The following is a 60,948-nucleotide window of genomic DNA, read 5'->3' on the forward strand; positions in this document are numbered from 1 at the left end:
CATGTACAAGTGCAGCGCATTGTTCTGGGCTTTCCCTTGCTTAACACTTTATGGCACTTTATGACATATTCCTGTCAATTTATTGCTGATTCATCGTGAGATATTTGATTTCAAGAACCAAACAGGTTGCAAAGGACATATAATCTATTGTGAAATACATGTTTAGCTAGTTATTGTGAGAGATCTAAACATCCCTGAGCAACTATTCCTTTTCTTACCTGAGTTCTATAATTTATCCTAATCTACAACAAACATTTACAGAAGTTGCATTTAACGGCATTTAATCTTAGAGATCTACCACTGCCATTTAGCTGATGCTCAAAGAAAACACATAATCATCACAGGCGCCCAGGAGAGGGGAATAAACTATAAGCATCATTGTCTGTAATCAAGCCTTGGGTTTATTGCCCCATTATACAGACTTGACTTGACAACATGATTAATATATCTCAATTTAAAGACAAGTTTTTGACAATAGCTTCTCTATTTGATGACTTCTGCCACAAACCCACAACCTGCCTAAGCAAGATTTTAAGCTCTTTCTAAAGTGGAAATGTAATGCAATTTTATTGTGGGTAAAGTGGGTAAAACATTTGCTGCCAGGTGTTTTCACTAAATTCTAAGCCTCCAATAACCTTTCTTGCTGTTTTTAGCCTCCAGAATCAGTAAAATTATGAACTTTTCTTTCTTTCTTTTACAAACGACTTGACATGCAAAAACAAATAAAATAAATGCTGTCACTATAAAGTTTAACAAACGTTCACACTACAGCTGAGAAGGAAACGAAACAGAGGAACAGTGTCATTTAAGTCATTTAATGTTAATTTATCAAACAATATAGACTTACTACTTTACTGGCATGAATTAACACAAAGGAAGGCCATTCTCTTTGTGAATATCAATAAATAACAAAACAACAACTAGTAAATACAATTAAAAAGTAAAGCATGGAAGTGGGAGCCTCACTGCAGTTTATAGCTGCTCTTAATTTTGGAAATATCACCATCTAGTGGTCATCTGTAAGTCATACTTTTCCATTTTTGCTCTGAGAATTTAGATTTTAAACTTATTATTGAACTTATTAGGCAATATAACTGTTTATGAACAATCATATGAAAAGGTGCACAAATAAAAGCTCATCCTATTGCCATATAAATGACTTCGCCATGTGAACAGCATTCTTTTCCTCTTTAAAATTCACTGCAAGTGGTACCACCTGAAATTAAAACAATAACGAGATGAAAATCAGTTGTAAATCATACTCAGCACTCAAGAATGTTGTCTTCTTCAGAAGACATGAAGGTCTTGTACATTCAGAGGATTTTAGAAGCCAGCAGGCTGTTTCAAATGGCATTCAAAGGATTAGTTCACCCAAAAATGGAAATTCTGTCATTTAATTACTCACCCTCATATCGTTTCACATCCATAAGACCTTTGTTCATCTTCGGAACACAAATGAAGATCTTTTTGATGTCTGAAGTCTGAGAGGTTTCTGTCCCTCCATAGAGATCCAATGCAACTACCACTCCAAGGTCCAGAAAGGTAGGAAAAAGACATCATTAAAGTACTTAATGTGACTCCAGTGGCTTAAACTCAATTTTATGAAGCGACGCGAGTGCTTTGTTTGCACAAAAAAAAACATAATTTACCACTTTACTCACAAAAAAATGATCTGCAATACACGTTCACGAGAGCATCACGACGCATGCGTTTTGTGTTCAGACTCGCACGTCAACTCAACGCACATGTGCGAGTGTTCACGAGAGCATCACGACGCATGAGTTTTGTGTTCAGACTCGCACGTCAACTCAACGCACATGCGCGAGTGTTCACGAGAGCATCACGACGCATGAGTTTTGTGTTCAGACTCGTGCGTCAACTCAACGCACATGAGCGAGTGTTCACGAGAGCATCACGACGCATGAGTTTTGTGTTCAGACTCGTGCGTCAACTCAACGCACATGCGCGAGTGTTCACGAGAGCATCACGACGCATGAGTTTTGTTTTGTGTTCAGACTCGCACGTCAACTCAATGCACATGCGCGAGTGTTCAGAGAGCATCACGACACGAGTTTTGTTTTGTGTTCAGACTCGCACGTCAACTCAACGCACATGCGCGAGTGTTCACGAGAGCATCACGACACATGAGTTTTGTTTTGTGTTCAGACTCGCGCGTCAACTCAATGCACATGCGGGAGTGTTCACGAGAGCATCACGACACATGAGTTTTGTGTTCAGTCGCACATCAACTCAACGCACAAGCGCGGGTGTTCTGAACAGCATCACGACGTATGTGTTTTGTGTTCAGACTCGCATGTCAACTCAACGCACATGCGCGAGTGTTCACGAGAGCATCACGACGCATGAGTTTTGTGTTCAGTCGCACGTCAACTCAACGCACATGCACGAGTGTTCACGAGAGCATCACGACGCACAAGTTTTGTGTTCAGACTCGTGTCAACTCAACACACATGTGCGATTGTTTATGAGAGCATCACGACGCATGAGTTTTGTGTTCAGTCGCACGTCAACTCAACGCACATGCACGAGTGTTCACGAGAGCATCACGACGCATGCGTTTTGTGTTCACGCGAGAGCTGACATTGTTGCGTGAACACGCCTTGGATAATATTATTTTGTAAATAAAGTGGTAAATTATGTTTGGGTTTTTTTGCACAAACAAAGCACTCACGTCACTTCATAAAATTGAGTTTAAGCCACTGGAGTCACATGGCGTACTTTAATGATGTCTTTACTACCTTTCTGGATCTTGGAGTGGTAGTTGCCTCGGATCTCTATGGAGGGACAGAAAGCTCAGATACTTCATCAAAAAGATCTTAATTTGTGTTCCGAAGATGAACGAAGGTCCTGCGGATGTGGAATGACACGAGGGTAATAAATGACAGAATTTTCATTTTTGGGTGAACTAACCCTTTAAGTAAAAAATTCTGTAATCTTTTATTCTCCCTAATGTTCATACATAATTTCAGTTTTACACTAAAGAAGGCTTAAATAGCCAAGTGCAGTCACAGAGTCATAGACTTTTATAGCATATTTTTGTTCTTTTTGGAGCTTGACACGCGTGGTCAATATGAACTGTAGTTAGTATAATACTTCAAAAATTCTCCTTTTGTCTTTAATGAAAAAAAGAAAATCTTTTCAGTGTGGAACATCATGAGGGTGAGTAAACAGTGACAGAACTTTCTATTTTGGGGAGAACTCACCCTTTAACTGCAGACAATGGGCAAACCTCATTTGCTTTGCCTCAGTTGCCTCAAGGTGAGTAACCGCTCTCTGATGACCCTGTTCTCCTCTACCATTTTCTTGATTGTCCTCAATACATCCTGTTTTGTTTGGGACTGATGTGGAAAAACAACACAGGTCATGATAATGAAAATAAAATAAAAAAAAACCTATACCAAACCCACCATTTCCTCCACAGCCTGAGCATCTCTTTGTGGGAATCCAAAAGTATCAGATGAGGGCCCTATACACACACAAACAGAGAAATGCAACTGCATTCATTCTGATGAACACAACTGAGTCTTATATGAAGACTTGTGCGTTTTATATGACTGTATGAGAGGCTGTGCTCCGCGCGCACCTCTACGAGCGTCACGTTCGGCGCGCTGTAATTTCCCGCCTTCGGATTCCCTCAGATTAACCGTAGATTTCTGCGAGGTCCTCATATTCGAGTAAAACCTCAAAAGATGGTTTGTTTTCATCTTTTTTAAAAAACGTGGTGTTATTTCTGGACTTTTGGTGAAGAGCAAGGGTGAGGGAGTCGCCTCAGTCAGCCTGTTCATATTCCTACACAGTTTGTGTTTGCTATTTTCCCCGGTACGCCCTGATGTCTTGTCCGTTTGGGACATCTGAGAGCTGAAGCTCGGTGTGTAGAGTAATTTACGGTAAGTTGCCATTGTTAACGATGACACCACACTTTACGAACTAAAATAAGTTATTAAAAAAAGTTTTGTTTCACGTAATGTAAAACTTAAATTAAACTGTTCAAATTAATTAGCCTACCACCAGAAAAGGTCGAGGTTATCAACGGTAACTTCACGTTTGAAATCGAGGCTCTACGCAGTGCAAATAACCCGATGCCCTTAAAGGAACAGTTAACGCAATAATGAGAGTTCGTTAAAGTCCCCCGTAGTCAATAATTTTATCATTTAAAACTTATCTTTGATCACTAAAATGACACATTTAAACATTTTTCCCGTGAAAAAAAATTCTTAATGCCTTAAAATAGCTTGAATGTAACTCTGCACCCTTCATTTATTATATGCGGATGATATGCTAATTAGCCCCGCCTCCACTCACTCGCACGAGCTCAGAGATCCACTCGGTCAATTGAGGTAAACACTGCACAATGGTATGGCTTTTTACAATGTAGTACACACGACGATAATTAATATGATTAGCCTTCAAACAGCTGCTAATAATGTGTTGCTAATGTAAGTAAGTAATATGGTTCATCATAACATCGTAATTTACATAATTATTGTAAAATCTATCCAATTTTTTATGTCAACAGAAAAATATCACCACATAGACATATAAACAATATTGAAAACTTGATTTTTGCCACTGGACTTTAATTATTTTTTCACCCTCATGTTTCATGTTCCAAACCCATATGACTTTATGTAATTTGCTTAATATAGCCTACAGCAATAACATTAGACAACGCAACACAAACACATCAATTATATTCTTTCCTATTGACCTCAAAAGTTAATTTATTGATATCTCAGACAAAATCTAATTTTTAATTATTTTTTTTTTTATCATAAACGTAATACCAAGATGAGGAGCCACTGGTGTAAAATCCGTATCAAAAATATATTTTTAATTTTGATAAATATATTTATATCAACATTACCACACAACGAGAGGACTTCCATTTATAAACCACAATTTTGTGTGGTATTGATTATACTACCGCCAGAGGGTGCTGTGTGTGCCTCTGCAGTAATCGTGTGTAAGTGACCTCTAGATCAGAGTGCCTGCATGCTCAAATGCTATACTGTTGCACTAGATTATTCACATATAATAATAATAATATGCATTGCAGCATGAGATGCTCTAAGTGATGCAAGTGAATACACAGTTTAGATGTACTTATGTACATATAATCATGAGGCCAGCTCCATTAATACACCTTCAAGCTATAGTAAAAACACTAATCAATCTTAGTAATTCCAGAATAACCAAGGTCTCACCCTGATGTCCTCCTTGTAATCATAATACTGTCTTTTAGGCAGCATGCGCTGTATCAGACAAGCTAAAAATAGATTTGACCCCATTCGCAGTCAGTGTGCCAGAAGCTTACATGCATTTCCTATTCTGCTCTGTTAAAAGACGATGCCTAACACTTTGATTTTATGTAGGTTGAATTAAATTAAACACAACATGAATCCAAAGGTTTCATCGATAACTTTCATGGTTAAGACAAAGACCCCCAGCATTTCCTGCAATCAAGTTTATTCATTCAACATTTCACATTACAAATACTTGAAGCATTCTGTTATAAATATTTAACCGCAAATAATCAAGACTCGACTACCAAAGCACATGTATGACTAAATGATATTTTTCTTTACATAAACTCCATATGGATGTAAAATATAAAAATTAAAACTTTTAAATGACATAGCAAAAAAATTGTTCCTCTTATAAAAATCTATTGATAAATACACCTTCCCATACAGTTATAAACTATGTAAATTTAAATAAGCAGTTACATAGAGAATTTTCTGATATTTTTTTTCTTATCCTTCTGTAGACATGAAGCACAATATAGTGATTATTAAAACTAGAAAATCTAATAAGTGTACTGATCAAAAACTATAATCAAAATGACAATTATTACATTCCAATTAAAAATATATCAGTAAATGGTTGAAACATTATTCACTTAATATTTACATTGTAATCACAGTAGCATGAACTCAAGTAGGAAAATATGTGAATACATAAAAGTAAAAACACCTATAATTTCAGTGGTATTTTTTTTTTTTTTTTTACTGTATAAATCAGAGAATAATAAAGTTTATAATGGCTGAAGGAGAGATTGTGAGGTGAGACATGTTGAAAGTAATGGATTTGCACATACGTGGTTATATTAGGTCTCTGGGAAAAAAAGTATTGCACAGATCTCACTGTCAATATTTTGAAAGTGTATTCAAGTAAACCCTGAATCAATATATGACTAAATCATCCTCTTCTTTTTGTCAACTAGTAAACACAGTAAAGTGGGGTATGCACAGTTCGTGCACGGGTAAGGTACATAACTCAAAATGTTGAAAAAGGGTTGAAACAAAAGTACTATTAAAGCAAGTGAAAATAATTAAACCTTATTAATTTAGCTCATGCGTACCTAATGAATAAATTAACCTTGTTGCCTCTCAGAATTATACATAACAGTAAACATTGATATTTCAATATGGAACATTCATCATTGTGATACAAGGTGCATCCTAACGTTACTCTAATTTACATTGTTAATTATTTTATTTTCTACAGCCAATAATGAGGGAGGTATCATCATTCTCATAACTGATAGAGGGTAGGTACTGGATAGGTATATATTTCTACATGTACCACACATTTTAAGGAATTTGTGTCATGCTAGATTTACTTTGTCCATTAAGATAGAAAATAACACTTTTGCATTTTGCAAATATTAGATATTAGCTTCAACAATACAGTCACCTAAATATATATATATATATGCGACAATCTAGGGATTTCAGAACGTAAATACATAAAAACCTAAACAAAATTATATTAGCTTTTTTCTTTTCCTTAAGGTATGCTTGCATTTTAACCAGATCTCTTAGTAACAAAAGGTACAAAATCTATATTCAACAAGTGAAAAAAAAAAAAAAAGTATCACAAAAGGACTTTCCATTTGTGGAAAAAAGTGACTTGAAAAACAATATTTAGAAAAGTAGTGCATAATGGTTTTACGTCCATGACAAAATAATTAGCTATAAAACACAGTACAAAAATCAGCAGACCATGTAAAAAATAATATTTGTTTTTCAAATTCTTTGAAATGTGCTCAGCTACTGCAATGCTCAGTTAGAACACCGATTAACCCATGGCAAAAACCCATGCAGTAAAACACTATCAATGCAACACATGGTAATTCCTCATTAGCAAATACAACATTGAGTTAGCTTTTAGCACAAAATCCCTGACAAATGAGCCAAAGTTACTGCTATAACCATTACAAGAATCATACATACTAGTGAATAGAATTCAGTTTTTTTTAAACCCATCAAAACCAATTATGTTTTTAAGCTTTCTATCATTTTAAGCTTATATATATAGATATTCATTGTATCATAAACAGTAGGACATCTCGAAGGCTCATCTTTGGTTTGCCCGACCAAAAAAACTTGTGTATCAAGCACAACTGCCTCTCTACTGTTCTTAGTTGTTGTCCTTAAGTCTTATGCTTGATTAAGTAATAGGTAAATTGGATGTAGTTTAATAGTAATCTTTACAGAATGCTTCAGGATTTGTATCCTGAATATTACAGTATTTGAGCATTGTTTAGGATTAGAACCTCTAAAGGATTTTAATAACTACATCCTTTTTTTCTTTTTTTTTTTGGCTAAATCACAAAGATTTGCCTTACACGTTAGAACCAGTCCATATAATCCATTCCAGAATAGGTTGCAGTCTCTTGTTAGTTGTTACTGTGTATTTTGTTGAAAGGAGTAACTATGATTCCACATTTGTCATGCAACCATTTAAGATTAGTCAGTGAAATAGCAAATCTCAACATTAAAGTCATATAAATGAGGCTTGAATCCTTACATTTCCAGCCTCTTTGTGGATAGCCTTCAACAAATTCAAGTGAAAATATGACCCATCACAAACAGAAGATGACGCTCCAAGAGAATAAAGATAGAACAGTAATTCAAGTCAGGCTAAACATCTATATATTTTTTTTTTTTTTTAAATCTAATGCATTCAAGTCTTCATGCGCACCAATGTAGCTTTTCAACAAAAATCAGGATTATACCATTTTCTTTTAGCATTTTCTTCTGCAAAAAAAAAAAAAAAAAAAAATTAAAAACTTAAGAATAAATACAATTTTAGACTTAAAAAAAGAACTCTAAATAAAAAGGACTTAGCAAAATGAAAAGTGCATGTATACGAATAGCACAGCCTTGGCCTCCCAGATCAGTTCCAGCGGAAGGAGATGTGACGAGGTCGGTCTCCTCCCTCCTTCACTAAAGGCTTGTGAAACTCCCGTCCGGCACGCGAGTGAATGGCTGCCCAGCAGTATTCACAGTAGTACTGAAGACAAGTGACATTAGCACAGAAGAACGGAGCAAACTTGCCCCCACAACGCGTGCCCTGACACTCATCGCACAGCTGGTCATCCAGAACATATGGCTTCACTTCCACCTGGGAAAGGGAGACACTTTTAGCTTAGCACATGTAAAGGAAGGCTGGCCCTGGCCATGAAGAACAAAAGAATTAGGAACATAAACCATTGAAGCAAATAAGGCAAAGAGTCTGACATTATTGTAGTATACAGTAGATCAGATCTCTATGGAAGCTTGTTTCCGCCATGAAAAGAAAAAAAAAGAAAAAGAAAAGGTAATTGCGACTTTCTCAAAATTGTGTGAAATAAAGTCAGAATTACGAGTTAAAGTCAGAATTGCAAGTCAAAGTCAGAATTGCGAGATATAAACTTGCAATTGCGAGTTTATAGCGTAATTCTGAGAAAAAGTCAGAATTGCAAGATATAAAGTCAGAATTGCGAGTTATAAGGTTGGAATTGTGATATAAACTGACTTTTCCTCAGAATTGTTTATATTTAGCAACTGTGAGTTTACATCGAAATTCTGAGGGGAAAAAAAAAAGTCTTAATTGTGAGATATAAAGTCGCAATTCTGACTTTCTCGCAATTGCGATTTATTCAATTCTGACTAAATGTATAACACGCAATTCTGACTTTATATCGCGCAATTGCGAGTTTAAATCTCGGAATTCAGAGGAAAAAAGAAAAAGTTAGAAGTGTGATATAAAAGGTCGCAATCACTTTTATTTATTTATTTTTTATTTAGTGGTGGAAACAAGCTTCCATAGACCTCTATTTTCTTTTAAAGGCTTATTTTCTTTTTACACTGCAAGTAACACTTTAACATGAAAAACATTACAAAACTTAACAACCTTACGGTGTTTATTTTAAATAATAAATAGAGTAAGTTCACGGACCAGACATAAACTCTTTAAAAAGGACCATCTAGAGAACTTAAGATTTTAAGTTTGCACTGCGGGTTGAATTTAGACTGCAGATCTTTAAATGCCAACCACTTTGCACTCTCTGCGCAAAATCTAGACAGAGACATCGCCCAAAAAAACAAAAAACAAGCAGTGCATAGACTTAGGCCATATAAAAATGACTGCAGGCGAAAACCCTGCAGTACATGGTGCTGACATTTGATATATGGAAGAGCTAAAGAACTTTGTTCAGCGAAGCAAAATGAGATTGACTATATCAGTTTGCATATACATTGCTTAAAGCTCCAACACCCACTCACCCGTTTATCGATCTCTCCGTGTTGCAGTTGCACAAAGCGAGCACTGATAGCAGCAATGTAGCTCTGTTGATTGGAGAAGGCCACCCGTCCAGCCCCTTTGGGATACTTCAGCTCAGGGTCAGTGTCAATGCCAGCATAACACACCCCGCCGTACAGTCTGTCCATAATCATTGCGAGCTCCACTGTCATGGGGTAACACATCAATTAAAAAAAAATAAAATAATAATAATAATAATATAGCAATCAACTGGGTTCAAGTGCTATAAGGACTCATTTATAAAAAAAAAAAAAAAAAAGGTATTATGTATTATTTAGCAAGCCTGTTACCACCTAGATCATAAAAGACCATGTTCAGTCAAAACATGCAATTTACTAAGGAAATCTGTTTTAAAGCTCTTTAACAGTTTTTGAGGTTGAGCCAAAAACCCAGGACTAGTTTGCAAAAGTGGGTTTTTAAAATAATCTCCAATATTTATCCAGCCTCTTAAGAAGACCTCAGATGACCAACACCTGGCGCCAACTCCTGCGAGGACTTAAGATGACGCAATATCTGGATCAACATGAACATTCCCAAATTTCTATATATCCTAATTATTGTTAATATGTAATGCATTATTTCCAGGAGCTCATTGCTTTTACCTTCAATTAAATGGCTAACAGTGATTGTAAATTAAATTGCCTAAATTATTACATTATTAGCTAACTGCATTCTCTAAACTGTAACTTTGACATGCATTCTCTGTAAAGCTGCTTTGAAACGATATGTATCGTGAAAAGCGCTATACAAATAAATGTGAATTTAATTTAATTTAATGAACGATCCGATTGACAGCGGTGGTCCTACACCTTGGACAAAGACACCGCATATCGGTTTTCAAATCGGACTGGGGTGCATTTCCCAAAAGCATTTAAAAAAAAAAAAAAAAAAAAAAAAAGCATAGCCAACTAAACAAACAAACAAACAAACCAAACAAACAAACCAAACATCGCAAGTTCCGTCGTTAACATAGTTTAACGATTTTGTTTTTCCCAAAACCATAGTTCAAACGAACATTCGCAAACTGCATCGCAAACTTGTGCAGCTGGAATGACTCTTGAGCTGTCGAATATATACAAATGTCATTTACATATTTTAGTTTGTCAGTAGATTTTAAGCACCATTTTTGAAGAGTGCACACATGTGTATGTGCTGTAGTACTTAAGAACGAGCCAATGATTGAAATCTGGAAATAAAGCACAAAAAAAAAAAAAAAAAAACTGAGAAAAATGAGAATTAGTCCTCTGATTCGATGTCCGTAATTTCTAGAAAAAAAAATCTAGCATAAGTTCAACCTCAAACAGATTCATTTAAAGAAGTTATTACTGACACTGCATGATATTCACCAACGTGGTTGAACGACAGGTTTGCGACAATACGGTTTCGGGAAACAGTCGTGACTAGCTAGTTGATTTGTTCGACGATGCATCATACTATGGAAGTGAAGCAGCGAGTTACGTCATTGTACGGGTAACACACCCCTGCATGTTGCATAGCTATAGCAGTTTGTTTTTTTCCATTTTATAGCGTCATTGAGTGGCCAGTCACCACATCCTTTTTCAAGCGACCATAGTTTGGTGCAATTATCTCATTCCGTTCAAGAGGGATAGCGGTTTTAGTAAAAGTGGCCACACCCACTTCGAACGTTTTGATGTCCCGTCGCGGATGTGAATCGAAATTGACTTTTTTTGATAATTACTGAATATCAAGACTCCAGAGAATCTTTCTGCACTGGTTTGGTTTCGATCGGATGAAAAACGTAGTTTTAGAAGTAGGTTTTTTTGAAAAATCCAAAAATTTCCATCCCTCAAAGTTTCGAGTCTCTATATCTTGCGGTTTGGAAGTTTGGAGAATGCTGATCCTTGGAAATTTTAACAATTACAATAGAGTTTCATCACTATGCGCTTGAACCCCTAATAAATAGAAATAATAATTTAAAAATGGCTCCCAAAAACACTCTCATACTCAATACATCAAGTGCGTAATGCAATAATCGTACTACAACATGCTTGAATTCTGTAGCATCAAGACTGAGTTAGAGTAAAATTTACTAGATGATGCTTACAACACACAAATAATAATTTGCAAAAACCTTATTGTATTTACTTTGACAACTAAAAAGGAAAATGTTTTTGGGATTATCTGAAAGCCAAACAAACCAGCTCGTAGAGGTCGTGGAACTCCCCCAACAAAGATCGTTTTCCTGGGGTCAAGGGGTTGAGAGCCATCCATCACAAAGTCACTGTCGTTCAAATTCCAGGGTCGTATCTGGACCTAAAGATGTACAGCAAATATCACTGTGTTTCTACTAAATTCCACTGGTATAGGTAACAGTGTTGGAAGCAGGTTACAACTTGCAGGTTTATATTTAACTTTAAAATGCGCTACTAATTATTCATGACTTGCATAAGAGCTTAAAAATAAAATCACACAGGAACAGCAGCAGACATACAGCCTTTTCATGAGGTCGCCTGCCCATCCAGTCCTGATGGCTAATGGTAAACGAACTTGGCTTGCGGTTTTCAAAGGAGGCTCAAACCCCCAATAATGGTATTATGTACAATGAGAGAAATGGAGAAGGGAATGCCAGAAGAATTGTTGCTAGCATATGATTGTAATTATGATTGACAGGACTGAATGATTAGGCTCCTCATGAACCTACGTTAGTAACCATTTAATTTCTTACTGGTTTGTCTTTGATTGTAGGGCTAGAGACACAGAGATAAAGCTTCCCGTCCTCTTCCATACAGGCGTCAATCAGTGCCTGGACTGAGCTCTCGTCTTGAAACAGGAGGAACGCGTAACCTGGAAGACAACAGGTTCACTGAGGGTATGTATGCAAGAAGCAACCAGCAGTCACTTTCAGTAACCTTCACGAGTAGCCTTTGCTTAGGGCCCACTGATGCTATTCATCTTGAGCTTGGCTTTAAACAATGGTTTGCAAATATTTAGGATTACAGAATTAATCAGCTAAAATGAGAAGCTGATGTCTGCATGACTCATTTCTTCATAAATGTAAGAGTCCTTGCAAATGAACTCACCTTTCGGTGGAAAATAAGATTTGCTTTCTGCTTTGTGAGGCCAGTCCACAAACAAATGTCCAAAGCGTCGGAAACTGGCGGTGATCTCGTCTGAAATTGTATACACAATACACATGACGTGTTTGTTGTTGCGCACTTTAAAAAACCTGGAGAGCAACCCTTCTTTTCCCTTAGTACCTTCGTCTATGTCTGGAGGTAGACCACCGACAAAGACCTTGCGAGAATATCGCTCAATGCGTTCACCGTTCTGGTGAGGGAAACCGTGTGGTGAGCCCAGTCCACTCAGACTCTGATCAGACCGCTCATCCTCTCCGTAACTCCGCTCATCCTCCATGGGAAACAATGATGAGTGGCCTGTCACACAAGAGCCCCAAAAGCCATTTAGCGGAACTGATGCTGAAGTCGCCTAACAAACCTTTATATGTATAGAAAAGCTGCTGTAGATCTTGTAGAGAAGCAATTAACAGGGTTCCTACGCAGTTTGGAAAAGTATGGAATTTGATTTGAGTAATTTTCAGGTCTGGAAAAGTATGGAAAAAAGAAAGTGTTTCCAGAGTATTTCCCTTATACAGTTTTCTGAAATATAAAATTAAGAATTTCTAAAAAATAAATTAATCATACAAGCAGAGTGATTTCATAGCAAAAGTTTATGACTGAATGAATTTAAGGTGCACATTTTCATTACGCAAAAACTGTTTTTACCATAAGCGAGTCTCTTTTGAACTTCACTAAATTAATGTGTACATGCCAAAACTATATCGTTGGGATCACTTTCAGAATGCTTTTTTTCCAGCTGTTGAATTATAAGTCACTGACAGCCAATCAGAATCCATTCCAATTTAAGAGCTCGCACATTTAAAATGGCGGTCGACATTGCGGAGAAGTTAATCGCTGAGGTCCAGAAAAAGCCACCACTGTTTGACAAGTCTTTTCAAGGATACTTTAAAGAAAATACCCTCGGAATAAATGGTGAGAAGTATTAACAATATATGCCAGGCTAGCAAACAGTGTAACAAAATTACCTCAGATATCCAGCGCTAGTTTCGACAACATTGTCTTGCTTCCTTTGAAGTTGCAGTGAAAAAGACTAGGCGTTGTTTTTATTCCACTATATTGACTTCGTCAGGTAAATTCACTGTTAGATTAGATTGATTACACTAGCTATTCAATCGAAACAGCATGCTGAGGACATCTGCTGGTTAAAAACATTTTACACACTTTGAAACCGCAGCGTGTGAGCTTAGAATAAACAGACAGTTATTGTTCATTGGTGTGGACGCAAATATTATGTTATCGTTCTTGGTGTGATCGGTGCTTTACAATATCAAATTGATGCGTCAGAGGTGAATATGTGCAGCAGGGATGTGAGTTTTCCATATTTATATGGATTTCTGTATTTTCCAACCGGTAAAGTGTGACCTACGTGAATTGAAATTGAGAAACAATTACTGAAACTGTGAAATGCTACGTTTACTTGTACATTTATTTCATGCACCGATTGCTTCCGACAGCGCTGCACGAGCTCGCAGTGCCATCTGTGGGACACCATGTTAGCATAGGTTCAAATGTTATTGCCGTTATGATTATAATTATTTTTATTTTTTTTATTTTACAGTACAATTTATTGCAATAGTAAAATATTTCTTTAAGAATTTAATAAAAAATAAAAAATATTGTTAATAATAATGCTGTATGAACCATTTAAAATGTTAAATATGGTCAAGGTTTGGAAATTTAAGTATGGAAAAGTACAGAAATTTGAAATTGTGAAGGAACCCTGAATTAACACCCATCCACATTTGAATACAATGAGAGATCAAAGTTTCTAAACACAACAGAGTACAGAAACCTTGCCTGGCAACCAACACAATTTAACACAAAGGCATGCTGTAACTTGAGAAGAAATTACATGAACAAACAAAGTATAAATACACTTCCAAGATCTTTACCTCGTCGCCTTCCGTAATTCCTTGCTGCATGTGAAATAAGACAGAATAAACTTAAGGAAAGACTTAGAAATTGCAATCAGATGCTATCGGTCTAAAACACTGTTGGTAGAAATGGATGATATTTGTATTAAATGCACAATAGCACATGCAATTAGGAGACATATACGTCCACAGGTTTTGGAAAGCATAAGGTAACCTTAAGCAAACATTGAAAGATCATTTGGTTTGCCACATTTGTGCTATTCAAATATATAATCCTATATTATAAAGAATTCTTCACCTTGATCTAAAAAAAGTACCATAAATTATGTAACAATGTGCAAACAACCAAACCAGTTCTGTGCAAAAAACTACGTCAAACTCCCCAGTGTTTGTCCTAGATTAGCCTTCAAATCCTGAAGGTAGCTTAGGTGATATATTGGGAGCGTCTCCATGCCCCTTCTTTCAGCCTATTCTGTGGCTGTGCTTTCTGAAACACATCCTATGGCACAAATACATCACAAATCCCTAAAATATTCCAAAACTAAACATAGAACTGGGTTGTGTATGTGGGTTACTTGAACACAAGGAAAATGTTAGTATGGGGGACAGTTTTTATTTGTCATATCTGTTATGACAAGAATGGAAATGACAAACGTATTTTTTGACTTTGGTTGGGGAATAAAAATTTGGAGTTTCGGGGAAATCAAACATTATAATACAGCAAATATGAACAAAAAAATAATAATTTTGCAAGACCTGATGCAACATACACACTGAGACTACTGTGTGTTTGAGATGAGATTGTCCATGAATCCAGATTTTAAGACCCAAAATATCAAAAAGGGCATCCAAAAAAAAAGCATGCATGATGCTGCAAATATAAGCATAAAGCCAAGTAAACCAAGGCTATATTTGGTTATTTTGAGAAAGAATCTATACAATGCATTTAAATATGCTATACTGAGCATTTGCTATGAATAACATTGAGTCATAAACAAGTATAACCTAGACAATTGACTTGCTGTGCCTGGCCTAAAAATTCTAAATGATTAATCATTTTTATTTTCAAAAGATACTCAATTTATTCGTTCAGACTCATGTGAGGCAGGATCTGTAATGATGGCAGTGAGTAATGTACCTTTCAAAGAATCCTGCTCGGCTCTCATGATGTCGATCAGAGAGTTCTCTAGAGAGTGCATGCTGAAACCATCAAAGGACCGACTGCGCTCCTGCAAAAACGACAAGGGAGACGTGATTAGACTTTGTCATTCTGCCTTAAAAGTAATAAATGGATTTTATAAAATAATGCAGACAAAGTTCTGTTTAAGCAACATTAACAGTTTCTGAAACTCACCATAATTCACATAATTTTGTTTTGAACTTGAATATCAGTAAAATTGCAGATGATATAAATCATGCCACCAGCTAGGGCCCACATTAACATACAGAGACTGACACAGTTGGGCACTTGATGTGTACAACAATAGTGCCATTAGATAAATTAATACGTCAATCAAGGATTCCTTCCTAATTCTCTGTGTAACAAGACTGTTTGCTTGCAAAAGAACCCATGTTTCGCAATTCAAAAATGTATGTGTTATCTGTAGTCACCTGATTTAGGGTGCCCTCATAGCCTGGATTGACCACAAACACTTATTTTGATGAAATGCACTATTACCCATGGGTGTTATAGCACAACAATCCTGTGCTTACCAACAGAAAAAGCCTTACAAACAATACAAGGTCTGTTCTTGGTATTAGGCTACAAACTGAACAGGGAGGACACACTGAGCATGTGAAACAGCGAGTGGTTCAAACAACAACATACAGTTCAATCTCACTTGCAACAGGTAAATCATACAATTACCACAAATAATGCCAGATAAGAAATACTAATTCTAAAAGCAGTCAAATTCAAATCACAAGGTATTGTTTATCAAATCATCCACTGTTGCTAAATGTACGATAGATATGAAAGGAATCAGAATAACCTCTGACTAAATTTGGCAACATCCCTCCCTGATATTTATAAATGTTAATATCTTGATAATTGTGTTAACATGATAAATGGTTAAACGAGTATCAGACTTTCCAGTTCCCCTCCTGTTGCCTGTGCGGTGTGCCATCCCCTGATTTTGACTCACTCATCCATGTCTTTTTATATCATTGACAATCACAGCTTGCAGAAGTGGAGCAACAGCACTGCATTACTCATTTAAGCTTTGATCTATCACATTTATCCAACAAACAGGCCACATGAGTGCTTTGTCACTATCAGATTAGAATAGGCCAAAGGGAGCAAATGCAGAAAGAATCTCATCCCCAATACACGGGTCATTGACGAATAAGGTTTTCAAAAGTGTAAAAAAAAATAAATAAAAATAAATGGAGATATTATTAATTTTTACGTTTTATTGAGCATTAACAATGAGATTAATTGGTTTTTATAATCAATTAACGCTACTTTTGTCATTTTTTTACAAGATGGACAAAATTTGTCACCAAAAAAGTCATTCGGTTTAACCAAAATTTCGGTTATACCGAATGATGATATTTTCAAACAATGCTATGAGGCTCATATCTAGCTAGCTTGCTAGTTAGCTAACAAGAGGACAATCAAACATTTTATATTTAGTACAAGTTTTTAAAATATTACAACATTTTCCATGTTTTATAGCGGTTGTACCGAATGACCTGATGTTTCGGGACATGCGTATGAGCAAGTGAAAACATGAATTTTTCAAATAGTTAAAAGAGAGTTAGTTACTTTACTTCATGACCATGTGGTCCTTTGCAGGTGTCTGAATGAGGACACATCCTGTCACATGATACTGACCGCATGACTTGATCCAAAATGGTCCCTTTATATTGGTTTCTCCGAATGACATTGATGAAATTCATTTTTAGATTAATAAAAAATATATACATTTTAAGATATTTTAATCACAAATGAAATGGCTGTATTGGCCTTTGGACGGTTAAACCAAATGACCTTTTGACACTTCAAAATCTTTAAAATACCTTTATATGTAGCAAAATATAATTAAAAGCTTTTGGATTCAGTAAAAGAGATCTAGTTGTACTACCTTACATACTTTGGATGTCATATTTTTGTTTTTGGCCTTTGGCCAAAACAGACCCGTCACGTCATTGACCCACATCAATAGCTAATAATTAAGACTGAGCTTTAGTTACCTGAAATGGAAAGATGCTATCATTGCGATTTATGGTATCCTCCATCCAGGGTTTTGTGTTGAAGCCGGAATTGTTGCGGGGATACTTTTGCGTTGGTGTCTGGTTATTTGGAAAAGACTTCTTTAAAGGCGAGATCGAGTTGAGGGGATTGACCCCTCCATTCAGCCCTCTTCTATACTCCCGTCCCTGAGAGCTCCCCCAGCCTCCATACCCTCCACCTGGGCTCCACGAAGTTGAAGACGGAGTGGAAGAGGGGCTCTGATAGCTTCCCCAAGGTGACGGAGGCTTACTCAAGTTATTCCCCAAATGGGGCAACTGGTTGAAAGCAGCACTGCGGTGGGAAAAGGGAGGCGGATGGGGGCTCGGTGAGGATCTGCGGTGCTGATTATGAGGGTGTTGGAAATGGGGATGATGAGATGGATGGTGCTGAGATAGAGGCCCTATCTGGTGAGAGAAATTCCCCCCGAATCCTGTATTGGTGTGATGAGAGAAACTCTGAAATAGCAGCGGAGGAGGAGCATTGTTAGTAGTAGCAGCCTGATTGAAAAAGCCAACCTCTTCAATCAAGGTAGAAGGGTTAGGGGGTATAGCAGTGGACCAGCTGCTGAAGCCAGTAAGGGACGATGAAGAAGAGCTACTGGACTGTGCTAAAGTACCAATACCAGATGTCTCCTGATAGTCAAAGCCTGATAACACTGGAGATTCAAGCCGCAGTGCCTCTTTTCCGTTAGCATTCTCCATGGTCCCTTTCTCCAACTGATTCTCCTCTGGCATGGTGTTGTCCAAATCCGATATGATTCCTGGTGCTTCTTGGTGACCCGGTGGAGAGAGTGTCTGCTTGTCTTGACCTTCCTGACTCTCCAGTTGTGGCTGTGAAGCCTTGGACGTCTCAGACTCCAAAATATCATCTTGCATGTTAGAGTGGGTCGTCACAGCTGGGAAAAGCCAAGCAGACCCAACACTTCCACCATTGGTAGTGTTGTTGTTGCTGATGAAAGCTGGAGGGCTTGGAGGAGCGTTCTGGTGGTGGACCGTATGCTGCAGGTGTGGATGAACTCTTACCGGAAAAACTGATTTGTTTGCAGCGTTGTTTTTAACCAGAAAGCCGTAATCCCCCATTTATGTAGCTTAATCGTGTAAATCTTCACTTGTGTGTAATTCCCTCAGTTTCTCTTAATACCCTTGTGTGTGTGAGAGAGAGATGAGAAATATTTAGAATACTAAACAGCTAATGAATCATCATCCAACCATTAATACATTCATATGCGACCCTGGACCACAAAACCAGTCATAAGTCGCACGGGTATATTTGTAGCAAAAGCCAACAATGGGTCAAAATGATCGAATTTTCTTTTATGACAAAAATCATTAGGATATTAAGTAAAGATCATGTTCCATGAAGATATTTTAAATACATCAAAAATTTATTTTTGTGAGTGGATATGCATTACTAAGCACTTCATTTCTCAATATTTTGCACCCTCAGATTCCAGTTTTATCTCTGCCAAATATTGTCCTATCCTAACAAACCATACATCAATGGAAAACTTATTTATTCAGCTTTCAGATGATATATAAATCACAATTTCAAAAAAAATTGAGCCTTACGGCTGGTTTTGGTCACATATGCATTCTCTAATATACACTTACGACCTTTGCCGTCACACACAGTGCTGTTATATCATGGATTTATTCACTTAATAAAAAACAAGAGGAAAAGACGCTGCAATGAGAAACGCCATGGGGAGTGCATTGTTGATTTCATCTTCCAAGCAAAACGGGGTCGTCTTTAAACACATCACGACTAGTCATCATGACACAGGCCACCTTATCTAATAATTCAGCACGCCCGCTGATGGAGGATTTTCACGCACGCATTTAAAGCATTGTCATCGCAAATGATTCAAGAAAATGCAATTGACCTACCGGCGCTCTTCCTTATTTCAGCAATGACCTCCTCTCTCTCAACCATTTAAATACAGGAAAATGTTGACGTTTCAGTCTATGTGCGATAGGGTCAATCCTCAGTCCAAATTTTATCTTATAAATTCTCAAATTTACATTGACGCGTCGATTAAATCGTACGGTTGTGATGCCGAACGCTACTCGGTGGATTTCTAGTACATTTGCTTCATAAGCAACACTAAATTACTTCAGATCCCACACTGCAAACGACAGCGTTCGTGTTCTGGTTTCTTAATGACACCGTGCATCGCAGTCGGCGTTATAATAAAGACAGCGGCTAAAAACGATCACGCGTCATCGTCGGCCAGCAATTTACACTCGACACATTTTGGCTGTCTTTGCTAAAGATTTGTCCGAATCTACATTGAGAATGATACAGGTTTTCTTACGTTTCCAAGTTGCAAGGACGGGCTGCGGATGACCATGGTTTGTGAGTGTTGCAACCGACCAACCAATCCAGTTGAACTTCCGTCTTTAACCCCGCCCTTGTATAGTAGAATCTCCGCCCAGGTTTGAGTAAACGCGGCCTTTGATTGGACCGGAGAATTCCAGCCACACCTCTTTCTCAACCAGTTACCTTCTATCACCGAGAGAAGGGTGGCTGTACCTGCCCAGAATGTAAATACTTAATAGAACCGGCTTTGAAATGTTTAAATATTTGCTGTCTAGACCGCGTCTTTCTCTAAACAATAAAATATGTAATAATAAATAATATATATAATTAATTTACTGAGTGCCTGTAATGAACCGGCATGAGTTCATATGGTCTATAAATGAAAAACAGCTTATTTTTAATTATTGTATGTGTTGTCACATTGGTATAGGTTTTGAATAGCAAAAGTTGAGAGCGAAATATGAGATGAACTTAAGCATTTTCTTGGTCTGGAAAACCTAAAAAAAAAAAATAGCCTAATGAACATTTTTCTGTCAGGTTTTAAGGAGAAATATTGGATGATGGATTCCTGCCTTGTTTTTGTTCACATTCAGTCAGTCTGCACACTGCTGTTACTAATGGGTAGACACAGTCTATATCTTTTTAATGATGGGTTTAGAGGCTCAGGGATGCCTTCAGTAGGCCAGTTCTGGTGCTCACTGCAGCCTGCAATCCCATTAAAGTAAGCTGCTACTATTTTCAGCCTGTAATCGAGTTTTAGCGCTTGACTATTCATGCCTGGACCAGATCAAAATCAATCCATTTCTCTGCAGCACTGGATTAAAAAAGTGTGCAACATCCATTGGATGAATCTGTCTCAAGTAATTCATTTTTGTGTATATGTCAATTTTAGTGTTTGTATACAGACTAATGATTTACGTGAAGGAGAAATGACATATTTGGTCTGTCTATTGAAATCAAATAAACCTTTTTTAAACCTTTGTCTAAAGTTAACCATGTATGTGCAGGGTTAGCTCATGTTAATTAAAAAAAGAAAAAGAATTATTATAAATCATGTTGAATTAAGTTAGATAAATTACCTTAACATTCACTAATTGTTTATATTCTCTAAAAAATAGCACATGTAGATATTTTGATGAAATGTATTTAATACGCAAGTTTGAGAATATATAATAATTCCTCTTGCATGCAAGACTTTCATACCACACTCTAAAAAACAACATAAACAACAGCGCTGGATCTCGTGCCGGAGATGGCTCACGTTCGGCAGGGAAACTGCTAACTTCAGACCACCGACTCCATAACCTGTCCATAAATAATCAGTGTACAATTCTAAGAACTTATTTTAAGATCCTATATATTTATATTCTGTATTTTTTTTTAATAAAATCATACAATTTTATGCTAGGCATCAGGCGTTTCCATCACGCAAACACGCAACACTCGTTTAGGTGACTCACATCGCGCCCCTGTATGTTGCTTTGCATAAAATTAAACGATATTCAGAACAATAACAAATTTTTAGATAAAATAAAACATCCACAAACCTGTATGTTACCAACGACATGCACCAATTTGATGGAGCTGCATCTCCTGAAAAGGGCGCAAAAAGCCCTCGATAAATAACTCAACCCCTGGGTTGTTACGTCCGACCCGGGAGCTGGGTAACGTAAAACCTACCCAAACACTGGGTTGTTACGTCCGACCCAGGAGCTGGGTAACGCAAAACCTACCCAAACACTGGGTTGTTACGTCCGACCCAGGAGCTGGGTAACGCAAAACCTACCCAAACACTGGGTTGTTACGTCCGACCCAGGAGCTGGGTAACGCAAAAACTACCCAAACACTGGGTTGTTACGTCCGACCCAGGAGCTGGGTAACGCAAAAACTACCCAAACACTGGGTTGTTACGTCCGACCCAGGAGCTGGGTAACGCAAAAACTACCCAAACACTGGGTTGTTACGTCCGACCGAGGAGCTGGGTAACGCAAAACCTACCCAAACACTGGGTTGTTACGTCCGACCCAGGAGCTGGGTAACGCAAAACCTACCCAAACACTGGGTTGTTACGTCCGACCCGGGAGCTGGGTAACGCAAAAACTACCCAAACACTGGGTTGTTACGTCCAACCCAGGATCTGATAACACAAAAACTACCCAAACACTGGGTCGTTACGTCCAACCCAGGATCTGATAACACAAAAACTACCCAAAGACTGGAAAAATAGCCCAAAAGGCCCATGACTTGGGTTTTAAAAAAAACCCAAGATTTTTTAGAGTGCACATATTAAAAAAGCAGGCATAAACAGCCTCAAATGAATCAGCCGTGTTTAAAATGCATCCATCATTGACATCACTCACTTTCTGTTTCCCAGAAAACAGGCCGAGCCGGGACCTGAATAACCATTTGTGGTCTTTGCTTTCATCAGTCTGTCTGTGGGTCTGTCACAAGATACTGTGCACAAGGTCATCTCGCAGAAGGACAAGTAGAGCGAGGGGGCTGCTCAGAGGATTAAAAAGGCAGCTATCCTCACTTGTAGCTCACAGTGTTGTTCTGTCTGACACAGCTGCATCGTAGGTGCTCGCTAGACATCGCCCCAGGTGATGCAATCAGTTTTGCCTTATTTCACATGCTGTTCAACGATTCAAGAAGAGCGTGTGTCCTTAATTCAAAAGATTTGCCATTAAAACTACCAAGATACATTTCCTTTAGCTGCTAATGTAATGTCGTATATCTCAATGCTTGCCGGCATGGGTGTTTCTGAAATAATAAAGCAATTAATATCTCTCCATGGCAACAGTATGACTGACTTTGGTTTGAAATGTAGGCTGCAGAGAATAGCACGCGGTATGCAGTAGCCCTCAAGGTTAAAGATGTGAAGGGCACGATTTCACGAATCAAGAATGCTTATTAAATTCCTTAAAATGCAAGCTTTGAAAAGCAAAAATGAGCTTGGTAGAAGATGCATCTTTAGGGTATAGACTGATTAAAGCATATAAATCAGAAAGACATTTATAAGCTCTTCAATCCAAATTCCAAAGTTCCCATCTGACCCTCAGCAGATCTTTGCCACATTTTCAGCCTATGATGGGTAAACAGTGAGCCATGCTAGAAGAGGGATTGAGATACACTTACTGCAGTGTCATAAACCATGTGCAAACACTGCAACAGCTGGGAAAGGACCCCTCCCTCTTGTTCCTCCAATGTTACACTAACAAAACACACACGTATATGCACACACTCTTCCTTCTCCCTCCCTTTCTGTCTTTTTCTGATGTGTGGCTTAAAGCTAAGCTGATGTCAATGTATGTACAGGGACAGCTGGGAAGATGACCATGCAATTTAGCAGCATGCAATGCCTCTCTCTCTCTTTCTCTCTCTCTCCCCTCTTTTGACCTTCCTCAGTTTCCCACATCGATTCCCCTGCAGTCCTTTTTCAGGTTCTCGGTTTCAATTAAAATCTTCGAGCTCTTGGCCTCAGGTCTCCGTCTCTCTCCTGTTCTTTTTTAAACCGTCCTTTATCTGTGTTAAAGGGAGAAGCTTTAGTGTTGGTGTGCATTGACTGCTAGCTCTATGTGGCACATGCCCAGGCCATGTGACTAAAGGCTTTGGCCATGTGAGAACTTCTGCTTTGGCCTGGCAGCAGAGAGGAGAGTCACAGCGCAAGAGGATAAACAATAACACACATAGACACACACACACACACACACACACACACACACACACATGAGAGCAATGCAACAAGACACACTGCAGGAGTACAATGACAGTTTTGTTCTCGCACTGAATATCCACTTCACAAGTCATGCACTGAGCAACAAAGCTCTGTGCATGACAAAATCCTTAAATTGATATGCTTTATATGAATCCAGCATATATTTTATTTACTGGAATGCACTGGTCATGATAGATGCCATAAACACAAATGCAAACGAGGCTGTGCAGATGTACATCCATTTAATTGGTTGTACAGTTGATTATCTTTCAGAGAAAAATGTCTTTCCAGAGGACAAAAACTCTTGAGTTATCAAAATAAGCTGTGATTGTGCATTTTCATTTGTGTCAAGTTAAATATACTGTAGTATCTCCTCTGATTAAAGTCTTGAACCCTATAGCATCAGATACTCAAATGATACAGAGCAAATCATATAATTCAATCAGAAAATGATAGAGAACAGCATTGATGGGACTTGTGGCCATAAAAAATCAATTTGGAACTTGGATGGGTCAGTCAATAACTCTGAAGGGAGGTCAGCGTAGTACTTATTGACCACTGATTCACTCCCTATGCCTTGTTGAGAGCATGCAACCTTTGTTAAACTAATGTAATGTACTTCACTGTGTTGCCAATTTGTTACCTAATGTTTGCTTCCAGGTCTTGACATTAACACCCGCCAACCTGCCAAATTCGGGTGGATTTTAGCAGTGGCGTGTAACGCAGTCACTCCTACTAGCCACTTTGGCGGGTTGAATTTTATATACTTTTTTCAGTTGAAGTCTTTTAAAAAGGCGTCTGAATAAACTAAGTGCAATGTAGTGTTGTCAAAAATATAAATTTTTCGATACATATTGATACTGAAATATCTGAAATTCTTCCAATACTCATTTTCCACAGAATAGATACGATACCAGCTGGGCTTTCTTTCAGGGCTTATTTTTTTACTCATAATTTTACTCATTCCCTCAGATTTTGTTCTCACACCCAAATGCGCACACATAAAGCCGCCTCTTAGTACTAATTTGAGTTCTTTTTCACTGATTATTGCACTTAAACAGTCAAATACACACAAAATAATGTCAAAATGCCTCTCTTGGCGCGTATTCACATAATGGAGTGTCTGTTTACACTAAGTGCAAATAGTGTCCCTTGTTGGCAAACGCTATTTACACTAGCTCCGCCCACCAATGTCTGATTGGGTCAAAAAGACACATGGAACTCAATTTTTTCAATGGTGCAGCAGTAGCGAGTAAGGCTCGCAGACCTGGCTTTTAACACGATTGACGCGGGTTCGAATCCGTCTTTTGCCGAGTTCGCATTTATTTTCAATAAAAATGAAAGTAATGTTCTAAAAGTGGAAATAAACTGCGAACGAGTGTTTAATAATATTAAATGTGTTTATTGGGTAGGGTTAGGGGAAGGTGTGGGGGGGGGGGGGTTTATTCTCCCAATAAGGCAGCATCATTTAATAATTTTAATTATTAAATATAAATATAATCATTTACACTCTATGATATTATTGCATCTGGTTAATGTACAAAAATACTGAGGTGCAAATAGTATCTGCCAATATAAAGTATAGATAGCATCTAATTACTATTTACTCTTATTGCAAAGAACTGATACTTTTACATGGTGTAAAGAGAATCTATTGCTATTTTCACCTAGTGTAAATAGCATATCGCTAAGAAAATGCTGCTATTGTCACTCAGTGTAAATAGCATCTATTGCTATTTACACTTAGTGCAAATAGCCGCTGTCATTCACATAAACACAGTCAGTTATGTTTTAAGTGAACATAAACAGTTGAGAAAGAAAATGCATGTGTAACAGTATAATGGATCCGTGCGTCAGGTCTTAAAGTGACAGCAGCCTAATATACCTACTGCCAAATTATGAGGTAACATTAAAAATATCTATATGGCAGTTTTCCCCCATGGTTTCAATGTCAAAGTGCTGTGTGGCTAGTAACTTCGGAAAAACACTAGCCACAGTGGCTGGTGAGCAAAAAAGTTAACGTCAAGCCCTGTTTGCTTCTGTTTGCCATTGGTTAGTTCATTATAAAACTAACATTCCATTACAAAAATAAATACTTAATTAATTGTTTACTTGCATGCAATACAAATAAATAGCTGCAGTGGCTAATTATATCAATCGACCTGGAACGCCTCACTGTCCCTGTGGATGTGCTGTTGAATCTGAGCACTCATTTCCTTTAGAAGGTCTAATCAATGGAGACAGGCCATTTTTCTATTCTTTACACCTGACTGGGTTTCTCAGTCTTCAGGCTTGAAGCTAACACAGCAATATTGTACAAGTCCACTTTAACCCAGGCCAAAGTATTAAACCCTGCAGACAGAGTATGTTAAGTCTAAGTAATACTGAAAAAGCGATAATCCATCTGTCTGTGTGAATGTTTTAAGGAAGTGAAAAGGAAAGTGAGAGATATGTTGTACTGTTTCAGCCTGCCTTCGAAAGTGCTGATATTGTCTAATTTCATTCAAGTGGAACGCAACGATTTCTCTCAGTGTTCTCAGAGCCACACACCTAAGCCCGAGGCTCCCAAACTGGCTTTGCGTTCCTATGTTTTTCCAGTCTTGCTACGACTAGAGTGTGCTTGTGGCCTCTTTTTAGTTTTGCTAGGAAGTAGTGCAGAGAGAGTGAGAAAAACTGGGTTTGAATACATGCACACTCAGCAAATTTTGGGTTGACAGGTAACATGCACGTGATACTGATATGAGAAGTCTTCTAAAAACCATTAACAAAAATTGTTTTCCATTTAACCGAAGTTTCATGTGCAAACTATTCTTAATATATGATTAACCATATACAGGAAATTTGAACTCAGATTTGCCATTTCATTAGTCATTAGAAAAGCCATTGTAGAATTTTTATTTTTTATATTATAAATGTTTATTATTCCTCGGTTATTGGTGGAAAACCAACACCCAGACACACATGCATGGCGTTTTCTTGGCCGACGACATGTAGACTAAAGGAGCATAAGCCAGACAGCGTGTGCTGTATTATCTGGGTTGAGTGCGTGAACAGAACAGAAATAGCTCAACGGAAGCACTGCTCTCTGCTTTAGTCTGCAGATTCCACCTGCAGAAGCACTCGCACTGTGTGAGAACTGATTACACACACTAATGGACTGCATATAGGGCAGAATAATGGCACATGTATGGCCAGATTTATGACTGCAAACATAAGCAACTGTAAATCAAGATCCTAATAAACCTGGATTTCAAACTCAGATTTGAGTCTATGCCCCCAGAAATGTCTCCGATTTTAGTGTTTGTGCATAATCTACTGTGTTTAAGTGGTTGGCTTGGTCAAAGGTCTTAAATTGATCTTGTCAAGAACTGGTTTTGACCTGCTAAGGTCTTAGCTGGGATCTTTAATAGTGAAGGCGTGGGGAATCCTGGTTTATGCATGCACAAAATTAAAATAAATAGCAAGTAAACATACAAACACAAATAGCTTGGCTAGTTCTGAACCTTTGACCCTCAGACCTGAGAACAATGGGATTTCAGCTGCTGTCAGCTTTATCTCCTAACCACCTTCATTATTCATCAGGCCTTCGTAATCACTTATTCATGGCCCACGTAGATCCTGGGAGCTTTAGTTTCTCTCTCTCCCTCCGAAAGGCCTTTGATTTAAAATGTGTGTCCTTACCTCTGTGTGTTTTACTTTGCAAAAACTATGTTTTGCTGTGTCAGGATGTTTGTGTTCTTTAAAGGAGAGCATGTGGGATCTTCTGTTTTGAAGTTAAAACAGTAAATAGTGGAGTGAAGTAGATGACAATGTCCTTCTTTCATAATAACACGACAACAATAAAATATCACAGCAAGGAACGAATTGAGAGTAGGCATATTATACACTCTAAAAAAATGCTGGGTTGTTTCAACACAAATTTGGGTCAAATATGGACAAACCCAACAGCTGGGTTAAAAATTTAATTAAAAAATTTAACCCAACGGTTGGGTTTTTGCATTTTTGACCCAAATTTGTATAATAACATATTTTAAAATATTAAGTATAATTATTATATTAAATAGAATTGATTTGTTTTTAAAATAATAATAATAAACATAACCATTAAAAAAAAGGGTTACACTTTATTTACAGTGCCGTAGTTACATTGTAATTACTCAAATAAGTACTGAGTACTATTAATTAACTACATGTACTTACTATAGAGTTACAGTTAGGGTTAGGGTTTGGTTTAGGGTTAGTTACTTGTAATTATGCATAATTTACTGTTAATACTATAGTAAGTACATGTAGTGACGTGTAACAACGGCACTGTAAAATAAAGCGTTACCAAAAAAAGTATTACCAATTTTTGGACATAACATGATAGCATACACTCTAAAAAATGTTGGGTTTAATATGGCCAAATCCAGCGATTGGGTTGTTTTGACCCAGCGGCTGGGTTAAATGTTTGACCAACATGTAGAGTGTAAACTAAAAAATGGACAAAAATGGACAAACCCAACCGTTGGGATAAATTCCAAAGGTTGGGTTTGTCCATATTTGACCCAAATTTGGGTTGAAACAACCCAGCATTTTTTTTAGAGTGTAGGAAAATATTGAGTTGTATAACATGTTTTAACATATTAAGTATAATTATTATATTTAATATAATTGATTTTTTTTTTTAAAATAATAACAATAAACACAACCATTAAAAAAATATTATCATAACATGATAGCATACACTCTAAAAAATGCTGGATTAAATATGGCCAAACCCAGCGATTGGGTTGTTTGACCCAGCAGTTGGGTTAAATGTTTGAGGTTAACTCAACTATTGTTTAATATGGCTGGCTCAAAATGAACCCCAAATAGGTTGGAATTAAAAATCAGACACTAATTACTTCACCATAATAAATGTTTATCATTTAATTATTATTTATTAAACTTATTAATAAATATTCATTTATTAAACATTTTAATAAATGTTAATTTCCAACCTATTTTTGGTTCATTTTAAGTGAGCATTATAGTAATTTTTAAACAATAGTTGAGTTAAATAAAACTACCAAGCAGGTTGGGCAAACATTTACCCAACTGCTGGGTTAAAACAACCCATTCGGTGGGTTAAAACAACCTAATTGCTGGGTTTGTCCATTTTCAACCCAACTTGGGTTGTTTTTAGAGTGTAGCATGATTATTTATATATTGAACAGAACACTGAAAAATGATTGTTGTAGAAACAATTTTCACTTGGAAATTGCTGGCAGGTTTAACAAATTTAATTAGAAAGAAGAAAAATAATTTTAAAATAAATTTAATTTTGGTAACATTTTCATTGGTCCACTTTAGTCATTCTACTAAGTAACTTTGCAACTACATGTCAAATTATTCTACTAACCCATACCCTAACAGTCTACTAACACTCTAATGAGAGTTAGTTGACATGAAGTTGCATTGGTACTTATAGTTAGTAGAGCGTAAAGTGGACTATCAAAATAAACTGTAACCATATATTTTTTTTTACAGTAAATGACAGAGGGAAAGAACCAAAGATCCTTGTCTTTAGCAAAATGAAACTGTTTCCTTGGAAACCTTGTCATGATTATTATAGTTAACCTTCAAACTTAGTCACATACAATTGTAGCATAAAACACAATGTATTGTGTTTAGAATGACACAGATGTTTAATTGGTAGCATAAATGAAGAGATATTTTGAGCAAACCAGGGCAAGTATAAGGGAGGGAACATCTGTACACTAAAATAGCATCTTTATACAGACGTACACAAGGGAGGGCTGTGCTTTGGAAAGCATGTTGCTTCTGAAAGCACAGTTGCTGTGGAGAAATGAACTTAATAGTTTAAGTAACAGTTTTAGATTGCTTAGTATCACTTCAGTTATTTGGGTAGAAAACAGTGACAAATAATAATACGGTAAATACCTACTAGGACTGAATTTATTGTTTTCAGACATCCACCCCGCCATTAATAAATCACAACCACATTTCATTTCAAAATGCATACAATTACACACCTTATAATAACCTGTCTCAGAACTGTGAATCTGTCATGCCTGATGGGACTGTGGCTGCCATAGCAACAGTGTCCCATCTTATTCAGAATGGCAACGTGAGACCAAGACTGATAAGCAGCCAAGCAGCTGGCAGCCCGTGCAGCACACAACCCCTCACTGCAGCCTCAGCATCTGTCACTCTCTGAGTCCTGTTCGCCTCACGCACAACTGAGGAATAAACTCATACAAGTAGCTGCTCATGTAAAATCGTACATCTGCAGTGATCAGGGCACTGTGATATACATTAGCTATAAATTATTAATGTCATATATAATGTAATATGTAAACATTAAATAATAATATTAGGGGCGGGTGGGGTAAGATGAGCCAATGGGTAAGTTGACCCAGCCCCTGTATCTTGGCAAATGTACACTTTTATTGTCATGTGACCATATATTTTGGAACCACCCATTATTTCTGCCAGACTGTGAAAAGGAGAAGCACATGGGAGGAATGGAAAGCACCAATTTACTTTAAAAAAATGTTTTGCTTGTTAAAGTAAAATTTTAGCATAACAGATGTAATTGTCCAGGTCTAAAAATATTTATGATGCATGTTGGTGATTTAGCAATGTATAAAACCACGCAAATCATTTAGCTAAATAGCATGAATTGGTAAGCTAGCTAGTTTTTCCAAAATGGCAGCTATGGGGCAAAGTGAGCCAAATGCTGTGGGGTAAAATGAGCCAGTGTTTAACTTACCCCACCATTAGGCACTGAAGTTATGTTAAATGTCTGAAGTATAAACTGGTATAATTTAAATGTAATATTACACAACTGTTTAGTTTATCTCCTTTTTTTCAAGTTTATTTGATAGTAACAGTGTACAAGTACATCAAATCCTTCTCAATCATATATATCTCTTTCCACCTGAGGTCCCTATAGTCCTAACATGGTCGACATTGCAGAAAAACTACCATATGCCAAGAACCTTTTGACTAAAATGTTTATTAGTTTCAGTGACATTTATTCATTCATTCTAATACAGTTTTTATTTAATTTTACTCAACAAACTCTCTGTTTAGTCTGTTTTTGGGAAGGTTACTACTTTTGGTGTTCAACATATTGTTTCAGAAATGCAAACAATTAAAGAAATTGAAATTTTAACTTCATTTGGTTGGTTTTTATGTTGTTTAAATTAGCTTTAAGAAAAGAAATATGCATATTTGTAAACGGAAATTTGATTATTAAATTAGTTTTTAAAAGAGGTGAATTATCTTTACAATTTCACATGGGTTTGATTCAGATTCAGTTAGATGATCAGTTTACACACACCTACTAACTCGGCTCAACTTACCCCTAAGCTGGGGTAAATTGAGCCACATGAACACTTTTTTTATAAGAAGCCATATTTTTAGAACCATTTGTCATAGATGTATTCTGATCATTTAAAATGATAGGAAACATCCTGAAATTACTTCACTTTCATTGTATTTCTGCCTTATTTTCCCTTATCTCGAGGACCACATAAGTAAAAATGGCTCATCTTACCCCACTCTCCCCTATAGCATTTTATTGCATAAAAGTAATATAATAAAAATGTGACTTAAAAGGGGTGTATGTGGGCACACAGATGCAAAATAAATGTTCTTTGTCGTTTTCCTTCATTATATTTGTGTGTAAATTCATGATCAGGCTACAGTATGAAACAATGAGTCATCTTTGAATCACTCTGTTGAAAATGCAACACAAAAAGACTATTTCACTCTGTATTGTGAGTAATGATGTTCAATAATGCATTTCTAATACATGCAGCTCCTTTTCATTGCCTCTCTCTGACACACTCTCATTTAGAGATGATCTCAGGCAATGTTAACCTTCATAACTGTAAAAAAAAAAAAAAAAAAAAAAAAGCTTTTGCAGGTCGTGGGCAATGGCAAAACAATGTGTGTTGAAGTTAAATTGCCCCTGTTGGCAATTTTTCTGTGAAGAATATCAGCAGGAAAGCGCATAATCAATATACAGTCATGCAGAGTCATGTATGCTGCAGGCTAATATCATTAACTTCAAACACTTTACTGCAGATTCACTGGACTGATTCAGCTGTGCAAAATACACTGCTTTCCTGCCTGAAATTATGTAATACAAAAGACACTGCATAATCTATGAAAAACATCATTTTGTCCAAAATTTCAGTCCAAACACACAATGAGCTGTCATTTTTGTTTATAATAAATCTGCAGCCATAAATGCTCAGGGCTGTCATTATTCTACTGAAATCCCAATAGCATACTGCCATAATACTTTTACGATTTCTGCCATATAGAGAGACACAAATAGCAAGAGTATGGTCAAATTCAGCACAAGAATTGTCAAGGTATGTAAAATAAGTAAGACAGCATCCTCTAGTGGTAGCTGGGGGATTGTTGGTAAATTAGTTTCCAACAAGGTCAGTGTAGAAGTTGACAATCTCTTAAAATAATAATATTAAAAATAAAAAATAAAAATCAATAAATGAAACTGAAGGTGAATTGAACATTTAGTCATTTTTAAAACATTGCAGGGGCCACTATATGTCTAAAAAATGGAAATATAGTAGTCAACATTTGAAGTGGATCAAAAAAGTTAATCAAATTTGTCCTAAGAACTAAGTTGTCCTAAGAAGAAGGTTTTAGGACAACTAATATGAAAGGTTTTGATCCACTTCAAATGTTGACTACTGTAGTTGGCAAATAAATGCATAAAAAGAACTTTTCTGTTCAGGAAGACCACCAAAAAGCTTCTTAGGTTGCAGAGGAGAAATATGCAGAATGCCTGAAGTGCAATAAACTGTTTTCTCTAAGGGTTTGGAATTTGTTGATTTGTTGCAAAGGGTGTGCAAAGTGAGCTCACACTGAAATTATGATGGAGATTCATTCAATAAAATACATTATTGTGTTTCTTGAACAATATCCACTATAAAAGATTTTTTTTTTTTCTCAATTTACAACCTTGTAAATAAGAAGTGCCGTTACAAAAAAAATAAGTATACTTCACGTTCATTTTATTAACTATACTTAGGTAAAGTTCAAGTATATTTTAAGTATATTTTATGTAGTAAGTATACTAATATCAATATATTTGAAGTAGTATACTTGTAAGTGTACTATTCCAATACTACTTGGGACTAAATTGGCCCACTTTTTAGTGTATAAAAGTATTGTTTAAGTGTAAACTTTGAGTACACTAGTTTACAACTATGTTTTTCATTTGTACTGCAACTATAGGCCTACTACAAGCGAATGTATAGGTAATGATAGTTTACTAGTTAAATACCTGTAGCACATTTTTCAAGTATACTTGTAAGGTTTCTGTAAGTGAATATAACATCATACTTATAATTTACTATTTATATATTATTTTTGCACTTTAAGTATAGCCTACTACTATGTTCCTGTTTAGTTGTTAATTTTTATACTTGAAATACCTTTAACTCATTCCCCACCATTGCCAGCATTTTTGATCATTTTCACAAAACTTCCCAGAAGGCAATATATCAAAAAACAAACAAAATCTATTGCTTCATGCATCCTTCTTTTATCAACACTTTGACAACATTTTGAACAAAAGCTGAGAAAATCTTGTTTTTGGCAAAGACTACATCCAGATCAGATTCAGAGCGGTGATCAAAACATAGAAGGAATAGATTGCTTTCATAAATGATGAAAAATTCCATAAATTCCGGGGGGAAGTTAAGCAGATTTGAAGTAAATTCCTATGTATTTCTATGTATGTCCATAGACTACAAAAAAATCACATAGGCTACTCAACATTAGGAATATATCAGTTTTCTTTATAAATCAATATTTTCAAACAATGTAAGTTTATAAGAGAGTATGTAAAATATGTGACAAAATAATGTCAAATTAAGTTTTAAATATATGTCGCCGCATCATGGCCGCCACGGCAGAGTCTCGTCACGTAACGGCCGCCACACCAGAGTCTCGTCACATCATGGCTGCCACGCCAGAGTCATATTTAAATATAAATATAATTTTAAATATAACAGTAGCCATTGACTTCCACAGAAGGAAAAAAATACTATGGAAGTCAATGGCAACCGTCCGGTTACCATTATCCTTTAAAATATCTTCTTTTGTGTTCAACAGAAGAAAGAAACTCATACAGGTTTGGAACAACATGAGGATGAGTATATGATGACAAAATTTTCATTTTTGGGTGAACTATCCCTTTAAGTCCTACTTCAGTTGGTTAAAATCACTTTAGCTAATTGCATTTAATATAGATTTAAACTATAATACATTTTCATTCAATTGTCATTGAGTCCACATTTAAGTCTATTTTTTTTAAAGTATATTATTTCCGTAATTAGTACTAAAAATATAGTAAAGTGTACTTTCTTTTTCACAAGGGCATGCAACCAAAAACAAACATATTTTAGTCCTGTTGTTCGTTTATCTCAGTAGTGACACTAAAACCACACTATAATCGTTTAAGTGTGTGTTCTGTTATACAAGCCAATATGAAGACAGTTGGAAAAATGAGTTGGCACAGTCCATGGCACAGCGTAAGTTTTATGAATTGCCAGTAAACCATGCAGTAAACCACTCTTGTGCAGACTGATTGATTGTATGTGTGTCTGTTTATGTGTGTGTGGTTTTGTGCCATCGTCTGCACAAGCTGGAGCAACTGTGTGTGAATGTAGGGGATCGTGTTGCCGTTTATGTCATATCCAATAAATGTGGGTTTGCACAATAATGACCTCATCATCTTCTGTTTGCGGTTCCCAGTGCCACACAGACCAACGCAGGAGGCGTACAATGGCAAAGTCCACCTATCCAACAGTAATTGCCCCCGTCATAATGTACCACTGTAGACCTAGTCCAGATTGCAGGCATTTACTTGTTTCCATGCAATTTGATTTAACCAAGAAATGAGGTAACGGCATTGCTAATGGGAGTAAATGATGCGCATTGTAACTAGGCTTGTCTAGAAGGTCTGATGACCACATTTGACTATAGATTATTCATAAGGAGACAAAAGAAGGCTTGGAGAGAGCACTGGACTTTGAGCACGTCTCTGTTTTGGGTCCCTAACTGCCCTGCAGAGCCACACAGGGCATTGTTAACCACAACCCACTCTGTGTGTGTGGACGTCAAGTCCTTGGCACTTTTATTTGAGTTCCTGTCCAAAGTTCTAGCGCTGTGGGTGACGCCAGCCTTGCCTCGGTCACACGGGTGTTCATGAGTTGCTCAATTTACGCTCATCGTGAAAAATTATACTAGACTGTGTGCATAACATCAAGGCTTGACTTTGTTGGGTTGTGTAGCCTGCATGTTAAAAACATTATAAACTCATTTTAGAGTACTTGGACAAAACAAAAGGAAAAATTAAAAAATAAATGTTAATGTAATTTTCTTTAACCAGTTCAACATATTCAGATGAATTCCATTATGTGTGTTGGGTGCATCTCCAGCTTCTTTCTTTTCTCACAAAATGTGTTTTGTCTTCACAGCATGAATGAATGAATGAATGAGTGAATGAATGAATTTTCTTATCACCATCAGATAAATAATAAATGCCAAATTTACTGTATATAATATAAGCCAAATATTTATTAAACACAAATCTAGCTTCCACGTCAATGAATGAATGAATGAATTGAGACTACAGGATGGTTTCAAACAGACAGACAGACAGACAGACAGATAGATGATAGACAGACAGACGTAAGGATAGACAGAGAGATAAGCGTCTTTTCATTTACTGTGGGAACTGCGGATGAGGAATCCTGCAATCCCACAGTAACCATCGTCTCATCATGTCATGGCTGCCATGCCAGAGTCACATCACGTCATGGCAGCCACGCCAGAGTCAGGTCACACCAGAGTCTCGTCACGTCATGGCCGCCACACCAGAGTCTCGTCATGTCATGGCCGCCACGCCACATTCTCATCACGTCATGGCCACCACGTCAGAGTCTCGCCACGTCATGGCCGCCACGGCAGAGTCAGGTCACGTCATGGCCGCCATGCCAGAGTCAGGTTATGTCAGAGTCTCGTCACGTCATGGCCGCCACATCAGAGTCTCACCACGTCATGGCCGCCATGCCATGCCAAAGTCCTGTCACGTCTTCAGCTGCACCTTGATGGTCTTCTGCTCCACCTGCTGCTCTGTGGTGGGTGGGGTCTGTCACGATTACCTTGTTTCTGTTTTTATGGACTCACATTTTGATATTCTTTTGTCTTGTTGTACCTATGTTCACTTGTTTCCTGTGTTTCCATTTCCAGCTTGTTAGTTTCGGTAGATACCCTTGTATCTGTGCTTCTTTTAGCATCTTGTTACCTTTGTGTATTTAAATGCTCAGTCATCGTCTGTTTATTGCCTTAATAATATTCATTTTACAATTTTATATAAAAAAAAAAATAGAGCTTGTATGAACATTACACAGGTGAAATATGGAAAAAGGGCCATCATGATGAGATATTTTGATATTACCACTTATATTATTTGAATGAGATCCCACACTAATGTACAGTGCTCAGCGTAAATGAGTACACCCCCTTTGAAAAGTAACATTTTAAACAATATCTCAATGAACACAAAAACAATTTCCAAAATGTTTAATATAACATCTGTTTAAATTATAACATGAAAGTAAGGTTAATAATATAACTTAGATTACACATTTTTCAGTTTTACTCAAATTAGGGTGATGCAAAAATGAGTACACCCCACAACAAAAACTACTACATCTAGCACTTTGTATGGCCTCCATGATTTTTAATGACAGCACCAAGTCTTCTAGGCATGGAATGAACAAGTTGGCGCTGGATGGAAAGTGATGCTCAACTTGTCTCTTCAGAATTCCCCGTAGGTGTTCGATTGGGTTCAGATCAGGAGCCACTGAATCACTTTCGCCCTGTTCTTCTTCAGAAATCCAACAGTGGCCTTAGATGTGTGTTTAGGATCATTGTCATGTTAGAAAAGTGCACGACAAAGGGCACGGAGTGATGGTAGCATCTTCTCTTTCAGTATAGAGCAGTACATCTGTGAATTCATGATGCTATCAATGAATTGCAGCTCCCCAACACCAGCAACACTCATGCAGCCCCACATAAGGACAATGCCACCACCATGTTTCACTGTAGGCACCATGCATTTTTCTTTGTATTACTCACTTTTGCGATGCCATACAGTTTTGAAGCCATCAGTTCCAAAAACATTTATCTTGGTCTCATCACTCCAGAGTATAGAGTCCCAGTAGTCTTCATCTTTGTCAGCATGGGCCCTGGCAAACTCTAGGCGGACTTTTTTGTACCTGGGCTTTAGGAAAGGCTTCTTTCGTGGACGGCATCCATGCATGTCATTCCTCTGCAGCGTACGCCGTATTGTGTCATGGGAAATAGTCTCCCCAGTTGGGCTTTCTACTTCTTTAGATAACTGCAGTGAACTTGCATGGCAGTTTTCTTCAACCCTTCTCATGTTAACTTCCGTGGACGACCTGGACGTCTCTGTGAGATGGTTGCAGTTCCATCTTTTTTAAATTTTTGTACCACTTTTGCTACAGTATTCTGACTGATAAGTAAAGCTTTGCTGATCTTCTTGTAGCCTTCACCTTTCTGGTGTAAAGAAATTATTTTCTTTCTCAGGTCTTGTGACATTTCTCTTCCATGTGGTGCCATTGCTGACAGCATGAAATGGGAAGGGGTTTTAACACCCTTTTATAGACAACTGTCTGCTGGACACCTGTGTAATGAATAAATAGACTCACCTGTGGTTGAATTCTTGTTAAATTAGACATTTGTAGTCTAAAATTTAGCTTTGCTCCAGAGACTTTCAGTGGGGTGTACTCATTTTTGCATCACCCCAATTTGAGTAAAGCTGAAAATTTTGTTTTCTAAGTTATATTATTAACCTTACTTTCATGTTATAAGTTAAACAGATGTTATATAAAACTTAGTCTTGTCAACATTTTGGAAACTGTATTTGTGTTCATTGAGATATTGTTTAAAATTTTACTTTACAAAGGGGGTGTACTCATTTACACTGAGCACTGTATCAATGTTTTCACTTATGTCACATTGCTCAGCTCCGTCCCTTCATAAGTGTCAAAGATGTCAAAACAGTCATCCATGCTTTTGCTACCTTGTCTATGTATAGTTTTGTAATATTCTACTTCTCTGCTTGAACTATTGTACTCTATTGCTGTTATCCCTTTCTTATTGTATCCACATTGTAAAGCATCCTTGAGCAATGGAAAGGTGCTATATAAATACAATTTTAATATTATTATTATCAAGGCTTTGAGGGAGTAACAATAAGTCAAGTGACTGTCGTATGTTGGTAGAAACTATGGTTATCATAGTAAAATTTACAATTCTATGGCAAACAAGAAATTTAGACACATTTTTTTAAAGCAAGAGAACAGAATGTAATGATATGTGGTGGCAGATTTTGCCAAAAACAACCAGTATTAAGCATGCTAAGTTCATTTGGCTAATAATAAACATTGAGGCTGACAGTAAGCGTTGTGTGAGGTGAGTGCTGTGGAGTCACCGGGCAGTTTTGGGGTAGCACGTCCTGTACTGTAAAGTGTTGACCTCGCAGGGATCCACAGGGGAGCTAGTGTCCCTGGATCCAGCACTTCTCCCTAATGCAGCCTGACAGCATGAGAGCAGGGCTTGTGCTCCCTGTGCCGAACTTTCTAATTGCCACTGCAACAGAAGGGGCAGCACAGAGTGCGTCTGTGTTCCCAGCAGGTCAGGCATGCTGGAGACGCTCTGTCGAAGACAGAATCATCACTCAGGTGGTGCAGGCCAGGCCTAGGCCACATTCAACGGCCCCACATAGAGCACAGCATTCATCAACTCTTGGCTTCTGTGGAGGAGGAGTAAGAGGAGGGGACCCAATGTGATGCCTGTACGTCGAAAGCCAGAAAACACCAAACAGACTTTTGAGTGTCCTGAGGTTGCACATGCAACCACAGTTTCTTCATCAGTGCTTAGATTGTGAGAGTGATAGGGCGTCAGAGGCATGTGCCCTGTCAGATTTGGCCAAGTGGATTTTAAATACAACTTCCAAATCAAATGTTTGAATCTTTGACAATCAAGCATGATTATTGTTGGTAAAAGTGTTTAAAACTGTGGCAGAAATCACACGTTGACATTTCTAAATGTGGTCACTCAAGTCAAGTCTGCAAATCATTTGACTAATTTGTCATTGTATTTTCTCCCTCCTGTCTCTACAAATCCTATTTTAACCTGTCAAATAAATAAATACAGAGATGCTTTTTTTTGTGGAAAACACAACAAAAACAAAACCTGAAGGACTCAAAGTGGTTCATAAACTGATTGACTATTTAAAAAAAATAGACTGAAATGTCTAAAAACAATTATAATTGACAAAATGGAATCATAATTAATCAACTTGAAACTGTTAACATTTTAATTTGTGGTAAAGTATTTCTGTTTACTCACTTCATTAATGTTACTCATAAAATTGGTACTTCCGCCTACATCACGCGTGACCTTTCCAACGTGATTATGTAATGTGTGGCGCATTGCAGAGCAGTGCAAGATGAGCATTTGTGGTTAAAAAGTATATAAATATTTATTTTTATTAGAAAATTGTTTCACTAGATCAGACCCTTATTCCTCGTCTGAGATCGTGTAGAGCCCCTTGAAGCTGCACTGAAACTGACATTCGGACCTTCAACCCGTTGAACCCCAGTGAAGTCCACTATATGGAGAAAAATCCTGGAATGTTTCCCTCAAAAACCTTAATTTCTTTTTGACTGAAGAAAGAAAGCCATAAACATCTTGGAAGACATTGGGGTGAGTAAATTATAAGGAAATTTTAATTCTGAAGTGAACTAATCCTTTAACTATCCCATCGTAAACTTGAAGAACTGAGTTTTTTTTTTTCTTTTGCTTTCAGGTGTCTTGCAGAAACCAAGTGAGCCAGAACTGCCACTGTTGCCCTTTCAAAAAATATGTAGCAGAACACATCCATGTTTTTGTTTCATAGTGATCCTTATGTTCCAGTGCAGAAGGGAACAGAGCGCTGGGCCCATGGCAAAAGGTGTCCTCCAAATCCTCCAAGTTATGAAATCCTCTGCTTCTGCCAGGGTGTAAAATCTCTCCTGTTGACAGACGGACAACGCATTCCTCTGGCCTGAGCTGCGTGCCACCCCAGTGTTTGGAGGAGAGGCTTGCGTTTTTGCACATACATGCCTCATTTCTGTGAGTGGCCACTGAACACGTACACCTACTTAAGGGCCGTTTCACTTCCAGAGGCAGAGCGCAGACTTCACTGCAGTGAGCGGAGAATCAGGCTCGGCTATGTGAAATATGCCCAGCAGGGACAAGGATTGATTGCTGCAGGCTGAAGGGTGTTGGATCCTCACCTTTCCGCCATACACAACATTCTCCACAGCCAAGCGAGTGAAATACCAGCCTGACAGCACTGATCCCGTACTGGCCTCAGAGTGACCAGTTGTTCATGCGCTAACTAGGTCATACACACTCACAGAATGTAAATTACACTGACAAACTTATGATTTACAGCAGTAAGTGTGCACAGAGAAAAAGTATATAAATGTTTATGCTACGGACATGAACGATATGTCAAATTGTTTTACATATATTTTACATATATATATATATATATATATATATATAGAATATGCCTCAGAGAAAAATGACAGAAAAATACTACATACGCTGGCTATGTAGTAGGAATGAATCCATGATGCGTTTCGGTGCAAACTCAGGAGGTTTTATTTACAATATTGAAAAGAACAGCAACGTGTTGAATGAAGACGGTAAGGTAGAAAAGGGGAAATAAACAGAAATGAAATGAAATGATAGGTCAACAGAAACTGAGCATCCCAGCTACTCACCCCCTTCCTCCATGCCATGCACAGGAAAACTAACAGGTAAATACGCACCTCTGCTCAAGTGACATGTCAATAAATACATCGAATAAGACATCGAAAAGACATCAAACCTTTCCTGCACCTACAATTATGTATGGTAGGGGTGTAACAGTACATGTATTCGTCCCAAACCGTCACAGTACAGGCGTCACGGTTCAGTGCATACAGTTAGACGACGAATACAGTCAGTCACAGGCGATCCACACTCCAATCCAGAAAGGGCCGCGTGCGGTAATGCAACGCTGTTTGCTAACCGACACAACGGGAATAGATCTATGAGTAAATATGTTTACGTGTAATTTCTGAACCAGTGTTTCAACCTCAGAAAGACAATAAAACAGCTCAACAATAACTCGCGTAGCATTACATTTACCTCAGGCAAGTCATTTAGTGTCCACAGCATGTTAGTTCACTAGAGAAATGAAGCATTTGTCTAAATATATGCACTGTATTTGTCACGAATGCCAGCGAAGTTCCCTCGATCGGCCACCGGAGGTCTCACTCTCCCGAGTACTAACTGGACTACAAATCCCAAGCGCCCACATACCTGGCCTGATTATGGCACACCTGTTTCACGTCAGCCAGCTATTTAAGCCACTCACACTCCTCGCGAAGTATTGTTTGCCCTGTAACAATTTCTGAGCGTTATTCCCTGTTTTCTATCTGCCTGTGTATCGACCTTGTTTGGATTACTGACCTCGGATTGTTTGACGCCTGCCTGTTACCCTTTGTTTGCCTGGACTGCGTCTTTGATTGTTTGCTGCTTGTCCCGATCTCTTGCCCGGTTATGACCACGATTATAGGACTGTCTCTGACACTGTTGTTTACCCTGGTGATTCGACCCACGCCTGTGTGTACTATGAGTTTGCTGTTTGCTAATAAACCGCTTATGGATCCCAATCAACCTGAGTCTGCGTCACAGTATTAGCTTATATATTCATTATATTTAATTTACCTGTTAGTAATGTCTTAATTATTTAATATATGTTTTAATAAATTTGTCATGAAAACAAGTTATGACAGTAACTGTGTAAATGATTATATTTCAAAAATGAATTGGAGTAGAAAAATAATTGAAAAATAATTATATAATTAGATTTAGAAGTTGAAAAACCTGCCTTGTGTGCAATTTACGTTTTTTTATTTGAGTGTTGATTATTATATCTAAAAATAAATAGAAACTGAATTTAATAGTTTGGGCTCTGTTGTTAATTTATAATCTTTAATATTATAGTAATGTGCAAGAAAGGGCTCCTGTATATAGTTTACAGCATTAGCTGAAAAAGATGTTAATTATAATTGATTTTTTTCAAAGAAAGATGCACTAATTGTTCAATAAACTATTGTCTAAGAAAAAAGAAGCAATTTTATGTTTAGTTTTCTACCCCTGCTGTACCGAGCCGTCATGTTTGTGTACCGTTACACCCCTAATGTATGGATAATCAAGTAAACCAAAGTTACTTTAGTCCAGTGTTCATCTTGAAATATTACTTACAATATAAAAGTTATTCTGACATTTACTTAATAAAAATCAGAAATTTCACAACAAAAACACAGGTGTATCACAACCTGAATGTGGACATTTTTACAATTATACTAAAAGCTCATTTAAACACTATTATCAGATAAGAGAAGGCATGTAGTAGATTCTGTACCACAGTTTTTTCAGCAAAGTTTTGATAATATAGAGGCATATCAAATATTATTCAAAATTGATAATGAATCTGCTAAGAAAAACTGCAACAAAATAATCAGTACAAGTATTTGCCATTGAATTCTAGCGCAGTATTTGCTATAATCTCGGGAGGTCTCTGCGGTGTGTGGTTTCTGGCTGATTGAGTTCTTATCCATGATTCTGTGATTACTGCAATTAAAAAGGTCAGAGGTCATGACGACATTGACACAGAGGTCCCTGTGTGTGAGGAGCAGGCGCTAATTAGTTCCTCTCTGCTCTGTGTGTGAGATCATGGCATTATATGTGAAAACACAGTTCACGGACAATATGTATAATTAGGGTTCAACGGGGCAGAGAGCAGTATATGCACATACTCTCCGCCTAGGGCCCGGCACAAAACCATTGTACGGAAGAGACTGGAAAAAAAACAGCAAGCAAAAAGATGACAATAGACAAATGAACAAGCAAAAAAAGGACCCTAAGACACAGTGTCCTCATTTGATAATGATTTCCCATGTGTAAAAACCTTGGGCTTGAGAATGGGGGTTTTGTGCAATGGCACAAAGCAAGCACATGGACCGGTGGAGGAAGTTGGAGAGGAGAGAGAGCGAGTTGTGGTAAACCTCACTGTTTGGTGTGAGAGAGCATGGGAAATGCGTGGGACCAAACACGGTCATGGTAAGTGGTTCTGGCCTGTCACTTTGGGGCTTGTCCAAATTTGACACAGAATGGGAACCAAAGTCCAGCAGAGCGCTCTCCGATCGGCCTGAACAGCCACTCATCTTCTCCGCTAGCCCAAAGCAAAGACAGGCCTTGACATTTATGGCTTTTCATCCCATAACTCATAGGCATTAATGTTTCCCAAAAATGTTTAAAATGGAGCACGGCTTCCTGTATCCCATCTGATTCTCACCCTGCAAGGTAACTCACACACACCCACCATCGTAGACAACAAAATGTCTTCCCCTAGGCTGAGGAAGCACTCTGCTATAATGATCGCTTAAGTCAAACCTTGACCAAGGTCATTTTTTAAGATTTAATGTTAAAAGGCATGTTCAATGTTCAGTCTAAAGAAATGCCAGAAGGAATGAACGTTTTTCTTCAAAAAGGAGCAAGACAGGCACTAACAGGTTTGACACACCTGGAAAAAATGTATCTTAATTAGAATGAAGTCACTAAACATCTGAAAGGCTCTGAATGCTGAGAAAACCAAGGATATATGTATCGATCTGCGGTGTACTATTTGCGATAATCATTCATTAAGTACACTGTAAAAAATTATATTCATGATTTGTTATGACATTTTTTCTTTTGTCAAATCAACTTAAATAATTAATGTGGTTCAAATAACATAATATTTTGAGTTTCTGTTGATTAAACCAATCACCTTCATTGCATTAACTTGATTTCAATGAATTCAAAATTTTAAGGCAACCAGTTAACTTACTTTTTTAAGTTAAACCAACAATTCTTTTTGTACCTATAGGCACTATTATCAATAATAAATTACATTTTTACTGTGATGAGTCAACAAAGACTTTATTGTCTGTGGAAATTAGCCAAATTTAATACTGATAGGACATCGATGGCTCTTTTTTATATGGCATATATTGAATCGATTTTAACGTTTGAAGGTCAAACAAAAGAATGCATTGTCAAAGGTTGTAAATAACTGCAGTAAAGTACTGGGTGTGAAATTGCCGGGGTTGTCAGATTTGTTTGATATGCAGGCGATAAAGAAAGCGCATCACATTATATACCCCTCAGGATCTTTGTATAGAAGTCCCTTTAGCCAAGACAAATAGATTTAAATTTTCGTTTTGTGGCATAAATTTGCTTAATTTAAATAGGAAGGTAGTTTTTAAATTTTGTTTTCCCTAACATGCTATTAATGCTGTGTACTTGTCTGTGGTGTAAAAAACTCCCATGCTGCAGAACAAATTCCCCCTAAGGGGGACAATAAAGTTTTACAATATGAAACAATAATTTGGTAGAAGTGTATATTTGTAGCTCAGACATTGATCCAGTGTAACGATAACACTAAATGTCTATGATATATAATTAGCATAACTAATGAATGATTTCTTATACTAAAACAGTCCACAGAAGAATGAAAGCTTGTATGGAACTTTTAAGAAAGAGTGTGTTGTAGGAAATGGTTTAAATGTAGCCACCAGGGGGCAAAATTATTTCAGTTACAATTAACTACTACATTTCGTGCCTTCTTAATCTATCTAGTGTCAATTTTCTGTCATTTGCCGTGTGCTCTGCCTTTTAAAAATACAAGGCAATACATTTTAACAGTACACTCTTAGAAAAAAAGGTTCTATATAGAACCTCTTAAGGGTTCCAAATATGAAGCGCCTGATAGAACCCTAGAGTTCTATATAGAACCTTTTCTTCTAAGAGTGCCTTGACAGATGACCAAAATGTTTTACCTAACAGCAGGATGAATTCCAAAACATGTCTGTTTATACTGAAAACTAGAGCTGCCCACCAAAACCAAGCCAGGAATTTTCCTCAAAAGAGTTTCACTCAACATTAAATAAAAAAAAAAAAAACATTTCAGTATTGGAAATTAATGGCACACTCTACAAAAAGTGGACTGACATTAATTGCCATTATACACTCTAAAAAATGCTGCATTAAAAACAACCCAAGTTGGGTTTAAAATGGACAAACCCATGCAGAAATTGGGTTTTTAACCTAGCGGTTGGGTTAAATGTTTGCCCAACCTGCTCGGTGGTTTTATTTAACTCAACTATTGTTTAAAAATGACTGTATTGCTTGCTTAAAATGAATCCAATTGCTTATTAATAAATGTTCACCTTTTGATTATTATTGTTGTCTCTAGTAATTATTTGTCTGATTTTTAATTTCCAACATATTTTGGGTTCATTTTAAGCCATATAGTATTTTTTAAACAATAGTTGAGTTAAATAAAACTGCCCAGCACGTTGGGCAAACATTTAACCCAACCGCTTGTCCATTTTCAACCCAACTTGGGTTGTTTTTAACCCAGCATTTTTTAGTCACCACAGCTCAGGCCTCAAAAAAAGATAAGTTAAGCAGTCGCTCACGACTTTTTTATTTCATTAACTCAGCTACTGGACTATTACTTCTCATTCATTTACACCATCGAGTGTAGCTATGTCGAATTCTTCTCCCTGTTGAAGTATTTTGTTATCCTATGTGATAATGACACTGAAGATTACTGGTGTTGAAGCCAAACCATTAGAAATCAAGCTGGTTGCAATGAGTTATGGCAAGCCATTAACAAAACATGAAGTGCTTTCTGGAGTGGATGAACAAAGTATAAATAGATCTCTCAGAGCACAACAACCGAATGCTTCATCAGAAATGTTTGGCATTACATCACTGCCTGTGTGAGAGAGACTCTGGAGTTACCCGACGCTCTCTGAGCCAGCTATTATGGTTTGTACTAATGTTCTGGTTTTAAAATCCAAACATTCTCAAAGCTGTTATTTGCTCTCCCTTTTTCCTTTTGCTCAGAAATTCTGTCTCTCTTTCAGCAAAGTGCCTCTGTCTATGGTGAGGAGAGACAGATTTCACAAGGCCTGCTACTGTGTTTCAGGCTCATGGGACTGTTTTGTGGCAGAAATCGATGTAATGTTCCTTGTGTGCATGCGGCTGGACACACGTACTCACATGCGCACAAGAGTGTACATTAAAAGGTATTTATGGAAATATTACATCTTGTCTGGCTTTAGGATGGACTGTCAAGTGGAAGTGGAGTAAAAAAAAAGGCAAATTCAACATCAAATATGCGAAAAACTACAACAAAAAGCCTTTTGTATATATAAGGGGTTGAGTAATTCTTGAAACAAAGACAGAAAGTGCAACATACCACTAACAATTAATTTACAGCTGTGATCGTCAACACAAGCAGGCTCATCGGCACATCTGACGACTGTAGCAAAAAACAGACCATCTGATTAAGCTCTAAATAATGCTTTGATCCCGGTCCTTGCACTCAAGTGCCCAGACTTCAAATGGAATGAGTGTTTCTTATATGCATGGTATTGACATACATTAAAGCTGAGATTTTATGTCCTCATTATCACACACATGCACATGCCCAAACGCTCACTCATGAGACCTACCATCACTGCGTCACATCTGAATCTATAAACTCACCTGATAAACAAGCCTCAGTTAAATGCATGTCATGATCCTGACATTGTCACCATGAGCGAAAAATATTTACCTTCCTATTTATCTGTCATTGAAAATAAATAGAAGGCATTCTTTGCATGCGAAGTCAATGAGCAAAACCAAATGTTAAAAATTATGCGTGCCAAAGTGTGCTTCAAAAAGAAAAGTCCTTTAGGAAATTCCAGAGCAAAAAGAACTGGTTGAAATATTTCAGAACTGCATTATCACGTTATTACATGACTCAATATTTGTGTTTTTCTGGTTGAAATCACTATACACTCGATTGGGTTGTTTTAACCCAGCAATTGGGTTGTTTTAACCCAGCGGTTGGGTTAAATGTTTGCCCAACCTGCTGGGTTAAACAACCCATTCGCTATTTAAACATTTTTGCTTATTAATAAATGTTCACCTTTTGATTATTATTGTTGCCTCTAGTAATTATAAGTCTGATTTTTAATTTCCAAACTATTTTGGGTTCATTTGAAGCCAGACATATAGTAATTTTTAAACAATAGTTGGGTTAAATAAAACTACCCAGCAGGTTGGGCAAACATTTAACCCAATCACTGGGTTTCTCCATTTTCAACCCAACTTGGGTTGTTTTTAACCCAGCATTTTATAGAGTGTACTTTAAGATTTTGAACAGTTGGTTGATTCTTAAGCCAGCAGCTTAAACGATGATTTAATGCCATTTTAGAGGACTTTCTAATATTTTGTATTTTGTTCTGTCCTAAAAGCCACAAATTGAGCACTGGAAACTAATAACACTGTGTGTTACCATCATATAATTGCCACGAACGTCCTCATGTCTAACTGCACTTTAACATAATTACTGAACATAGGATGGAACAGAAAAGTGGAAAGAACACTGTCTAAAAATACAAAGAGAAACAAAGAGTTGGGTAGATGCTGTATTTAATATTTTCAAATGAAAAAGAATTAGCTTAGGCTATAGTTGCTTCCATCTTAAAGGGCTATAGTTCACCCAACTCAAAATGCTGTTGTCATTTTCTCACGTCGTTCCACACCTGTATGACTTTCTTCCTTCTGCAGAACACAAAAGAAGATATTTTGATGGATGTTGGTAACCAAACAGTTTTGGTTACCCCTGACTTCCATTGTATGGACAAACAGAACTTATTTCAACATTGTGTTTAAAGGATTAGTTCACTTCAGAATTAAAATTTCCTGATAATTTACTCACCCCCATGTCATCCAAGATGCTTATGTCTTTCTTTCTTTGGTCAAAAAGAAATTAAAGTTTTTGAGGAAAACATTCCAGGATTTTTCTCCATATAGTGGACTTCACTGGGGTTCAACGGGTTGAAGGTCCAAATGTCAGTTTCAGTGCAGCTTCAAAGAGCTCTACACGATCCCAGATGAGGAATAAGGGTCTTATCTAGAGAAACAATCGGTCATTTTCTAAAAAAAATAAAAATTTATGTACTTTTTAACCACAAATGCTCATCTTGCACTGCTCTGCGATGCGCCACGCATTACGTAATCAGGTTGGAAAGTTCACGCGTGACGTAGGCGGAAGTACCGCATAGGGTATCTTATTTTCTCCTCCAACTTCAAAATTGTCCGACATCGCTTTACCTTTTTTTGTAAAGGATGTTTGACTTAAGTCTTTGCATGTTCGCTTTGTAAACACTGGATCGGTACTTTCGCCTATGTCACGCGTGACCTTTCCAACGTGATTACGTAATGCGTGGCGCATCGCAGACCAGTGCAAGACAAGTATTTGTGGTTAAAAAGTATATACATTTTTATATTTTTTAGAAAATTACCAATCGTTTCGCTAGATAAGACTCTTATTCCTCATCTGGGATCATGTAGAGCTCTTTGAAGCTGCACTGAAACTGACATTTGGACCTTCAACCCGTTGAACCCCAGTGAAGTCCACTATATGGAGAAAAATCCTGGAATGTTTTCCTCAAAAACCTTCATTTCTTTTCGACTGAAGAAAGAAAGAAAGACATGAAATGTATGAAATGGGGGTGAGTAAATTATCAGGAAATTTTAATTCAGAAGTGAACTAATCCTTTATTTCCCATTTGTATGACTAGGCCTATATTCACAATTCAGCATGGTGTTGAGTGCCGTTTAAACTGTCGGTTTATTAAGTAACCTTAGAACATCCTAAAACGTGTTAAATACTCAAAGCTAAAGGTGACAATTGATTTCATTTCCGATGTCATCTCAATTCTGCTCTGCTATTTTTAGGGCCGGTTAAATATATGCTGGAATTTGCCTTCGCATTTCTCATGGTGAGCCAACCGCATGCATGTGGGAAATCAAACGTTATTACAGCAATTCAGAGCCGAGAGAGAGAGGGAGAGAGAGAGAGGCCGCGCGAGACCGGACATTTGAGCTGTCATTCCACGCGCGTGGGATTTAGCGCAAACATTCCCGCGCTGCGGGAGATAAGGAGCGCCTGGCTCCGTTGGCACGCCGCCGCGATGCCTGTTGAATGCCAGTCATTTCTAAAGCTCCCGGCCGAGCTCTGGTGTTTATGCACGGGTGACTGTGGAACCGGCAAACGTCCCGGGTTAGCTCCATCCAAAACCGTCTCGCCTGTGCACATCTGCCTCCGTAGCCGCTGAAAGTTTGAAGCCTGTGTCTAATTACGTCGTTTTGGACTCGAAACATCACATCTAATTACGGCCGACGAGTCTTCAGCAGAAGAAGCCCCGATGAGAGACAGAGCTTTCCGTGAGCCGAGAGCTCCAGTCCTGCACGACAGGTCCAGACCTCATTTAAACCCCCAGCACGAGTGGCTTGCGTGGGACGAACAGCAGTTGTTTATGGTTTATTCTGTTCTCCTCAAAGCACATGTGTCACGCTCGATGGAAAAAGAGCAGATTCTATAGACACACACACACACAGATGACTGGACTCTTGGCTTTGGCCAAATATAGCTACAAACCTCAAAAAGCAAAGGCATGTAGCTAATGGAACAGAAAATGGGTTTATCTGGTTATTTTGGGTCTTAACTCTGTTTGCCATATTAAACTAATCAACTGACAGAAAATTACCAAAGGCATAAACATGAGAGCTCATGGAAAGATATAAAGATATACAAGATATAAAGCAGGTTGGAAACTTTGTGACACAGGTACCAGTTATGAATATCCATTAAAAATTAGGCTACACCATCACATTTAAAATAAGTCACCTGTAATGAAGGGAAAAAGGCACAATATGTAAGATTTTTGCAGTAAAATATCCGAAAACAAATAGGCCAGTGTTATATATTTCGTTCAGTTGAGTACTTACAATATCCCAAATGTTTCCAACTATTTGTAAATCATGAGAAAATCGCGATTTTAACCAAGGATATGGGATCCTTGCCTGTCAATGGCGTCATATCCACGTTACAGTCATTTCCAGTTTTATTTTGATTTGTAGAAACGATGGAAACACCAAAGACGCTTTAATATATTATGTGTTTTATTAGATAAGGGAACAACTGTTTGGTTACATTTATAGACAGAAAACGAATTATTGTTATATAGCTCAACACGTTAAGTCTTATTGTTTAAATCTAGTTTTCTTGATTTTCCGAGAGTACCATGCTTTTACCATGCCTCAGAGAAAACACTATTTGTCAAGTAGCTAATGCAGCATTTTCTCCATCATACAATACGTTTTAAAATTAATTGCATGCCATTAATCAACACAAGCCACCCAGCATTTATTAATATAATATTCTTAAATTGATCTAGCTTACTGAAGTGTGCAACAAGTGTCTCACAGCAGCTGCCGAGCGAACACACAGAGTAACGATATAACATCATTTTCAACACAGTCAAATGTTTCTAATATGATAAACAGCGCTGTGTTACCCCACATACACTTGACCGGAAGAAGCGGAGACTGCGGCATAATAAAAGTTCCGCCGCTCTTGATCCGTGTGTCGCACTCGTCTCTCATTAGCAATCGCTCCAGCGGCCTCATTCAGCTCGCACAACACTCGGTCCTGCTCTGCTTCATACTACAGTGACGTTAATAATCTCATCCATGAACATGATTTCTGCCCGAGTCCCGTCCCAATTCTTTTCCACTGGCTGTGAGGTGAAGATGACATCTCCCATGATTCTACGCTCAAGCTCGCCGTCATCAAGCTACAACCTCTAGCGGCGAAAATCTACATATTGTAGCTTTAACATAATTTTAATAATAATATAAACTTAAACAACAAAACGAAAGTAAAGGAGCAGCCCCTTACGGACGACTGCCGCATAAACTAAAACAAGACAACAATATAAAGTCCAGAGGCCTGATGTAGGCTATAAACATTGTGCACACACAAAATTGCATTGAAATGTGCAATTTTCAATGCACATATTGGGATTTATAAAAAATAAATTTAACGTAAATATGTTCGCACCGTCCGCAAATTTCCAGACCATGTAAACTACAGCCTCATATTCACCCGTAACCATTTTATGGTAAAACTGAGCTGTAAGTTAAAAGTCTTTTATGGTTTAATGGTGATATCAAAAGTTTCTTCAGCTCTATTACAGTTTGCTGCAGTGGGGATCTGTCTGTCATTAAAATCTCTTACCCTGCTGGGTGTTTTCAGAAATCATCCTCATTCCCAGCTGCATACTAAAGCACTTCTATAAGTGAGACAAAAACACAACATTCAACAACTAGAGCTGTACTTTTTAAATATTGTATGATGATCCAATGCTGTTACCTTCAACCTTATAGTGATAGTTAACCCAAAAATTAAAATTCTGTCATAATTTACTCTACCCTGATGCGGAACATGAAAGAAGACATTTTGAGAAACGGTTGGTTTGGTTACCAACATCATAGATCATTTATTATAACTTGTCAAATTTGTCCCTGTTTGGGTGTGAGCAAAAACACGCTGTTTTTGTGTGTGTCCCTTTAAATGCAAATGAGCTGCTGCTCCCGGCCCCCTTTCCAGAAGAGGGCGGAGCTTTTACGTCTGCGCTTCGTTTGCTCAACAACAACAAAGCTGGAGAATCTCACGCAGCCAAAATGAGGATTGTCAGTAACGGTGTTCAGCCTTACATTGTTCAAACCGGAGTCGACACTGATGGAGAGACTCAGGAAGAAGTTACAACTTTTAGAATGAAACTGTATGGTTATTGGATAAATTTATGTAGTTGCTGTGGAGTCATTTCAGCTTATCGACTAGCATGTGCTGTCATGTTAATCTTTTATGCAAAACCCGTATGGACACCCACTAGCGTATAGGTCCAATGTTTTGTAATGCGACCGCAGTGTACCGGAATTCATGCGATTTTTACGTCACTCGAGATCAACATTCGTAACGATTCTGCGCTCATGGGAGTCTATTCAAAGATTTTACATACGTTATCAAAATAGATGCGAAGGGTAGTCAGTAGAAGGAGTGATGTGTAAGAACTCGACAGCTCTATAATACAAGCAAAACATGAGGGTTCGTATCATAAAAGTTTCAAAACTCTGCTCTCTTTTGTCACATCATTGTCTTTATTTTTCATATTGCCTGCGCAATTTCGCTGGTTTCCGCGGCAGATCGCACTATAAATAAACGCGTAATCGCTTACTTTAATGCCTTCCGTGTCTACTTCCGTTTGACAGCAGGCTGTGTGTGTTGCCGAGTCCGCGATTTCCCCGCAGAATTGGGTTACTTTTTCACTGTTGAAGCGACCGCACTAACGCGATATTTACCCCCCGAAACGCGATTGGGCTAGTTTTGGACTAGTTTTGAGAAGGAATTGAGTGGATTTTGTGGTAAAAACCTGGCAACCCAATTTGTATCGTTCTTTTGCGCATGCAGGTCAGTGAACAATGTGAACAGCTATACAAAAAAATCAGATATGAGCAAAAATTGGAATTGATCAGTATGAATGTAGCCTAAATTTCCAATAGATGGCATTGTCTTGTCATTCTCAATTTGCTTCTGATTTCACTTAAACATCTAAACGGAACTCTGCAATGTTGAAACGTTGTAATTTCAATTTGCTGGTCTAAATCATTACAAAAAGTGCAGGTATTTTAGGTAAACTGTTTTATTATTTTTAACATACTAATTGCAAGGCAAATTCCCTTAATTGTAACCCCAGACTCTGAAATAAACAATGCCGAAAAATGTAACCCATAATTATGGTTTTCAAACTCCTCATGTGGTATTTGTGAAGCTTTTGCCAAGTCTGTTTTCATGTTCGTCTCAAGTTACTGCCTAACATAGCTTCCCTGAATCATTCATCAGCACACAGCCCTTAATGAAAATGAGTCTAAAACACTCAGCCCGTTAAGAGATATATGCATTGAATTTGGCCTCCACAATTCATTCCTGCTTCAATCGAATGTTCCAAATATAATGATGTCCTTAATAAATCAACACCCATGAATTATCCCTAAAATGACCTGGCCCATGCTATCAGCATTCATTCACTTCCAAGAAATACTATGCAAGTGCTTAATTTTCTTCATCAAGTTATCTTAGGTCACATGCTGAAATGCCCTCCACACATTTCCCTGGAAAATCCCAAACAACACAGAGCTATCAGAGACAGCAATGCTGACATATAACACCAGTCGCAGTCACCCTGGCAGAGCTGCTGGTCAGCGTACTGTATGCAGTGCGCACTGGGACCAGTAGTGACTTTACTCAAGAAAGTTTTCTTAGTCCAAGTGTGGTAAAGTACACTGGGAGAAAGGTGTGCTTTGAATATGCATATAAATGCGAGCATGCGCGTGCACACACACTAAGAAAAACGTGTTGGCGCTTTGCATGAAGTATAATACTAGCTGGCTGATAAAAATATCAACCACAAGAGACTGAAGAAAACAGGCCCCAGCCTAATTGCATGCAAAATAAACATGAAATTAGAGGCATTTTTCCAAGGCTGTCACGACATTGGCACTAGTTCAGTGGCATACTTGTAGTCTGCTTCATTTAGTGTCAACACTGACATTAGTTTCTAAAAACCGATATCATACAGCAACAGACCCAAGTCAAGTCAAGATTTGTTGATAAGGTTTCAATTTATTATATATAAATAAACTTAGTAACTTCAAATTTGAAATTCTACAATGCAGGTCAGATCTGAGTAACCTTGAATTATAGGAATAGTTCAAACAAAAATGAGAATACATAATTTCTTGCAAGTCATGTGGCTTAATGTCATGATGTTTTTTCAAGTTGCCATATTTGATTTTGGCTCATTAAACACGGGTTGAATAATCACCCACAAATTCATCATTCAAAGTATTGCTTAAAGGGTTCCCAAAAAATTTAAATTATCCCATAATTCACTCGCCCTCAAGCCATCCTTGGTGTATATGACTTTCTTCTTTCAGCCAAACACAATTGGAGTTATATTAATAAAATTTCTGGCTCTTTCAAGCTTTATAATGGGAATGAATGGTGCCCGAGATTTTGAAGCCCAAGAAACGCATCCATCCATCATAAAAGTAATCCATACAACTCCAGGGGGTTAATAAAGGCCTTCTGAGGCTAAGCGATGGGATTTTGTAAAAAAAAATATCCATATTTATATATTTATAAGCTATAATCACTGGCTTCCGGCAATGGCTGTACACAAGTCGATTCCGATGGAAGAGTGACCCCTGACCCGACGCATGACGTATAGGAGTAGTTGAGAGTAGACGACTCTCGCTGTTCAAACAAATAGGGTTGTGCAACAAACTCAAGCTCCTTTACTCTTATATTGAAATCCTCTGATGTTTAAAATTTCTCGTTTTAGATTTCTAATTCTAATTCTAACTTCTAATTTCTAATTCGCGTCCGCGTTTATTAATACGTCATAGGTCGGGTCAAAGGTCACTCTTCTGCTGGAACTTGACTTGTGCACGGCCGTCTACCGGAAGTCAGTGATTATAGTTTCTAAAGTTATAATTATGGATATTTTTCTTACAAAAACCCATTGCTTCGCTTCAGGAGGCCTTTATTAACCCCCTTGAATTGTATGGATTAATTTTTATGATGGATGGATGTGCTTTTTTGGGCTTCAAAATCTCAGATACCATTCACTCCAATTATAAAGCTTGGAAGAGCCATGATATCTTTTAATATAACTCTGATTGTGTTTGGCTGAAAGAAGAAAGTCATATACACCTAGGATGACTTGAAGGTGAGTAAATTATGGGATTATTTTCATTTTGGGTAAACCGAAGACTTGATGAGCCACTGAGTTTTGTGGATTACTTTTACGTTACCTTTATGTCCTTTTTGGAGCTGCAAAAACAGCTTCAAATATCCTTTTATATTCGGAACAACATCATGAGGCTGAGTGAAATGATGACAGAATATTCATTTTGGGGTCAGACAAATACTACGTAATGTCAAAAGGTCACAAACAAGCAATTTCTGTCCTTTTTTCAATCTTGTCAAATCGATTTTACAAATACATCACAAGATGTTTACTCTCTTTCAGCAAACGGTTGCATATAATACCGTCTGTGTGATCAGTTTACAGCGCCCGTGGGTTTGAAGTACCTGCAACCTTTCCCAGTGTACCCGCAGGGCCAGGTTCCTTCACGATCGCCAAGGCTGCTCTGGATGTGTGTCAGCACAGCAAACGGGGTGGGCACGCCGCCAGTGTTGTGTTTGGCCAGATGCATTGAATGCTCTTGGGTTAGCAGAACACCCACTTTTTTGAAGAGTGCTGGCAAGCATCTGCCAGGGTTGTCACACAGAGGGGTAATGATTTAGGGGCCCAAATTAGGCTTTACACTGTACTTCATTTGTTCCTCCATGTTTATAGATAATTTGCAACCACCATTCCCACTTCTGCAGGGTCTCCGCACCCCCCTAACAGACCAACGACCTTCCTAGTTCAAACCATCACGTTCTCTCCTGACCAGCGCAGAAACAGAACAGCGCTGTAGATTACCGTTCACATGCCATCTGTGGGAGGTACATGATAAAATGAACTTCATTTACGGTGCCTAAAATGATGGTCCTCAATGATGCCTCATTTTTATTCTTTTGGGCTGAAAATTAAAGGGATAATTCACCCAAAAATGAAAAAACTTTAATCATTTACTCGCCCTCATGTCGATCCAAACCTGTATGGCTATGAAGATATTTTGGTGAATGTCTCATGGTGACTTTCTCACTTTTATTTTTGTCTTGTTTTCCAGTACAAATATCTTAATATCCTCAAATCAAGATACATTTACTTGAGAAGCTTTAAAAATGAAGTCTTGTTTTCTTGAAAAAAAAAATGTATCAATATTAAGCGAGTTTATGCTTAAAACAAGTACAATTGGGGTCAGGAAAATAAACTTAATTCAAAGGGAAAAAAATATTATTTTTTGGCCCCCATTGGCAGATATTTGTGCTTGTTTTAAGCTTAAACTCAAGTCATTATGCTTCTCAAATAAATGTATCTTGATTTTAAGAATATTAAGATATTTGAACTGGAAATCAATACAAAAATACTGAATAATAAAATTATTTTTGCAGTGCAGTGGTTTTGTGTTCATATATAGTGAGGGTCTAATATTGACACAGTGTAGGTGCAAATATCTGCAAATGTAAAAAGGTTAGTTTTAGCTCTGGATCAACTGAATTAAAGCACACTCCATAATACTTTTTACTGATACTTTTTATTACTAACATAAAAACAATTGGGATTAGCATTTAGTAGTACATCCTGTACAGAAATTTAATTCCAGACTTCTGTAAAATTCTCACCAACGTGAAAATGAGGGATCCATTTCTTGAGCTGATCCACCTCATCTGGCGCTACCTCACGTAACCCCTCTCCTCTCGCCCTCCCCTATTCAAATGCTATACTGGAGACTGACATAAAAGTCAGACTCAGATTTCCTCCTCAGCCCTGGACAAAGTTCATTTTAGGGGAGATATTTTAATGAGTTCGCACTGATCTGCATAAGCCAGCGGGATCAGGCTCTCTGCAGGGTTCCTGAGTTCCAGCGACTGTTTCTCAATCTCCACTTGAGGCGAATCATTAGACATTAAACAAATCCTCTGTGCTCCCAGCTCTTTTAAATTTATAATGAAAATAAAACTTTGTAGAGCAGTGCACTTGCTGTGTTGGTTGCGTAATACGAGATAAGGAGATTGTTGTGGCATGGGAATGCACAATGAGAACGCTATTAGACTGAATGTGCATAACACTTGACATTGAAAAGTTAGCAATAATACCTTCAGTAATAGATTCAAGGGATAGTTCACCCAAAAGTGAAAATTCTGTCATCATTTACTCACCCTCATGTCATTCAAAACCCATAAGACTTTCGTTCATCTACGGAACACAAATGAAGAACTTTTTGATGAAATCTGAGAGCTTTCTGTCCCTCCACAGACTACTACACAACTACCACTTTGATGCTTCAAAAAGTTCATAAAGAGATTGTAAAACTAATCCATATGAATTGAATGGTTTAGTTCGCTTTATATTATAAACAGATTTAATTTAGGCTTTTATTCACATATAAACATTCATGAACTCACACATAAGTTGTGGTAAACAGAAGCTCAAGCATTTTTGCATGGCGTACAAGAACCAATGAGGTTTATTCTTGTGTTACGCAGCACATTTGAGCTTCTGTAAGGACCAATGAGGTTCATTCTTGTGTTACGCAGCACGATTGAGCTTCTGTAAGAACCAATGAGGTTCATTCTTGTGTTACGCAGCATGATTGAGCTTCTGTAAGAACCAATGAGGTTCATTCTTGTGTTACGCAGCACGTTTGAGCTTCTGTAAGAACCAATGAGGTTCATTCTTGTGTTACGCAGCACGTTTGAGCTTCTGTAAGAACCAATGAGGTTCATTCTCGTGTTACGCAGCACGTTTGAGCTTCAGCAAGAACCAATGAGGTTCATTCTTGTGTTACGCAGCACGTTTGAGCTTCTGCAAGAACCAATGAGGTTCATTCTTGTGTTACGCAGCACGTTTGAGCTTCTGCAAGAACCAATGAGGTTCATTCTTGTGTTACGCAGCACGTTTGAGCTTCAGCAAGAACCAATGAGGTTCATTCTTGTGTTACGCAGCACGTTTGAGCTTCTGCAAGAACCAATGAGGTTCATTCTCGTGTTACGCAGCACGATTGAGCTTCTGTAAGAACCAATGAGGTTCATTCTCGTGTTACGCAGCACGATTGAGCTTCTGTAAGAACCAATGAGGTTCATTCTTGTGTTACGCAGCACGTTTGAGCTTCAGCAAGAACCAATGAGGTTCATTCTTGTGTTACGCAGCACGTTTGAGCTTCTGCAAGAACCATTGAGGTTCATTCTTGTGTTACGCAGCACATTTGAGCTTCTGCAAGAACCAATGAGGTTCATTCTCGTGTTATGCAGCACGTTTGAGCTTCTGCAAGAACCAATGAGGTTCATTCTTGTGTTACGCAGCACGATTGAGCTTCTGCAAGAACCAATGAGGTTCATTCTCGTGTTACGCAGAACATTTGAGCTTCTGCAAGAACCAATGAGGTTCATTCTTGTGTTACGCAGCACGATTGAGCTTCTGTAAGAACCAATGAGGTTCATTCTTGTTACGCAGCATGTTTGAGCTTCTACAAGAACCAGTGAGGTTCATTCTTGTGTTACGCAGCACGATTGAGCTTCTACAAGAACCAATGAGGTTCATTCTTGTGTTACGCAGCACGTTTGAACTTCTGCAAGAACCAATGAGGTTCATTCTTGTGTTACGCAGCACGATTGAGCTTCTACAAGAACCAATGAGGTTCATTCTTGTGTTACGCAGCACGTTTGAACTTCTGTAAGAACCAATGAGGTTCATTCTCGTGTTACGCAGCAGTTTGAGCTTCCAAAAGAGGTTTGTTCTCATGTGTCAAGCAGGATCGGTTGAGCTTCTGTTCGCTGATCAATGTTTATATGTGAATTAAAGCCTAAATTAAATCTGTTCATCATATAAAGCAATCGAGTCTCTTCAGAAAATTTGGATTAAATATGGATTTAAATATGGCTCAATTCATATGGATTCGTTTTGTGTCAGTTGCGTAGCTGTCTATGGACAGACAGAAAGCTCTCAGATTTCATCAAAAAGATCTTCATTTGTGTTCCGAAGATGAACGAAAGTCTTACAGGTTTGGAACTACATGAGGGTGAGTAATTAATGACATAATTTTCATTTTTGGGTGAACTATCTCTTTAAGTGTTAGACATTGTTGGCAGCAGGTATTGTATTATTCTCTCTCAGTGCTATTTTCATACATTATCATGTTTACACGTCTTTTTCAATTGTGCATGTAGCTTTTACAGTATTTTTTTAACACAGTTTCATAAAATGTAATCAAATGCATTGAAGGCAGAGGCATTAAAGGTTGCAATGGTTGGAGAGTAATACTAGAAGTTGTTATAGCTCTCTAGCACAGGAAAAGATAAAACTAGCACTATTGAAAATAAACATAGTGGTTGTAGTAATAGTATTAGTAATGGTAGTAAAAGTAGAAGTAGTAGTATCAAAAGTAGTAGTTGTAGCAGTATAAATAGCAGCAGTGGTTGTTGTGGTTCTGGTGTTGTTAGTGGTCACAGGGCTAAGGCCAGTGTGGTGAGCTGAAACACAGTACAAGAATTTGAGGCTTAAATGTGGGCGAGACGCTGCAAAAAAACGAAAACTTTTTAGTAGTTTGAAGCTGTTCTTGGCAACCGTATAACGACGAGCACCTTTACGGCCACTGATGAATTATTATTTTTTCCGTGACAGTCAGGTTTACCAGACATCAACAACCCAGGAGCTTTGAGTTACATCACATAAAACTGAGTCACTGGATAAGTTTAGTGCTGGAATGATGTTTCTGCTCTCTGGTTACAAACATCTTTATTTTAACTGCGAATTCTCCATAATCTCAGTAATTCCTTCATTTTAGTTTCACGCTCTCCTTACCTCTGATCCTTTGATTTGGGGTAGTTCAGATAATGAATGCTACCCAGAAAATGCCTGCTTTGTCCTCCACTTATCCACTCAGTCAAACGCTTACATCTTGGCCTGGATATGCAGACAGTATGCGGAGTTGGGCTCCTCTTTGCCACTATCTTCTGGCACGACTCCCTCGTGACTGAACGTGAGCCATCGGAGCCTCTACTTTGCTGCACATAAGCTGATTTTTGGAGCCTTGGGCCAGTCCTGCGGTTGGCAAAAGAAATCCATTAATATCAACTTTGGTCTCAACGTAAAGTGAAAAATGTAGCCTGTCTATGTATGCAAAAATCTGATGGAATGAAAAAACTCACCACAAAAGGATTACACTTGGCCTAACATCCGTAAATGCCATTCATGCAAAAACATTTTGACAGCAAAAACCAAATTCCACAAGGATTTGGTTTCTACTCCTCTACATTGTCACTCCCAGGTTTTTGAACACTCTTTCACTACCCTGTAGTCGAGCCTCTGGAGAGCGGTAGAAGAAGCTCTCAACAGTTTGTTGACAGCAAAACTAGAGCAATTTTTCTAATGAATTAACTCAATCATATTCTGAACAGTATGTGAAGCCAATCTGTGGTGAGTTCTGCTTACTATCTTGTCCTTTTTACTTTTCTAAACCAATTGGTTCCACCAAAATATCATGTTTTCTGCAGTTATTGTTAAGAAAACTTCTGCAAACAGTGTAACAATCTTTAATTTTAAAGAGCAGCTACTTTTTTTTAAACTTTTTTTAAATTGAGATAATCCAATGCTGTTCCAATTCAAACCATAGTGAGTCGACTTGCTGTCTTGCTGCCTACGTAGACCGCTGCACGATTAAACATTAAAAGATCGCAATCTTGATTCAAACAAACATGCGATCTTATTCCTAAATGACAATAATTTGCCTGTGTCTTAAACCTTTGACAAAATAACAGCGGAACATTCAAATCTACGTTTGTGCTACCGCTGATCACCTTACGAAAAATGACCATGGTTTTACTTCAAATACCACAAAAAAACACAAAACCATGATTCTTGTAGTTATTCCATGGTAACCTCAAATTAACCATGGTTTTGCTACAAAAACCATAGTTTAACTATGGTTTTTTGTGGTTATACAAATGGGCATCAATGCACCAAAAACATGGTTTTACTATAATAAACCATGGTTAATTTGACCCAGAGAAAGCATATCATGTAGGCTTTTGGTATGAAACAGCTTTACAGTCTTTTCAACCATACAGAACCCTATTTTAACGATCTAAATGCATGGTCTAAAGTGCACGGCGCAAGTTCACTTAGGGCGTGTCCAAATCCACTTTTGCTAGTTTAACGACAGGGAAATGGTCTAAAAGGGTTGCTCCTATTTTCTTAATGAGTAATGGGTGTCTTTTGGGTGCAACGTGCAATAAACCAATCAGAG

General features: G+C 37.7%; 2 protein-coding genes across 6 annotated transcripts; both read right to left on the reverse strand.

The window, feature by feature from the left end:
* Nucleotides 1-849: 849 nt before the first annotated feature.
* On the reverse strand, nt 850-4,125 carry si:ch211-277c7.7 (uncharacterized protein LOC100538111 homolog). The gene is made up of 4 exons (XM_051860430.1): nt 3,605-4,125; nt 3,429-3,487; nt 3,225-3,359; nt 850-1,216 (listed from the first exon to the last, which is right to left on the reverse strand). The coding sequence occupies exons 1-3, from the start codon at nt 3,918-3,920 to the stop codon at nt 3,252-3,254; spliced, it is 483 nt and encodes a 160-aa protein (XP_051716390.1). The 5' UTR covers nt 3,921-4,125; the 3' UTR covers nt 850-1,216; nt 3,225-3,251.
* Nucleotides 4,126-5,470: 1,345 nt separating this feature from the next.
* cpeb4a (cytoplasmic polyadenylation element binding protein 4a) lies at nt 5,471-59,649 on the reverse strand. Of its 5 annotated transcripts, none has more exons than XM_051860130.1 (10): nt 20,131-20,232; nt 17,777-18,957; nt 15,720-15,810; nt 14,600-14,623; nt 12,828-13,004; nt 12,651-12,740; nt 12,296-12,414; nt 11,769-11,883; nt 9,573-9,754; nt 5,471-8,430 (listed from the first exon to the last, which is right to left on the reverse strand). In XM_051860130.1, the coding sequence occupies exons 2-10, from the start codon at nt 18,893-18,895 to the stop codon at nt 8,203-8,205; spliced, it is 2,145 nt and encodes a 714-aa protein (XP_051716090.1). In that variant the 5' UTR covers nt 18,896-18,957; nt 20,131-20,232; the 3' UTR covers nt 5,471-8,202. The 5 variants fall into 5 exon arrangements, with proteins under 5 accessions (XP_051716090.1, XP_051716091.1, XP_051716093.1 ...); XM_051860131.1 differs by lacking the exon at nt 20,131-20,232 and adding an exon at nt 19,703-20,124; XM_051860133.1 differs by lacking the exons at nt 17,777-18,957; nt 20,131-20,232 and adding an exon at nt 59,505-59,649.
* Between the last annotated feature and the right edge of the window lie 1,299 nt (nt 59,650-60,948).

This window comes from Ctenopharyngodon idella, chromosome 14, assembly GCF_019924925.1.
Source record: "Ctenopharyngodon idella isolate HZGC_01 chromosome 14, HZGC01, whole genome shotgun sequence".
In the NCBI taxonomy this organism is placed as follows: Eukaryota; Metazoa; Chordata; class Actinopteri; order Cypriniformes; family Xenocyprididae; genus Ctenopharyngodon; species Ctenopharyngodon idella.

Coding starts and splice junctions, on each gene's coding strand:
- si:ch211-277c7.7 (XM_051860430.1), bottom strand. CDS start 3,920: ATGGCAACTTACCGTAAATTACTCTACACACCGAGCTTCAGCTCTCAG. Junction 3,488..3,604: donor CGAACGTGACGCTCGTAGAG/GTGCGCGCGGAG, acceptor GTGTGTGTATAG/GGCCCTCATCTGATACTTTT. Junction 3,360..3,428: donor CTCAGGCTGTGGAGGAAATG/GTGGGTTTGGTA, acceptor TTTCCACATCAG/TCCCAAACAAAACAGGATGT.
- cpeb4a (XM_051860130.1), bottom strand. CDS start 18,895: ATGGGGGATTACGGCTTTCTGGTTAAAAACAACGCTGCAAACAAATCA. Junction 15,811..17,776: donor ATAGCATCTTTCCATTTCAG/GTAACTAAAGCT, acceptor TCGTTTTTGCAG/GAGCGCAGTCGGTCCTTTGA. Junction 13,005..14,599: donor GAATTACGGAAGGCGACGAG/GTAAAGATCTTG, acceptor CTTGTGTGACAG/GCCACTCATCATTGTTTCCC.